At 41.4% G+C, this 72,089-nt stretch overlaps 1 protein-coding gene across 4 annotated transcripts; it reads left to right on the top strand.

Annotated features, from left to right (window-relative positions):
* The first annotated feature begins 14,025 nt into the window (after positions 1–14,025).
* NR1D2 (nuclear receptor subfamily 1 group D member 2) lies at positions 14,026–54,011 on the top strand. 4 transcript variants are annotated; one of them, XM_087945322.1, is made up of 8 exons: positions 14,026–14,093; positions 22,154–22,414; positions 24,168–24,256; positions 24,605–24,749; positions 40,809–41,443; positions 43,790–43,975; positions 46,556–46,766; positions 51,106–54,011. In XM_087945322.1, exons 3-8 carry the CDS (start codon positions 24,179–24,181, stop codon positions 51,300–51,302), a joined length of 1,452 nt encoding a protein of 483 aa, XP_087801448.1. In that variant the 5' UTR covers positions 14,026–14,093; positions 22,154–22,414; positions 24,168–24,178; the 3' UTR covers positions 51,303–54,011. The 4 variants fall into 4 exon arrangements, with proteins under 4 accessions (XP_087801448.1, XP_026541490.1, XP_087801449.1 ...); XM_026685705.2 differs by lacking the exon at positions 14,026–14,093 and adding an exon at positions 14,185–14,619; XM_087945323.1 differs by lacking the exon at positions 14,026–14,093 and adding an exon at positions 14,344–14,473.
* The last annotated feature ends 18,078 nt before the right edge of the window (positions 54,012–72,089 follow it).

Here is a 72,089-nt window from a genome sequence, read left to right as displayed (position 1 = left end):
AGAATCCAGCGTCTGCTGGAGGACTGGGACTGGTGAGTCAAGGCTCTGGGAGTCTGGAAGAGTAGAGATGGGAAAGGGACAGAACAAGGGTCTGGGAGACCAGGAAGTAACCTGTCTGGGACAGGGAAGATTTGACAATGGCAGGAGACCTATTCCGGTAGATTCGCCCCTGGGACAACTACTCCAACAGTGGTTCTCCCCGAATCTGAAGGAATTCACCAAACGTCTTGAAAAGAAACACATGATTTATCTTTGTCGAGACCGATGGCCAAAATATCCTCTGATTGATCCTAAATTTCCGTATCACTGGAGTCCTGAGGGGGAAACCAGTACCTATTGGATGACCCAATTGCGAGACTATATTCTCCAACACAAAATGACCACCCAAATTGCATACATAGATGTATGGTTTCATGTGAAATTTGAAGGTCCCGTCCCTCCAATCGAGGGTCAATACATGTCTCAACAGAAGGGCAACAAAAGCGAGATGGATGATTGGCTTCAGGGTCCGCCGCCTTCAAACCCAAATTTGAACAATGCACCCGCCAATGTTCCTACGGCACTGCCGCCATTGCCGGTGGCACAACCCCCTCCTCAGCCGCCTCTGTATCAGCGACTGAGAAAAGAAGTGGAACAATTGAAGAGAGATGTTCAGAATTTTCCATTCAGAGACAAACCAGAAGTAGATGCCTTCCCCTTAAGGGAAGTGCCCAATGGGGTTAACGCCCAGGGTAACCCCGTCACGGTTTTTGTGGTTGCTCCCATAAAACCGACTGAATTGCAAGACCTGAAAAAGACTCTTCCAAAGCTGCATGAGAATGCTCATGAGGTGGCAGAGCAGTTGGAATTGTTTCTGGGGCCGAATGATTACACTTATCAGGAGTTGATGTACATCCCGGGGCATCTATTCACTCCTGAGGAGCGTAATCTCATTCGGACCTCGGCATGGAGAGCCTGGGACACCAGACACAATGGGCAACAAGGAGCGGTCCCTGGAGATCAAAAATTCCCAATAGCCGATCCCAATTGGGACCCAAACACCCAAGCGGGTCGAACGCGTATGAGAGAAATGAGGGCAATGATCATGGAGGCAATTAAATTGGCGGTTCCACAAGGGAAAAACCTAACAAAGGCCTTTGAGGTAACTCAAGGGAAAGACGAATCCCCTGGGGACTATTGCAATAGACTCCGGGAAAGCCTGGTTAAATACTCAGGCGTGGACCCGGCAGCAGCGGCATTTGAGGCCATGCTCAAGATGCAATTTGTGACTGGAGCTTGGCCGGATATCCAAAAGAAGATACAAAAGATGGATAACTGGGGGGCCGTGGGAATGGTTGATCTCCTGAAGGCAGCCCAACAAGTTTTTGTGAACAGAGACACCGTAAAAACCAGGCAGAAGTCACAAATGATGGTTGCAGCTGTACAGGCTGCAGCAAAGAATGAAGTAAAGAAGTGTGGGAATTTTGGGAAGGGTCCAATTGGAGAAAGAAGAGAGAATTTTGGGGGATACAATCAGGGAGGTTTTCGAGGTCGAGGAAGAGGCTTTAGAGGAAGAGGCATGGGAATGAGACAGCCCGGAATGGATAGGAGCTGCTTCAGGTGTGGGAAGGAAGGCCACTTTGCGCGTGAGTGTCCGACCAACCGGGAAGAGCAGAGTTATGCATTGTATGACGATTAGGGCTGTTCCAGCTCCTTTAAGAGGACCCGCGGGGAGCCATTGGTAAACATTTTAGTGGGTCCTGACCATCAGGAGCGGCTGTTCCTAATAGACACTGGCGCAAGCCGTACTTCTGTGTGCGACCCGGTAGAGGGCGCACATAGATCGAGAAAGTGATAAAAGTAGTTGGGGTGAGTGGAAAATCGCAGGATGTGAGTGTGTTCGAACAAATTAGACTGGAGATGAATGAGGTAGTGACTGAAGCTGAAGTGTTGTACATTCCTGATTCTGGAGTGAATTTGCTGGGGAGAGATTTGTTACCTGCGTTCGGTATCCAGTTGTGGGATACCAGGAAGGGAATAAGGATGTGGAAGATGACTGTGGAAGATGAGAGGGCAATTCCGGATGAGGTCTGGGCAGGAGGAGAGAAGGCAGGGCAAATGAACATTCAGCCGATTAAGATTCAAGTGCAGCCTGGGGTGACGAAGTTGTGGACGTCACAATATTCGATGAGTAGAAGGGGGAGAGAGGGGTTGAAGCCTGTGATCGATAGATTTTTTTGTTTTGTTTTTAGTAAAAGTTTTATTGATTTTAACAACAAACAAAAACACATAAAACATAAAATAAAAACATCATCATTCTTCATAAATTTACAGACAGTGTATCGGTTGGTTTACCACTCCTTTTTGTGCATCCATTTCATAGTCATCATGATAATTATGTTACATAATAACTCATATTATCAATCAACATTTATATATCCTAATATCATTATTAAACAATCATTTGACTATAATTTTACTAATTCATACTTAAGCGAGATAATTATAATTTAGTTAATTTATTTTATAACAGATCGTAAAATCATACCAAGTCTATCTTAATAAAATATTCTAAAAATGTTATCAAAACCAAAAAAAAATGTATATTCGTTATTTCCTAGATTTCTAAATATTCTATTATTATATTGTATTATCTAACCATTGATAAAAAAGATCCCAAACTTCATAAAATTGTTTATCTTCTTGTTCTCTAATTTCAAATGTCAATCTACTCATTTCAGCACATTCCAGTATTTTCTTAATAATTTCTTCCTCTAATGGTATTTTCTCACTCTTCCAATTTTTAGCAAATACAATCCTAGCCGCTGTTAATACATTTACAATCAAATATTTTAATTTTTTATTGTATGTATCAGGTAAGATTCCCAATAAAAAAATCTCTGGTTTCAAATCTATATGTTTCTTTGTCATTTTTTCCAACCATATGCAAATTCTAGTCCAGTATTTCCTGGTCTCCTCACAAGTCCACCACATATGGTAATATGAGCCAGGAATCTGATGACATTTCCAGCATTTTTCAGATTTGTTCTTGAACATTCTTGCAATTCTTGTTGGGGGAAAGTGCCACCTATAAAACATCTTATACAAATTTTCTTTATATGCTGTTGACATTGTCATTTTGTAATTTTGAGACCACAATTTTTGCCATTTCTCTAAATCAATCCCATATCCAAAATTCTTCCCCCAAGCAATCATTGTTTCTTTAACTTGTTCTTCCTCTAATTTAATTTCCAACAAATAATTATATAATTTTTTTGATCACTTTTTCATCAGTACCTGTCAAAATCCTATCTAAATCAGTCAATTTATCATAAAATCCTTCCATTTTAGAATCTTTAAGATACCTTGAATGTATTTGCGCATATGAAAACCAATTCATCTTTATACCTTGTTCTTCTAAATTTTGCATCGTTTTAAGTTCACCCTTTTCATCTAGTAATTCCCCATATCTAACTGTTTGTTCCTTCTTATAGGTTATAGGATAAGAAAAAGCTTCAATAGTTGATGACCAAACTGGGATTTTCAAATAACATTGTTTCTTAATTTTCTCCCAATTCAACCATAACGATTCCCGTATATAATGCCTTCTAAAGTAACCCTGTGATTTAGTTCCCTTATACCATAGAAAAGCATGCCAACCCAATAATAAATCATGTCCTTTTAATGCCAACAATCTAGTCTTTCTTAACGTTATCCATTCTTTAGCCCACATTAAGTTTGCAGCTTTATAATACAACTCCCAATTAGGAAGGCCAAATCCTCCTCTAATTCTAGCATCCTGTAAGAGTTTTAATTTTATTCTCGCTTTCTTACCTTGCCATATATACTTCAACACAATTTTATTTAATTCTTCAAAGTAATCCTTACCTAACCTAATTGGTATTGTTTGGAACAAATATAAAATTCTGGGTAAAATATTCATCTTAATTGTTGAAATTCTACCTATCAATGACAATTGTAGGTTTTCCCATTTTTCAGATCAGATGCTATCTGCTGTTTAAGTTTAATATAGTTATTCTCTTTCAGTGTAGTACATCTTGACGTCAAATATATCCCCAAATATTTAACTTTGTTCAGAACTTGAATTTTCAATAGGTCTGCCAGCTCTTCTCTTTGTCTTAATAACATGTTCTTTGTCAGAATCTTTGTTTTGTCTTTATTTATTTTCAAGCCAGCCATCTCACCATACATCTCTATCTTTCCAATAGTTTTAAAGCTGTCTCTAGAGGATCTTCCAAAATAAAGACCAAGTCGTCTGCAAAGGCTTGCAATTTAAATTCCTCCTTTTTAACTTTCATTCCTTTTATGTTTATATCCTCTCTAATATTTCTATTTAACACTTCCAAGGTCAATACAAATAACAAAGGAGATAATGGGCATCCTTGTCTTGTACCTTTTTAATATTAATAGAGTCTGTAAATTCTCCGTCTATCATTACTTTTGCCGTTTGCTTATAATATATGGCTTCTATTGCTTGGATAAATTTTCTAGCAAAGCCCATCTGTTCCAATAATAATAACATAAATCTCCAATTCACATTATCAAATGCCTTTTGGGCATCTAAGAATATCAAAGCCATTTGTTTTTCAGGGTGCGCCTCATAATATTCCAATGTGTCCAGGATTACCTTCATATTGTCTTTAATTTGTCTCTTTGGTAAAAATCCATTCTGATCAGGGTGAATAAAGTTGTTTAAGTATTTTTAAGCCTCTCTGCCAAGATTGAAGCAAAGATTTTATAGTCTGCATTCAATAAGGAAATAGGTCTATAGTTCTTAATTTGTAATGGGTCAACCCTTCTTTTGGGATAAGTGTAATATAAGCTTCTGACCATGTTTTAGGTATTTTCTTGTTTATCATAACTTCATTCATGACTTCTAACAGTGAAGTGCTCAACGATTCTTGTAATGTTTTATAAAATTCTGCCGGGAGACCATCTGGTCCTGGTGCTTTTCCATTGTTCTGTCTGTTGAGTGCTTCGGTTAATTCCATCATTGTTATAGCACTTTCTAACATTTCCCCAGTTTCATCAGGTATCTTAGGTAGGTTAGCATTTTGTAAATACTGTTTAATTTTTTCCTCATCAAGATCCTCCTGTTTATATAATTGTCCATAGAAGTCTCGAATGATTGCCTTTTTCTCTTTATTACCATAACAAATTTGACCTTGATCGTCTATTAACTATATTTTCCTTGATTCTTTCTCTTTTCTCAATTTATATGCTAACCATCTACCTGGCCTATTTGCATCTTCAAAATAGTTCTGTTTAGCACTTCTAATTTTTTGTGCCAGTTCTTCTTTCTCTACTTGATCCATTTTATGTTTGATTATATCCATTTTAAGTTTAATATCTTTTTTCTGTGGCGTTTTCTGTAATTCTTTTTCCAGTTTTTTATGGTCATCTTCTAGAGCTTTAATCATTTGCCTCTTCCTAATGTTCTTTTTCTTTGTATAGTCTATTATTAATCCTCTTGCATATGCCTTCATTGTATCCCAAACATTCTGTATTGAAGTATCTTCTTTTTTGTTTTCATTAAAGAAGAAGGCCAATTCTTTTTCCATCCATTGTGTAAAGTTTTTTCCTTTAAAATAGTATTATTTAATGTCCATCTAGATCTTCTTTTTGTCCTTTCCATTTAATTGTTATTGGATTGTGGTCTGCCCATGTACTTGTTTCAATATTTATTTCTTGAATATTGGATAATAATAGGCAAATTATATCAAATTTTAGCTTCTCTAATTTGTGAAAAGTTTTTCTTCTTTTGGTAGCTGAATTCAGTCCATTTATATTCATGGAAATCAGTTTTTTTTTTCCTCCATGGTTATGCTTTATATTTAGGTCTAACAGCTCTCGTGGATCTTACTTCACATTGTTCTTTGGTCTCCACTTGTCCACCTATTGCGCCTTCTTCTTTTCCCATTCCCATTTGGTCCTCTTCAAATTCAGTTAAAATGTTCTCTTTTTCTATCTCCGTTTCTCTTCTTTCGAAAAATTCCTTGTAGAATATTTCTGCTTTCTCAATTGAATCAATTCTGTGCCTCTGTTCTTGCCATGTAAACATTAATCCTTCTGGAATCAGCCATCTATAGTTCACCTCTTTTTTCAATAGCATTTTGGTCAAAAATCGATATTCTCTTCTAATCTCTCTCACTTTTCTAGGTACTTGTTTTAAGACCACAATCTCTTTGTCTTTGTATTTCAACACCTTCTCTCTTGCCACTTGTAATATTTGGGTTTTAATAGTTTTTTTGGTGAATCTGACATGAACCTCTCTTGGTAATTGGTTCCTCATCGCATATCTTGTGAAGACTCAATGTATCTCATCTACTCCATCCATCATCTTTTCCTCTGTTATTTCCAAGGCTCCAGCCAAGATTTCAATCATTACTTCAGCCAAATTTTGTCCTTTTTCTTCCTCAATATTTTGGAATCTAAGATAAAATTCTGACCTGTCCATCTCCCACTTCAACATCCCACTTTTTTCTTGTTCAACCGTTGTTAATCTGCTATCAATATTTCCAATTGTGTCATCTCTTTGCTTGTCTTTCTCTTCTATTTTTTGGATTCTCTCATCATGTTTCACCATCATTTGTTGAACACTTTCAAATTTTTCATCAATCTTCCCAATTCTTTGGCCAATACTCTCCATTCTTTGTTCAATACTCATTTTAAGTTCTTGTATTCCTTGCATAACCATCGTTAAATCCACTTGTGCTTTATCTTGCTTCACCATTATTGAAAGTCGTCCTCCAGATGATGGGGAGACAGGAGCAGAAGTTGAAATGCCCGAAGGTAAAATTTTCTTACTCATTCCGTAGCTCAGAGTCTTCCGGCTCTTTTAATCCAATTAATAAGGTAACCAATTGTAATCCAATTAGGAAAAGGGAAAGCACCAAAAAAAAAAAAAAAACCAGTAAAAAGTAAAAAGCCCAAAATTAAAAAAGAGAAATTCTTCAGGTTCTTCAAGACCTTAATCCAATTGTGAAATACTCAATTATAATTCAAAAGTAAAAATTAAAAATAAAGAGAAAAAAAGACAAAATAAAGCCCAACAATATTAAAAAATAATAAGCAAAGAAAAAGGAAAAAAAGGAGTTCTTCAGGTTCTTCCCACCTTAATCCAATTGAAAGACCTCAAAAAATGGAAAATAGCCATAAAAATGTCAAAAGTAGAGATAAAGAGGCAAATATCCCAATGAAAAAAATAAAAATGAAATACAAATATTCTGAGGCTTCCCCTTTAAAAAAAATAAAAATGAGGTAAAATAAAAAATAAGTATACCAATATTACAAAATACTGTGGGGTTGGAGGGGAGGGATAAAACAGTTAATAAAAAATAAAAAATAAAAAGCACACACTGCCTTTTATTTATCCAAGGCTCTTATTTGGCTTCTCCACAAATTTCAAAGCCAAGCTTCAAATATTCAATTGATAATAGAAGTCCCAAAGAGCACCTGTATAAACATCCTCCAGTGCTCTTCCCTCTATCTTATCGCTTCCAGTGGCCTTGAGAAGAATTTTTTTTCCCAGCTCTCAACTTCAAATAAAATATTTTCAAGCCTCTAGTTGGCAGTGTTGCAAAATTTCTTAAAACCACTCCCCCTTCTTTCCCCCTAAAAAAACCCTAAAAAGAAAGAAAAAGTATATATATATATTTATGTATATTTTTAAAAAGATACTAAAGGGGGCCTCTATTTTATAAAATATAAACAGTCAAAAAGGAGAAAAGAGAGCAAGTAAATATAAAAGAAAAAACCAGTCTGATTAACTAGATCGCAATAGAAGTTCAATGAAGAGGGAAAAAAAGTAAAAATAAAAAGCCAAGCCTCACTTTGACATTCTTAAAGAAAAAATCGCCGCTAAGTCAAATTTTTGTCAAGAATTTTACAGATTTCTTCTCATTTTAGGGTGTCCTTAAGTCCCAAGTAAAAAAAAAAGATCCTCACCAGCCGATACACTTCTCTTTCTATCTCATCCTTCCGGAGCTGTCCCAACTTCAGCAGCTTAATGGCTGCCTCTCCCGCCGATGGTAAAAGGGCTTCTTCTGGATCAACCAGGGACTTGCAATGTCCCTGGGATCTACAGAACGCGCCCCTTACTGTCACCATCTCTACGGGACGGTTTAGGTCCGTTGGGACCGACCAGGGGCGAAGATATCAGCTGCGATCTCGGAGCCCCGAGATTGCAGCTGTATCGCAGCGACGAAGTTCCGCCTTCTCCCGTGATCGATAGATTGTTGAAACAGGGCATGTTGGAGCCTACTATGTCACCCTTCAATTCCCCAATATTGGCGGTATTGAAGAAGGATGGGAAGTATAGATTAGTTCACGATTTGAGGGGGATAAACGAGATAGTGGTTCCCAGATTTCCTGTTGTGCCTGATCCGTACACCATTTTAGGGAGAATCCCTCCCAAAGTTAAGTGGTTTACGGTGGTGGATCTGAAGGATGCTTTTTGGGCTTGTCCACTTGAGGAAAGGAGCAGAAATCTGTTTGCTTTTGAGTGGGCTGATCCAGAGACTGGAAGGAAACAGCAGTTGAGGTGGACAGTGTTGCTGCAGGGCTACACTGAAAGCCCATTATTGTTTGGACAGGCTCTGGAGGAGAAATTAGTGTCGTTTGAGAGGCCAGGGAATGTGACATTGATTCAGTATGTGGATGATTTGTTGCTGACTGGGGAAAAAGAGAAAGAGGTCAGAGCGGCATCTGTGACTTTGCTAAATTGGCTGAAAGAGCAAGGATTGACAGTTTCAAGGGAAAAGATCCAGTTTGTGGAAAGGAAGGTGAAATATTTGGGGCATTATATTCAGCAGGGGGTGAGGTCCTTGGATCCTGAGAGGGTGAAAGGGATCATGAGCCTGGCCCCTCCCAGAAATAAGACAGAAGTCAAGAAAGCTTTAGGGCTGCTGGGATATTGTAGGATCTGGGTAGACCAGTACACGGTTCTGGCTCAGTTCCTGCATAAGAAGTTGGTGGGGAAAGGAGAGAGCATTGAATGGGAAGAAGGGGACAACCAAAGATGGGAAAGCCTGAAGGAGAGTCTGTCCACTGCTCCAGTGTTGACACTGCCTAACTTGAAGATACCGTTTCATCTATGTCTCGGTGGCTCTGGGGACAGTAGTTGGGGTGTTGGCTCAGAAAAGGGGCGGATGCTTCCAACCTGTTGCTTTCTTGAGTAGAACATTGGAACCTGTAGTGAGAGGATGGCCGGTATGTGTGCAGGCTGTCACTGCAGCAGCTGTGCTAGTGGTGGAAAGCAAAAGGTTGACTTTCGGGGGAGCCTTAGTGGTACATTCTCTTCACCAGGTCACCTCTGTGCTGAGTCAGTTGGCAACAACCTGGATGACGGAAGGGCAAATTCTCAAATACGAAACCATTCTGAGAACAAGTCCTGATGTGGTGATAGGGACTGACAGGAACCTGAATCCAGCCGAATTTTTAGAAGGGAGAAGGCAGGAGTGGGAAGCTGAGGACCATGATTGTTTGCTGCAAGTAGATTTGATGACAAAGGTGAGGGAGGATCTGGAAGAGACTCCTTTGAAAGATGGGGAAAGGTGGTTTGTGGATGGATCGAGCAGGGTTGAGGAAGGAAAAAGGAAGTCAGGATTTGCAGTCGTGACAGGAGAAGGGGAGGTCATAGAAAAGGGCTCCCTTCCTTCTTCATGGTCTGCACAAAAGTGTGAGTTGTTTGCTCTGAAGAGGGCCTTGGAGTTGGCTGAAGGGATTGATGTGACAATCTGGACTGATTCCAAATATGCTTTGGGGTGTGGTCCACACCTTTGGTAAAATCTGGCAGGAGAGGGGTTTTATCAAGGCTGATGGGAAACAAGTTGAACAATTACAGCTTGTGGAACAGGCCTTGGAAGCCCTGCAACTGCCAAATCAAGTGGCAATAGTGCATGTGAATGCTCATCAGAAAGGGAACACCCCAGAGGTAGTTGGGAACAGGTGGGCAGACAAATGGGCGAAGGAAGCTGCAGGGGAGGTGGAGCTGGTAATGGCATCAATTCCCCTGCTAGAAATGGAAGAGGATGAGGATTGGAAACCGGAGGGAAAAGAGAAGGATGATTTGGAAAAAGAAGGGTGTACACTGACGGAGAATGGGTGGAGAACCTCAGAGGGGGTGAGAGTGGTTCCTGTGAATGTAATGAGAGGAATTCTGGAGAAGGTACACGAGGGAGGACATTGGGGAACAGAGGCACTGGTGACAGCTGTGAAGCCACATTTTTGGAGTCCTAAAATGTGGACACTAGCCCAGAGCATCTGCTGGAAATGCTTGATATGTTTGAAAGTAAACAAGAAAGCAGCAAGAAAGAAAGAAATGGGAGGGCGACCCCTAGTGAGCTGGCCTTTCCAGAGAGCACAGATTGATTTCACCGAATTACCAGAGAAGGGGGGTTGGAAATACCTACTTGTGATTAAAGATCAATTGACTGGATGGGTAGAAGCTTACCCTACTAGAAGGGCCACCACCCCCACAGTAACAGTAAAAATCATCCCCCGTTATGGGATGATGGAAGCAATTGATTCAGACAGAGGGACACACTTCACTCAGAAAGTTTTGCAATCAGTGATGGGAGCTGTTGGGGTGAAGTGGGATTTGCATACCCCATGGCACCCCGAATCCAGTGGGAAAGTGGAACGTATGAATGGGGAATTGAAGAAACACCTGACAAAGCTCCAATTGGAGAATGGGTTGCCATGGACAAAGAACTTACCTTTAGCATTGCTCAGAATTAGAACTTGCCCAAGGAAGGACACTTGGGTCTCTCCATTTGAGATGCTAATGGGGCGACCCTATTTGGCAAAGATAGGGAATCCAATTCCTGAATTTCTGAATAGGGAATCTATTTCTGAGAAAATATTTGCAGGCACTGTCCAGGTCTCTGTTTTCTCTCCATAAACAGGGACTGTTGGTGCAACGACCACCTCTCACTGGGAGCCAACATCCTTTTGAGACTAGAGACTGGATTCTGATAAAAACTTGGAAAAGTGAGAAGTTGCAACCTAGCTGGGAAGGCCCGTACCAGGTCCTGCTGACAACTGAATCTGCAGTTCGCACTCGGGAAGGAGGCTAGACGCATTACAGCAGAGCCAAAAGGGCACCAGAACCTGAAAGACCTTGGAGGGCAGTTCCAGTGGACGGTCAGCCGCTGAAGCTCACTTTGAAAAGATGAAGAAGCCTGAACCCTGGACTAAGTTAATTGTCTTTATTCTAGGACTAGGACTGGAGACTTCCTGGAGAAGCGAGAATTCACATCAACCCCAGAATGTTACCTAGATTGTACTTGATTCCCATTCAGACATAGTCAATTGGACTAGCGGAAAGAGGCCTCCCAATACTTGGTTTCCAGAACTGCAATTTGACCTGGGAAGGGTCCTCTTGTCCACCGATGGTGACGAGTTCATAAAGAAACACCACTTTTATGTCTGCCCTGGGCATAAAACTGAAAGAAGTCACAAAAAGGCTTGTGGAGGGGCCGATCAGTTTTATTGTGCAGCCTGGAGTTGTGTATCTACGGGACACATCTGGTGGGACCCTCCGTTCAAGGGTGATCTGATTCAGGTGACTAGAGTAACTCAGAGCCTCCCATGCAAAAAGGAGAGAAAGGATACTGGGATTGAGGGAGGGTGTAATCCAGTAAGAGTCATTTTTACTGAAGTTGGGAAAAAATATGATAGATGGAGACAAGGGGTTACCTGGGGAGTGCGACTATATGATAAAGTAAGACTAGGGTATCAGGATGTAGGAAATTTATTCACCATAAAAATGATACAATCGACCTTGGGAACTCCTGCAGCAATAGGACCAAATCCTGTGTTAAAGGAAAACTCTCCCGAAGAGATAGAGGGAACGACATGACCCATTGATAGAACCTCAGCCATCCCAGAGGAACCCAGAAGATTCACAAACCCACTCTGGGCTTTAATGAACGCCAGTTTTGGAATGATAAATGCTTCCAGTCCTGATTTGACTAACTCCTCCTGGTTTTGCTATAACGTACAGCCCCTTTATTATGAAGGAGTGGGGATGATAGCGGAATACAATATCTCAGAGTCAGATCAGGATTGTAGGTGGAAGAAAGGTAGTCAAACACTCCAATCCATAACGGGCCAAGGTGTGTGTATAGGAAGAGTCCCCAAGAAGTATCAACAATACTGTAATAGTACTAACTCGACCATCCAGGAAAAACAATACTATATTCCTCCGATGGGGGGATGGTGGGCATGCAACACAGGACTCACTGCCTGTGCATATGGAGAAATAATAAATCAAGCGGGGTTTTGTATTTTGGTCCAAATATTACCCAGAATTTACCTTCATTCGGAGAGTGAGATGTATCAACTGTATGAACAAGGGGGACGTTTAAGAGTTAAGAAGGAACCAATCTCCACTCTTACCATAGCTTTGCTGGTTGGGTTGGGAGCAACAGGGGCTGGGACTGGAATAGCCTCTATAACAACTCAATACAGCCAATATAACTATTTAAGACAGGCTATCGATGAAGACTTAGAACGAATAGAAACATCCATCTCACATTTACAAAAATCCCTAACCTCTTTATCGGAAGTAGTCCTACAAAACAGAAGGGGTCTGGATTTATTATTCCTTCAAGAAGGAGGGTTATGTGTGGCGTTAAGAGAAGAATGTTGTTTTTATGCAGATCATTCAGGGATAGTACAGGACTCCATGAAAAAACTAAGGGAAGGACTTAACCAAAGAAAGAGAGAAAGGGAAGACCATCAAGGGTGGTTTGAATCCCTCTTCAATACATCCCCCTGGATGACCACCCTAATCTCCACTTTAATAGGACCTTTAATTTTGTTATTATTAATCCTCACCCTTGGTCCATGTATCTTGAACAAATTAATTTTATGAAAGATCGAATTGACACGGTACAAATGATGGTGTTAAGACAACAATATGACCCATTGGGGCACCTGAAGGAACCTCCCAAAGAACAACTATGGGAAACAGCAGACTTGTTATTAACTGAGTTTGGGTGGAGGGTGGAGCAAGAAAAGGGGGGATTATTGTGAGAAGTGTTAGATTAAAGTATCCATTTTTGTGACTCAAATCTCATGTTGAAAGGAATGCCTTTAGGGTAGGGAGGTACCAGGTACCGATTGAATTGTTGAAGTATCATGCACTTCGTGCATGATATGTTGATGTATGCCCTCGTGTTGGGGAAGTGCTTGCTGCGTGCTATGCACCATATAAGGTAATGAATTGAATCTGCAGTAACCTGTGTTCTGAAAGGTAACCTGTGTTCTGAAAGGTAGATTGTAAATCAAGCCATTTGCATAATGGGGTGGTAGTTTAGGGTATAAGAATAGAGCGAATGCTATGCTCTGGGTTCCTCCCAACTGCCAAGGGTGGAACCCACCTCTGCAGATGTGTAACCAATAAAGCTGTTTTCCTTGAATCAACTTCGAATATTCGGTGGTCTTTTGAACCCCCCCTCACACTATTTACTCATGGGTGAAAACTTTATGAGAAAGATAATTGTGGTCAGATAAAGTAGTTAAGGATAGAAAGCTCTTCCCCAAACCAGTTGATAATTACCATAAGACTAGACCCAAAGGTGCTTTTCCAAAAGGCAACTGGACTTTATTGGTTTCTTTCAGTTTTGAAGAAAAGAACTGAAGAAGCTTCTTGAACAAGAAACGAAAGGTTTTCAAGATGAAAAAAAACCCCAAGAAAGTCCAGTTGCCTTTTGGAAAAGCACCTTTGGGACAACCACCACCTGGGTGACTGAGAATCTCTATAGATATTTGCCATAATGCTACAGTACAGTTAGTCTCAAGAGGCTGAAAGCACTGAAATTTCCTTTCTGACCCAGGAAAGAAGTCAAAACTTCAAGGAAATGTCTATGTCGGGGCGGTTGGAAGGGGGAAAGAAACCGGCAAGACTGCTTCTCTATTCTTTTGGTGCAGTTCAAGATCCACAGATCCGCCTCATCACGCGGGGCTACACGTGAGAACAGCTTGTTCTTTCTAACTTCCCTCTCCCCTCGGTCTCCCGAGAAAGAAGGAACTGTGTCACTAGGTGAAATACGCCCAAGGGACAACGCAGAGCGAATGAGGCGCAGGTAGGGGACGGAAAGGAAGGATGGCAGTGCAGCCACGTGGGTCAGCGCCGTCCTCCCGCTGACTCTTCTTGCCCTGTTGTCAGGGGGAGGAGGAAACAGCCGCAGCAGCCCTGACAAGGAGCAAAATCAGCAAGAAACTTCCTCAGGAAGGCTCGGCGGCGGCTTCTGCGCCCCTCTTTCATCTCCTCCCGCCTAACAACGCACGAGGCAGTTCCACGCATAGGGCAGGCTGGTGCACCTCCCATGAGCACAGCTGCCGCAGTGGTTCCTTTTGCATCCGCACGCAGGCGGGAGGCAGAGGAAAGGGACCCAGAAAGAGGCGCCCTCCTGCACCGTGCGACCCGGCAGCCCTTCGAAGCTGTCACCAGAGACACACCGGGGTGGGCTTCTTAAGTCGGTAGGTCAGGAGGCTCTTCCTCAAGGGCCAGCCGCAGTCCGTTCTGCTTCCTTTTCCTTTGAAAAAATCACAGCCCTCGGCAGCAAGTTCTTGGTAGAGAAGAAAAGGCAGGCATGGAGTTGAGTGTCGGTAAGTGGATTCTTAATTGGGATAGAACTCCGCAACCATAAGTGCCCAGAAAAGTGGGGGGGCATAGCGCTTGGCCAAGGGGATAATTAGAGCAAGAAAGTTTGGACAGATGGAGTTTTATACTTTAAGGCAGCAGCTGCTTTTACTAAGGATGGTAGTTTCGGCCACTGTTTTGATCCTAAATGATTCGAAAGTCGCCTTATTAGTTTATTCTCGCGTTTCTGTTCCAAAAGCAAAGGGACACAGAGTAAGACCTGTGGCTTCTACACCTCTGGAGCGGAGATGGCTGAATGAGATTTGAAAGCGGCTGGTGTTTGTGCTGACTGAAAGGGAAGACTCCGGCTTTGGAATGAGAGGTTACAAACTAGTGGAGTTGGGAAAGAAGGAGTGGGAGAAAAAACGGCTATCAGTCCATTCATTTACAAAAAAACGCGCTATGGGAAAGGGGGCTGGCGAGAAAAAAAAACCTTTCTTAGAGCTTGATCCGAATCCAACTCTTTCCTTGGGATCGCAAGGCTATGATACTTTAAAGAGATCAATCTGGCCATTTGGTTTTGCAGACAGGTTTGGGCTTGCCGCCGGTCTCTCTTTCCCACAGTTGCTGCCACTATTTCCTATCGGTTGTTTCCTTTGCACCGTCTCACATGGACTGGCCGGCTGAGCCATGTGCGCCCTTTTGTTTACGTTCGGTGCCAGGCGCGCCCTCATTGGCTCTGGTTTGCTGAGATGCCCAGATTGCATAATTGCGCTGGGCGGTCTTGGTGGGAGACCGTGTGGATTGACACGTGTAAGCAGCTGGAGGCCGTTGTTTTGGTGACCTACATCTAGGCGCGGCAAGCAAGGGACACGTGGAGGCAGAGGCAGCGAACAGGATTCATTCAGACACGCCCGTTGTCTCTTCTCACTACGCCGCAAAGTGATGATTTGTACTTGGTGAATAGAAGGAGTCGCCCTGCAGACAAAGGATCCGAAGGCGGCCGTTTCCGCTTGAAATTGGGAGGGATCGTGCCTGGAACCGCGGAATGCTTGACCGGACATCCTCAATTGCTGGGCAAAGTTTGACCACTCGGTCTCGAAGTGATGGAGGATTAAGTAGCTTTAGCTTGGTTAACCGCACATTCCCTAAGTAGATTTCATCGGGCGCTTGATCATCTAGTAAAACATTTCCAGGGATATGGTTGGAGGTAAATACATGATCAGCACTGATGATGTTACCAAGTGTGGTAAAGAAAGATCTGTCAGCAAACAACCAAGGTCAGGGAGCACCAAGGAGTCCAGTGGTGTATTTTGAAATTATTTTCTGTTTTCTTTCTTCTAAATGAGCCTGTGGTATCCTATATACTTGTTTATATGTAGAATTTGACAATATATTAATTAGATAGGTTTGTGGCCACATTGGTCTACAACTCCTGTAATCTGTAGACAACAGTGACAGAAGTTTAAAAAGAGGTTTAAAGACCGCCTGAACCTGTAACTTCTTGATTGTATATTGAATTGCTACAACTTTACATACAGTGGTGTATAAAGCTGTAGCAATTCTATGTATAACCAAAAAGTTACAGAATAGCAAAATTGGAAGGGACCTTGGAGATCTTCTTGTCCAATCCCCTACTTAAGCAAGTGACCATATACCATTCCAGATAAATGACTGAGCAGTCTCTTAAAAACTTTCAGTGTTAGAGCATTCACAACTTCTGGAGGCAAGCTGTTCCACTGATTAATTGTTCTGAACTGTCAGGAAATTTCTCCTTATTTCTAGGTTGCTTCTCTCTTTGTTGATCTTCCATTCCTTGTCTTGTTCTTAGGTCATTTGGAGAATAGATTGACGACTCCCTCTTCTCAGTGAGCGACCCTCATATGTAAAAGATTGTTATGTTAAGTTCAGTGGCCTGTTTTCAGAGAAAAAAATGTAGATAAATACTACTAAATATCTTCCTGCTTCTTAAAAATAAGGTGGGAGATGAAGTGAACTGTTTTATTTGAAAAACAAGAAGAGTTATCAGAAATTTAAAGGAGAAGGTAACATATGGGAAGCTTGATGTTACTGTCACTAGCTATATGATGTTGCTGTATTTTCCTGAAAAACTAATGCAGTTATTTCCCAGCTTGCTTTCCTTCCTTCCTTCCTTCCTTCCTTCCTTCCTTCCTTCCTTCCTTCCTTCCTTCACTCATTCACTAACTTACAGGACTTATATGGGCCTCCTGTCTTATAATGACTCCAGAAAGCTCACAACTATCTATGAGACATGATTGAAAACAAAAGTACCCAATCCCCCGAGATGCCAGACCAAACATCTTCCCAGCTCAACCCCCTACCTTAGTCTAATCCTTGGGGGAAGAACCAGGTCCTCATAGCCCTTCAGAAGGCCAAAAGGAAGCAATAAGTCATTGAGTTTACTCTTACTATAGATCTGTTTGAGCAGACATGTACAGTTACTTTTTATTGAAATGCAGTTGATACTAAAAATACTGTCTTGAAATTTACTTGGATGGTATTCATGGTTTCTATTCACATTTATTCTCATGTAAATGTGTTCACCATTTTTGTATATAACCATCCACTCTAGTATGAGATTTATGTGAAAGCATTTTCAGTAGTTTTGGAATATCATAATTTTGCTTATATATCCTGCTCGGAAGGAAAGCATTTTCCAGTTATTTGTAGTTTTTTTCCTATGTGTGTATGCCCATGTGATAGGAATCCAATAATCACTGAAATCTCACTCTCACATGGACTATGAACTGTGGCATTTGTAATTTAACAGGTCGGAGGAAGGCTGCGGAACAATTTTCTCTTATGACTGAGCTTACGCAATAGATGAAGTCAGGTGGTATAACATGTATAGACTCCAGAGGGTTGCATAACTGAATTGGGCAGTTTACCTAAGACTGTGAGAATTTGAATGATTGATTGATTGATTGATTGATTGATTGATTTATGAAAGACTGAATAGTGGAAGGAGTGGTTCTCTCTCTCCCAATTCAGTAACTGTAGAAAGTATTGGTGTATAGTGGTTGTGTGTAATTGCTCCAAATGCCCCAAGTGCCTATCGCGTAAGTTGACAAAATTGCAAACATAATGGAATTTTAACAGAAAAAATTATATAACAGGATGTACATCTTGGAGAAATAAAATACTTTTGAACTGAAAGATGATATTTTGATGTTTGAAAAAAGGTTCATTAAAAAATAAAAAGATAAATAGAATGGCAATAACAATTGCTTTCTTTACGGTCTGTTTAATATGTAGTGACAAAAATGTAATAGAAAGGTATCAGAAAAGTAACAAAAAAATTGCTGGATCAGATGGATTCTGTTTGCTTCTCGTAAGGTAAATTTTGGTTAGGAAGGAATGTAGTGCTAAGAAGCTTACTCTCATTCTGGTAGTTTTAAAAAGAATTGCATCATATGGAGGAATGCAAAGACTCAGTGGTTAAAAAATACTGAGCTTGTCAGCTGGAAAGCTGACAACCTGGGTTCTAGAGTAGAGCTGTGCAATGGCATGAGCTCTTGTTACGTGCTCCATTCCTTTCCATCTAGCAGTTCAAAATTATGCAAACGCAAGTAGATAAATAGGTACCATTTCAGTGGGAAGATACCAGGTTTCCGTGTACTATGAACACATAGAAATGTCTTCAAACAATGCTAGTTCCCTTGGCTAAGAAACAGAGAGGATCACCTCGCCCTAAAATAAGACATTACTTCATCTTTATTGTTTACTTTATGGAAATACAAAATATATGTGTGCATTTATTTTTATGTACCATCCATATAAAATAATACTTTACAATAGAGAAGAATAGCAGAGCCCAAGGTGGGTTATGCTGGCCATTTTATTTGTGTTTCTTCTTTCATAATATTTTCTAAAGTGAAATTTGTCATGTTGCTACAAACTGAACTATGAAACCATTATCATCAAACTGAAGAATTTGTAAATACATAAACAATCTTGGATTTTTTTCTCTCCGTTCTATTCCATAGGTGAATAAGCAAGGTTATTTCTCAGTTGCCATTTTTTCTCACTATTCTAATTAATTTGACGTCTGCATTATTGTTTATGAGTATCAAATAGCAGTTCTTTCACTGTTGATGCACATTTATTATGAAAATGTTTTCTACTTTTCTCAATGCTCCTTTTTATTTATGTATTAAGTAAAAATTGCTGTGCCTCTTCGGGAGTTTTTAAATTATTTGTATGTTTTATCAATGATTTTCTGTGAAGAGATGGCTTATAGCCATCAGTAGGTTCTAAATCATAATTATATTCCTCTGTATTCTTCTAATCCAATTCTTTAAAGGTATTGTAGTATTTACATATGATTAATTATGCTGTGACATGATTTTTACATGTCCAAAGTTGGCATATTATTGAAAATCTGAAATATGATTAGACTAGATTGAGAATAGTGTCAGTTAAATATTAGAACTGAAATGGCAATACACTTCACTCAAAATTTAAAGTCGACTTTTTCTAAAAAGATCTGATAAATTTGTTTTATCATTTTATATGAAAAATTGTTCACATAGAAAATACATGTTCCACATAAGCTACTAGATTGGTAGGAAATTCTGGAAATCTGTAATGATAGATGCAACTGTACTTTACATAGAATATTAAGTGAAAACAGCATAAAGAAGCATGTTGGTATCAGAATTCTGTTTCAGGTCAAATTAAACACTTGTTTTTGTAAAATAGAGTGCACATTTATTATTTGACAGAGTATCCTTGATTTTTTTTCTTTTTCAATGGACTGGAAATAATATTCCACTTTAAAAAATGTTGTTGTTTGGCACAAAACACTAGTAATAGATGCAGCACCAATGTGCCCTATTACCATTGCCTGGTTTTGTAATTCCATTCTCAAAACCTGTTATTCAGATGTAATTTTTATTGTATTTATCTGATTCTCTTGCATTTACTGCAAATAATGGAATTATGTATGAAATCACACACCTGGGTAAGCACACATTAGAACTTCTGCAGATTTAGAAATCATTCTTTATTAATAACATTAATAAATGTTATTATTTGAAATGATTCTTCCTCTATCTTTTGTGAAAGGTACTTGAAATATTCAGAGTTTCAGTGGGAAACTTACTGAGGCTTATTCATGGTTCTCTCTTACTAAGCCTTTCCAAGGGATTTTTTTATTTTTTTTTAACTTTTATACATAAATAACTGTGTAAGACTAAAAATGGAAAAACATTTATAGTGTCACTTATATGTAATTCTTGATTCTTACTTCTAGTTAAACTATATTTAATGTTTTGTGGGAGAGATTTTTGGATTCTTATTGTTTTAAGATGGCACTACCTGACACATTGCATTATCCCATTATACAGTTCCATTTCTCTATTTTATTTGTAATGCAATAAAATTAGCCCATTTTATATACATGGTATTTTTTTTCCTTCCTAATGCTTCATATTAATGCCATTGTTTGGTGCTATTAAAGTCTGAGCTCAGTAATTTCATAAAGAGTATAAAAACATCATAGATCACCAGAGACATCAAGTCAAGTTAACCTGTTACATGGAAACTCAATTAGACCCAATCTGCACAATAAGTTACAGTTTAATGATAATCACTATGTGATGATTGTAGCATTATGGGTGCTTTAAAAAAAACTATCCACAATTTTGTCTAAGACATGCTTAAATGCATGTCTTCCTTATCTCCTATTTTATGCTGACTACTAGAAAGCACACAAATCATATCATTGAAAGTTATTTAATATTGGGTCACATTTAAGAGAGAATACTAATCTGTATTTTTCCTTCAAAATACTATTAATGTAAGTTCTTAGATTGCACTTTCCCACTTCTTCTCATTGTGGGCTGTGATAACTGTTTCAATCAGAATTAGACCCACATCCAGGGGATTCTAAAAGTAATTATCCTATAGTTTTTGTATGCCACACTAAATCCTTTTTTTAAAAAAATAGGGAACTAGTAATATCATATACCAATCATGTATAGATGCACTTAATGCTAAGGATAGGCTTCAAAAATATCAGCCCAGTTCTCTGCCTAGTTGGTGGACAGGCATGGCCATGGTGGGCGTGGCCTAGTTGGCTCCCTGCACCACAGCAGGGGGGGATTTTCCTCTAGACTTTCCTCTAGACTTTCCTCTAGCCTTTGGGGGGTGAAAAACGGCCTTTCCCAGGGTCCACAGGCCCTCCGGAGGTCGGAAATAGGCCCGTTTCTGGCCTTCCGGAACTTCCTGGTGGCCCATTTTTTGCCCTTCCCAGGCTCCAGAGGCTTTCCTCAAGCCTCTGGCAGGGCATAAACAACCTCCTCTGGACTCTGGAGGCCCTCTGGAGGCTGGAAACAGACTCATTTCTTGCCTTCCAGAGGCCGTTTTTCACCCTCCCTGAGCCTCCACGTGGGCCCTGAACTTACCTCGCACCCAAACGGGCCATGTGGGGACTCCCGGCAGGGTAGATGGGGCCAGCCAGATGGGGCTAGCTAAGGGTTTGCCCAAAGCAGGAAGAACCAGGAGCAGCCCACCCCTGCTTAATGCCCATGTTAATTAAGTTGCATTGATGACTTACATTTCATTTTTTTTCTTGAACATAACAGCATTTGTTTCAATACCACACTTAGACATGTCACTGTCTTTTCCATATAAATATCTAAAATATTCCTTTTAGCATTCCTTAATTCAATTTTATCTCACATCATTTTAATCATTTTTGTTTTTAATTTCGTTCACTCTGCTGGAAGATCCTTGTTTTGCCTTTTTCCCCTCCTTCCAAAGTAATTTTTATTTTTACCAAGATCATGTGCAATATTTGGACTGTTGTAAATTTGTATCACTCAGCATATATAAAAAGTTTTAATATATTCTAAGAGTTACCCTTCCGGAGGTCCTTTAGTCATTGTATGACTTGAAAATCTTGCAAACTGATTCTCCAAGCTCTAGACTTCTTCTTCTTCTTCTTCTTTTTCTTCAGCGTTTGTCTCGCGCTCTGGTGAGGTCCGCTAATGTCCTTGAGTATTGCTTCCACGCCCCTCTGTCTGCCACGTATGTCGGGTCTGCCTTCGCGATCTCTAGGTCGGCCTTGATCGTGTCCATCCAGCGTTGCTTAGGTCTACCACGCGGTCTCGCTCCTCCGACAGTCACCTTCATCGCTCCAAGCTCTAGACTATTTTTTTTAATGTTCATTGCTGCTGAAAGCTATACTGTTATTTTATAAATTTATAAAGTTTATTGACTTTGTGTCTTATGTCTTGCCATACCTGCTGTCTAATAGATGTGAAAATCAAATTGCCCTATTTTGGATTCACCACTGACTATTTTCTTGTATCTTCAAAAACAAAAGCAAAGTTTTTCATTTGTTTTTCTCTAAGCACATTCTCTTGGTTAGGGCGATGTAATTAAATTTGAACCTTAAACTTCAGATGATGAAGTAAATGCTGTTTCCTAAAAATCAAAAGGCATATTGTTGAATAATGTTATAAGAATAGGAGAGGAGAAGGGGAAACTGACCTCTGACTACAGATAATGGTTTACTCTTATGTTCTTTTCCAGGAAGTGTAATTGCTTATATCAGCTCTTCAAGCTCTGCATCTAGCCCTGCTTCCTGTCACAGTGAAGGCTCAGACAACAGTTTTCAGTCCTCTTCTTCCCCTGTACCACCATCACCAAACAGTTCCTTCTCTGACCGGAACTACAGTAACAAGAGTAAAGAGCACTCTGATGGAAGTCCAAACATTGACCAGTTTGAGAATCACACTAAGACAAATCAATTGAGTGGTGCCTCAGCAGCAAAAAGTCATAAAGGGTTTGCAAGTAAGTGCTATTAGTCTTTTACAAAACACTCATTTCTGACATCATGTTTCTCAGCGCCTTTCATTTTTCTATTACTTTCATATTTTCTTTTTTAATTCCTATGGTTAGCTGTTCTGATTAAAGTGGTACTCACTTGTTGGATAATTGAAACTGTACAAATGCTATCTAGATCCTTGCTTCCAGGTGCTCTCTGGACGAACCCTTGTTAGAAATACCCATTGACCCATATAACATTGTAATAGTAAATGAGAGACTAACAAGAGGAGGAACTTGCGACATCTGAATTGATCCTTAGATTATACACTTTAGGTACAAGATACATTTATCTCAAGCTTGGCAGCAGTGGGCTGTAGTATTAAATCTTCATCACTTAATCTCTGACTTCCATTCTTCTAGTTAAACTGGAGTTCTGATGCTCAAACTGCCATATTCTTGTGGAATACTGGTATATTCCTGTTTCATGGTCAAATTGGGGCCAACAGACTATGTTGCCTTGTAATCCACAATTAAATTTGAAAAAAAAATGAGAAATTGAGAAATGTTTACCAAGAAACCCGTCTGGAAATCTCCCTATTTCAAATGCATAAGGCACAGCATTTTAGAATTGAGATTTTGAAATCCTCCAGCTTTGATACTGAAAGAATATACAAGTTCAAATTGTGAAAAGGGGCATTTTCATTTCTGAATTAAAGTAAATTAAATACGTTTATCCATGTAACATGATCATGCATACTTTGAAGATAATTTAGAAGCGATTGTGATGTCATATAAGCACAAAAGGTTATACAGGTTTACATTGCCATAAAAAGCATTTATTATGGTTAATGTTACCTTTAAAACCAATAGCATTGTACAGAAGCTTGAAAAAAAAAGGAACTGATTTAAAACATAGCAGAAACCACTGCACTTGCACAAAATCCAAAGCATTTCTTCTGAATCATTTACTGAGTGTGCATAAAATATGAGACTATTTTAGAGTAAAGTTTTGAAAATACATTTTAAAATAACTCAAAGTTCTACGATCACAATGGGGTGGGTATTTTTGCTGGTGTGACTTAACAAGTTAGGAACAAAGAAATATGTTTTCTAACAGACCTGATTATATTTTTTTAAATATCTTATTTGCTTGTCTGCAGTTTTTTAAACTTTGGTAACTGGTAACTCATACACTTAATTTCTGTACTTCTTAATTCAGAGACACCAGCCTTTGAATCTGAAACTTCTTAAGATTGCAGCACATTCGTTCTGAAATTGCACATTTGCTTCCACCCTAATAAAACTATTATTAGTCAGTTGTTTCTCACTTACTGATTTCCTTGTATGGTGATCATTTGAAATTAAGAGCTGTAAAAAAGCTTTGCAACAAATCCTCAAATTTATGCCATCATATCTGTCTGTGGTCACATGATCACCATTCATACACTTTTCATCTGCCACACATTTATGCCCATTGTATTTCTTGCAGTCATGTGATTGCCATTTGCAAGCTTCACAATCAGTTTCCAATTAGCAGAATTAATGGAGAATTTTCTAGAGTGACACATCAAATTTAAAAACTATACTGCTTAATCTTTTGCTGACTCCTTTACTAAAACATTTTTAACATTCTTTGAGACATGTATGACAATGATCTGAGAAGGCAAGTATACAGAATTATATTCCTTTACATTACATTACATTACATAACAAAGCAAATCTACCCGTGCTTTATTTCTCATGTTAATACTGAGCTTTCATACTGTTGCATTTTTAGAATTTAATGGCATGATCTTGCTGTGTAAAGTCTGTGGAGATGTTGCTTCGGGATTTCACTATGGGGTCCATGCCTGTGAAGGCTGCAAGGTAATTTTTCTAATATAAATGGCTTAAGGTAGCAGTGAATAGATATAAATTTAGAAATGAGTATAATTGTTGCTGACTCTCTGAAATATACTGTTACGTTTTATTTGCCAAATTTAAAATATTTTCATTTTGTACTAAAGTACCATCAGCAAAACTGATGGCAACATTCTTTAAAGTTTAAGAAGAATACTTTGCATGTGTTTTATTCCATCATTTTTAATCACAACAAAATTTAACAAGTCTTATTTTCAAGATTAAACATGCAAGATTTTATTTGTATGATTTAATTGGAAACTTGTTCACACACAAAAAAACACTAACCCCTAAAACTGTTGCTTATTTTTTCAGGGTTTCTTTAGAAGAAGCATTCAGCAAAATATCCAATATAAGAAGTGCCTGAAGAATAACAACTGCTCTATAATGAGAATGAATAGAAACAGGTGTCAGGAATGCCGATTCAAAAAATGCTTGTCTGTAGGAATGTCAAGAGATGGTATGTTTCTATATTGAGCAGGGACCATCAGAAGGTGAATTGTTGTACGTTTTGTGTTTAATTCAAATGGAAGGTTTATAAAAATGGTGATAAAGTAGAGATTAACATTGTGCTCTGCTTCCAATCAGAGTCCATAAAGTCATAATTATGTAACCATAAAGTCATAACTATGGAAATGATACTAGAACATGAAATATGTTCCTACAAGAGCTTGTAATCCCTGTGAGAATTTATGAATGCAGATAGTCCTGTACTTGTAACTTTCAACAACACTAAAAAAGTGACTTACAACCATTTTTCACACTTTTGACCATTGTAATGTCCATATGGTCATATGATCAAAATTCAGATGCTTGGCAACTGATTCAGATTTACGATGGTTACAGCATCCCAGGATCATATGATCACTTTTTGTGAACTTCTGACAAGCAAAATCAATGGGGAAACCAGATTCACTACAACCATGTGACTTAACTGCTATGATTCACTTAGCAACTGTGGAAAGAAAGATAGTAAAATGAGGCAAAAACTCAATTAACTGTCTTGCTTAGTAACAGCTTCTATTCATGATATAAGCTGTATCCACGATGGAGGGATTAAGCGGCAAGTCCCTGCACAAAGTGCTCTAAACCATGATTGTAAGGGGGATGTTTATATCTCCAACCATACAAGGATGGACTGTCAGGAACCTTTGTATGTTTATATGTTAGATATGTAGCCATCCACTTGTATGATTTTAATTTGTCCAACTCATAAATCTCAGCTTTTTTATATATGCTTTAATGTGGTGTGGTGTATAATAAAGCCACTTCCAATGCTATGTAAAAAGGCTAAGAAATTTCAATATGATACATTAATTAGAGAAAAAAGCAAATAAAAGTTACTAATATTTACAGTTTTTATTTAGTTGATTTATCAGAAAACATATAAGGGATCTTAATCATTGAGGAAAAATATAGGAGATTCTTTTATACTTATCACAGGGTCGTGACTTTATTATTTATCAATCACTGGAAACAATGCAAATTTCCAAACAGGGTTTTCTAAGAGGATAATTTTCAAGGAAGAACATTCAAACTGACTGGTACTTTGGCTAACTTTATTAGATGTTATTCCTGAAACATATATACTTCCAATGTAGGCTGAGCCATAAGAAAATTAGGCAGGGATCCCATAAATTAGTTTAGCTATGCTAGATCTGTCTTTTTTTTAAGAGCACTGCTGCTCAAATATGATTACTTTAAGATATGTGAACTTCAACTCCCAGAATTCGCTAGCTACCAATTTGAGGACTTAAAGGCTATACATCATAAAGTTGCCAAGTTTGCGGAGTACTGATTTAGAGCAGTGGTTCCCAATTTTTTTCAGTCCACCGCCCCCTTGGTGCTACAAACTCATCCTCAGTGCCCCCCACCCAGGGGTGGGATTTAAATTTCTGTGGGCATGGCCTAATTTGAGGGTCTGGCTTGCTGGTCATGTGACTAGGTAGGTGTGGCTTGCTGGTCATGTGACTGGGTAGGCGTGCTTGCTGGCTAGGCATGGCTTGCTTGTCACATGACCGGGTAGGTGTGGTTTTCTGGTCATGTGACTGGGTGGGCATGGCCAGGTGACTGGCAAACAAGTGGTCCTCACTTAATGGTCGGTTGTTCTAATTTATGACTGGCCTCCTCAGAGATACTTGACCTGTTTTTGGAGTTTTGACAGCCATGCACACACATACACACACACTCCCTTATAACTTTTATAACCCTTCTAACCCTCCTGGAGCAGGTCATTGGACTAGAATTGGCAAAACATCTCTGATTAGACTCTAGTAGTGAATAAAATCTAATCAGAGATGCTTTGCCAATTCTTGTTGATTTGTTTTATTTGTATCTCTTTATTTTATGTTTCTGAATTGCATTGACATGTGTGTCCCTTCTTGTGCACAACCCAAAAGCTTTTGTGATTCTTTGCAGCAAAAATTACTGACCTCTGGCTTTGCTCTACTTTTCAAACATGCCACTGCTGTGTTCTGGGTGTCAGCCCTGCAGGTCCACCCCATTGAGCCCACTGCACTGGAGGGACCTGCCCAAGCAAGTCAAGTCAATGGGGTGAGCCTGAGAGAGGGAAAGAGAGAGAGAGAAAGAGAGAAGGAAGAAAAGAAAGAGAAAAGGGAAAGAAAGAAAAAGGGACAAAGAAAGAGGGAGAATGGAAGGAAGGGACAGAAAGAAAAAGAAATAAAGAAGGAGGGAGAGAGGAAGGGAGGAGAAAGATAATGAGATATCTATTCTAGTCCAATTACCTGCTCCAACAGGGTTAGAAGGGGGTGTGTCTGTTCTCCTTGTAATGTACCAGTACATTTTGGTTTTGCCTTCTTCAGAATTGGCACTGTAATACATTGGGGAAAAGTAATTTTTAGGGTGGAGATCTGGTCCAATGGATCCTGTTTAAAACCTCAACAAAATGTGAGAGTTTCCTGATAGTCTTGACGATGTTTCGTCCACAATATCTTTAATAGAAGCCAAAGATGTTTCGATGGGCTGGCAAAGATGTTTCAATGTGGAAAAGGGCCTCAGTCTAAACTAGGCCTCATTTCAATCTGATACATCAGGTCTCTCTCTTTCTCTCCCCCTCCCTCCCTCCCTCCCTTCTTCCCTCCCAGGCTTTGCTCTACTTTCTTGATGTGCCTGCAGGGCTGGCGCTTCAAACATGGATGGATGGATGGATGGATGGAGGGAGGGAGGGAGGGAGGGAGGGAGGGAGAGAGAGAGAGGCAGGCAGGCAGGCAGGCAGGCAGGCAGGCAGACCTTTGGATGAATGTATGGATAGGTAGGTAGGTAGATAGATTGATAGATAAGTAGGTAGGTAGATGGATAGATAGATCTATATTGGTAGGTAGGTAGGTAGACAGAAAGACAGGCAGGCAGGAAGACAGACAGACCTTTTAGAATGGATGGATAGACAGACAGACAGACAGACAGACAGAGTGCGACAGTGGCGGCACTTTGGGAAAGTAGAATAAAGCCAGAGTGGGAATTGAAGTCCACACAAGTTGCCAAGGTTGAGAAACACGGGCTGAACATATCAACCCAGCCATTCTGGTTAGAGTTTAGCATGCTATTTGATTCTGGCTTAGTCAATAAACCATGGCTAAGATCTTCCTGCTCCTTAATGCAGCTGCCCCTCTGCCCCTTCTCCAGCCCACTGCCCCAGTTCTTTCTTTGGCATCCAATTTTGCAATGCTCCGCCCGGGAGGAGGAGGGCGTGCGGAAACAGCCCAGACCGGTGGAAGTGGAGGGAACGATCACTTGGAAAGCAAACAAGCAAGCAAGCACAGGACTCAGTCGGAAGAACCAGGCTGCAGAGGGAGGCTAGGTTCTAGGTCTAGGTCAGCCACGTAGAGCTGAACCAAACTGAGCCACGTGCCTTGGAGAGCTGCAGCTGCATCCACCCACATCTTGAGCATAAGCCCGGCTGGCTGGAGAGGCAGAGGCCAGGCAGGTGCTGCACGCTCCCTTGTTCTCTGGGGAAGGGGGCCCTAACGCCGGACCACCCACCCCTTCCACTGCACGCCTTGGGAGGGTTTTGCTTTCGGGCCTTCTGGCATGCCTCCGCTGCTTCCACCTGAGAGGGCAGCCTGCAAGCTAAGGCGCCCCCTTTCCGCCACCTCCCACCTCTCTCTCCCCCCAGGCTTGGCAAGGCTCGCCATGCACGGGTTCTGCATTCGAGGTGCCGGCTACGGAGCGATGAAACAGTCAATGGGCTGTGTGGCCGGCAGTCAATGACCCTGTGGGGTCGGTGCCTCGAACGCCCCCCTGCTGCCTCTTAGCACCCCCCTGAGGCATCCCCCCCCAGGGGGCAGTACTGCCCACTTTGGGAACCACTGATTTAGAGGAATGATCTAGTAAATTGGAAGTTTCATACCATGATTAATTAATCATGGCCTGATAACTTGATTAATTTAATTTGCAAAGAACATACCACTTTAAACAAGCCACAAATATGTTGTGCATGACCAGAAAATTAAGGAAGTAAAAAAATAAATAAAGGTCAAGTGTATTTTCAATCTTATAGTTGGTCTGATGATGCTTCTAATTTGTCTGCCCATGTCTGCCTTTTTTGGATATCATCATTGCAGACAAACTGGTTTTCATTTTTCTCAAGCCAAAGTATCTCCAGTACAACCAGTCTGTCACTTTTGGATACATTTTGGTTATTCTTAGAATTTTAGTTAATATAACCACAATACTTTCCAAATTGTGGGTTGTCCTAGTTACTAAGTTTTCGCTATTTTCATTCCAAGTTGTGTATTCCAAGTTGTGTGTCTCCGCTCTTTTTTCCTTGGTCATAAAAATAATGCTTGCATTCCTGCCTGCATTGTTGAGAAGAAAAATTGTGTATTATATAAGTTATTTGAATGCTTTTTTTTAAATAACACAGCTTTCTGGACAATTCTAAGCTATATTAAGAAAAGGAAATAACATGACAATAAAGTACAAAAAAATAATATAGGAAAAGGAAAGAGACAATACTTATAAAAGTCAGCATCCTTTCCAATAGCCTTTTCTGTCTAGAAGCAGCATACATGTGCAACTTGCTTTTTGAGGGAAAAAGAACTTTAAAAACTTACCCCATTCTCTTCATTACAATTGAAAACACTGCTTGGACTGTGTATGAATTCTATTCCATGTGGTATCTCACATTTGAGAAAAATGTATCTTTAGAATTTCAGGTCCCAGAACCAGTAGGGTAGTCTTTTGGTCCTTGTTCACAATTTTACTGTCAAATAGATTCTGTGTTTAATCAATGGTGTGTTCTCCCTCGAGCCGCTCGGAGCATCCAGAGAGTGGGAGGTGCTTCAGAGTCCTCTCTCACAGGCTGAGCTTCAATTGAGGAATGCTCCGCCCCCTCACGTGACTCCGTGCAGCGTTCCCCAGTTTTTGCTCAGCCTCAGAGAGACAAGCTGTATGCAGAAAAGGCTCCTTGGCTGACTCAGGCATTTCTTAATATTTCTTGATATTTCTTCCTGCTTCTGTCTACTACAAGGAATACAGGTTTGACCTTAGCCTTCTAGCCCCTGCGCAAAGGGTATAGACCTTAGGGGGAGTTTTCCCTTGCCCCTAGGGGCTCAGAGTGGGCGGGATCACAGCGCTTCGCGCAAAACCCCCCCCCACTTTCAGTTTCGTTTGTTTTCTCTGCCTTCCAGCCGCCTCAGTGGCTTGTTAATCTCGCGCTCAAACGCGCTGCTGGTTTTCCCCCCACCCGAAACGCCGATCGTTGGGAAGGGCTTTTTCCCTCCTGCAAAGCCTCCAGGCACGCTGAGCTAGCCGGAGGAGCCCTCCCTTCCATCCCAAGAGGCCCTAATGAAATAAAAAAACATAGCTCAGCTCACGGCTGCCATTTTGGGTGCTGCATCGTGGTCGGGCACCATTTTCTTTTACTGAAAAACGCTGCGGCAATCTAGCTCCCACCGGACCCCTTGGGGCACGAGCTCAATTCTTAGTGCTGTTACGACTGAATTGGTTAAGCACGTTGTTGGCCTCCTGCAGCCTCACTTGGGGTGAAGCTCAGCAGTCTCCCCCCCCTCCAGTTGTTGTCTGGAGGCCTACTGCTAGAGGCCTCCCTGATACAGGCCTCAGGCGTTTATTTGGCAAATTCAGACGTTTACACCAGTTTTCATGTTTTTTCCTCGTTGGTACAGTTATACAGTTCAATTTATTTAACATTGTTATTGTTAAAAATAAATTTAAAAAAAAAAGAAGAAGAAAAGAAAAAAAATTTAATAATCAAAACATAGGTAATATCAGATAAAGAATTTTTTATATCAAAAAAAAGGAAAAAAGGAGGAAATCTAATACCTTGTGTGTGTGTGTGTGTGTGTGTGTGTGTGTGTGTGTGTGTGTGTGTGTGTGTGTGTATATATATATATATATATATATATATATATATATATATATATATATATATATATATATATATATATATATATATATACATACATACATACATACATACATACATACATACATACATACATACATACACACACCTTATTGCCTTTTCTTGGTACCATAGTATATACTAAATTCCAAAAGGGGGTGCGGGCCAGCTCAAAGATCACCCGGCCTTGGTCGTAGGCCGAACTCTAGGCGAGCCAACTGCCTCTAGTAACCCATATACATTTCTCATTTATTAAAATGGCAGATGACAATTCCTCTAAACACCCTTCTCTGAAGGCTAAATCGAAGTCCTACCATTTGCGCAGGCAGGCTAAGGAACCTTCCAAGGCCTCCCAGCGGGACGCCCTAAGACGCCACAGGGCGTTGGAAAAGGAGTTCGATAGGCGTTCCAGGGAGTCACATCCGGTGCCTCCAGCCCTTCCTCCTTCCACCCCTTCTACCTCTACTCAACCCCCCCCTCCTCTAGACCTCTCTTCCCGATCCAGGCGCAGCTCACCTCAGGGTCATCAGGCCCCAGGACCAACGACCAGACGGACACCTGAAGCCACCTTTACGCCTACAGCCGCTGGTCTGCGCCAGGAGGAACCCTCTACCATTGAGGTTCCAGCTCACATCAAAGCATGGATGGAACAGGCTATCTGCCAGGGTATTGCAGAGGGTCTGCAACACATGTCCAGGCCCGGCTTCTCCCCAAGGGCTCCCGAACACGAGTCTCTGTCCATCAGATCCCTTCCAAGATCGGATCCTCCTATCGGTCAGGTACTCTTACAGAGGGATGGCCCCCTTCCGGAAAGGGAACAGGAGGAGGAGGAAGCGGGCTTCGGTTATTTCAGGGAAGAGGAACAGGAATCACAGATGGGATCTTCCCATTACAGTGAGCCCCAGTTAGAGGCGGAACCGATGGGGGGGAGATGTCGGAGGATGAGGGGCTTACCCCCGACCAACCCGCATTCGTGGGGCTGTTCAAGCCACACATGTTCAAATCCCTTCTGTTTAAGGTCAAAAACATTTCTGGCCTACTTTCCCAGTCTCCCTCTGCCCCCCCTCCTCAGCGGAAGGCCCAGAGGACTCCATATTTAAGCAGCCCGTGGTGGAGGCCGAAGTCATCCCGGCCCCACCCATTTTTTCAGAGCTGGTGGCGAAGCAGCTGGCTTCTGCAGGGCCCCCCCCCTGCACCTTCCAGCCAGGACAAAAAAATTTTCAACCTCGACCCAGACTTTTCTAGCCTCCTAGACATCCCCAAGGTTGATGAGCCCATTGTGGGCCTAGCGTCCTCCTCTACCCCTAGTGAGGCCTTGGAGGCACTGAAACCCGAGGACAAACGGGCGGAACTGGCCTTACGCCGGGCCCACCAATCCGATGCTTGGGCCATTAGATCGGCCATGGCCGCCTCCTTCTTAACCAGGTCCTCAAGCCGGTGGCTGCGTCAGTTGAAGCAGCACGTCCCCTCCTCCAATGTACATGCACATCAGGATATAGCCAAGTTGGTGGCGGCAGCAGAATTTTCAGCCGACGCCACCTACCAATCAGTGAAGTTTTCCTCTAGGGCCATAACTTCACACGTCACCGCCCGCCGCCTGCTCTGGCTCAAACACTGGCAGGCGGACGTTAAAAATAAAGTTAAACTGGCCACCGCTCCCATTAAGGGAGACAAATTATTCGGCCCAGCTCTGGAACCCCTGCTAGTCGAGGGCCGCAGCAAGAAAAAATATCTCCCCTCCCTCTTTCAGAGGTCAGAGCCAAGAGGTCCTCAGCCCTTTTGGAGAGGTTCCCCTCGTCCCTTTTATCAGCCCCCCTTCCCGCCCAGATACCCGAGACCCCCTTCTTTCCGAGCCCAACAGGATCGGACTGACACAGGCAATAGAAGCAGAAGGGGCAGCAACTATAAGAGACCTTTCAGGGGATCAGGGGGAAGCCCCTTCCGTCGTCCCAGATAGAATACGATCCTCCCTCCCCATTGGCGGCCACCTCAGACACTTCGCCATCCAATGGGATGCATCTACCTCCGATGCTTGGGTTAGAGACACCATCAGGTTCGGTCTCGCCCTTGAGTTTCGGTCTGCCCCCTCTGACTTCTTCATGACATCCCCCCTCTCAAGGGACCCCGCCAAACGTGAATTGATGGATGCCGCCATCCAACATCTCCTTGACATTCAGGCCATTCAACCCGTTCCCCTGGCCCAACGGGGGCGGGGATTTTACTCCCACCTCTTCGTGGTCCCCAAGCATTCTGGGGGATGGAGAGCAATTTTAGATTTAAAATGACTTAATCGTCATTTAGTCCAGCGCAAGTTTAAGATGCACACCTTGCAATCTATCCTCCTGGGTACCATGCAGGGTGACTGGCTATCCTCTATTGACCTTTCCGAAGCATACCTACACATCCCAATCCCACCCTCCCACCACAAATTCCTTCACTTTCAATATGTGGCCCTCCCCTTTGGTCTGGCATCGGCCCCAAGGACATTCACTAAGGTCCTCGCAGCTCTAGCGGCTCACCTCAGGAGCCTTCCCGTATGCCTACACTGCTATCTGGATGATATCCTCATCCTCTCTCCGTCCAAGCGCCAGGCAGAGAGGGACACCAGGGCTACTCTCTCCGCCCTCCAAGCCCACGGGTTCCTTATCAACTGGCAAAAGAGCCAACTGACTCCATCCACCCGAATTACTCATCTGGGGGCTGTAATCGATTCGGTCTCAGAAAGGGTCTTCCTCTCCTCAGAGAGGTTCCTTAGTATGCAAAAACTGGTCATACAAATTAGACGGTCAAGGAAGGTATCTTTACTTGGCCTCTCCAAATTACTAGGTAAAATGGTCTCATGCATTTCCATTGTTCCCTGGGCCCGTTTACACAGCAGATCCCTGCAGTGGTTCCTGCTCCCTTTTCAAAGATCCGGAAGAAGCAATTCGAAATCCAAGGTCAAGGTGCCGCCACAGGTCCTCACGTCCCTCCTCTGGTGGACCAACCTGTGGTGGTCTCTCATGAAAAGAAGACACAACGCAAGGTTGTCTCGGGATGAGAGCCCAGAGCGAACTCCGAAACCCTCTTTTATTAGAAGCAATCTTTGTTAACGTAGCAATTTTTGTTAGCGTCCTATCACAAACGCATTACATCACACAACATGCACTGATCATTCGCATAAGCATATAAGGCTGCAAAGTTTAAGTTTGCTACAGTCCTGGTTAGAAATGGCAACAATTTGTCCTTGCTCCTTGCTTCGTGTTCCAGCCAACCACCAGAAGGCTCCGTTGTCCTAGCATGTACACAAAGAACAAAGAATCATAGTTCCCACATCTCCCCTGTTTTTGTTTTTTCATGCCGACGTAGTCCTCGGTAGGTTTTTGCAGACAATAGGAACTGATCCCTTGAGGGCTTTGTCATGTCTCTACATGTTGTTAGCAGTCCAGGGAGACATAGAATACAGCAACAAAGGAAAATGAAACATACAGCAACAATTATAATGCCTATAATCATAGATCGAAGCCAAGCAGAGTTAGGAAGCCAGGACCAAAAGAATGACCAAAAATCAGAAGGAACCCCATTATTCAGCAAAGGATTCTCTCTAATGGATTCCTCCATGTGTTGTATAGTGGCCGTGATGTTAGGGGATGAATCAGTAATATACATGCAGCAGTGTGCATGTATCACAGCACAAACCCCTCCTTGTGCACAACAGCCACAAATCCTGACCGATGATATTTACAGTCTTGTTGTCCTGGGAGAAAATAAGCTGAGCAAGTCCCGAAATCATGTTGCAAAGAAACGGGTTGCCTCCCGTGGTTACACTTGTTGGACAGTCATTCTGTATCCGAGGGCAATTCCCAGTGACTAGCGCAACACAGTCATATCCAGTAAAGTTGTGTGCAAATACATTAAGAGTGTTATTTAAAAATGTGTTATTGCGCGTTGTATTCTGTATTGTCAATGTGTAATTACAATGGGGATAACGACCAAGATCTGTTAAATTTCCATGGCTGATGTTATGAGTCCAACATACCCCAGCAGTTTCTTGTATACGGCTGCCCAATGGAATCATGGTCATGTTCTCATCCGCAGCTTGTAACACCTGATAACTAGAAAAATCAATGTTCTTCCATTGCGACTCGTTCAAAGGAACAGCTACCAATGGCAATCCTGCGGTTTTATGTGTAGGCATATGCATACATATCCAGCAATCAGTTCTGTTCTCCAATTGAGCAATTCGAGACACATCCTTAACATAAGAGTTTTTTCCCCACATCCCATGGTTCTTCCCTTTACACCTCTGGCTTGTGATAAGGGCAGACATGACGACCAGGAACCCAAACGACTTCATTCTTGTCTTCAACTGCTGCATAGCCACGACCCCACGTTATCAAGGAAGCTGGCCCCCTCCAAGTGGGGTCAGGTAGTTTTCTGTATAACACCAGTGGCCTCACGCCTCCTGCAGAAGGGAAAGAAGAAAAATGCCTGCTGGCCGCCGTAGTGACTGGTGTACCAGTCAAGTTGAGAAAATTTAAAGTATATAATGCAATATTTAAGGTATTTTGTAACCCTGGCAATCCGTGCCCCATGTCCCCTATTTTTGTTTTTTGATTGTGCGCGCTTGAGAGACTGATTAGCGCGCTCCACAATAGCTTGACCTGTGGAATTATAAGGAATGCCAAATTTATGCACTATGTTCCAGGTGGAACAAAAGGTGGCAAAAGCCGAACTAGTGTATGCAGACCCATTATCAGTCTTCAGCTCCTGAGGGGAGCCCAAAATAGTAAAGGTACGCAAACAATGATTAATAACATGCTTTGTGGCTTCGCCCCTTTGAGGGGTAGCCATTATGAAACCTGAATAAGTGTCAATATAAGTGTAAATATTTCCAGGGGGAAAACCCAGGATACTGGGTGACATCCATTTGCCACAACTGGCAGCATTGCGTCCCTCTAGGGTTAACACCCTGAGGGAGAGCAGTTGCTTGTAAGCTGCACGTAGGACATTGTTGTATAATAGCTGCAGCCTCCTCCGCAGGAAGGCAAAACTGTTTGATAAGGGCCTTTTTATTCTGATGAAAGTAACTATGACTTTCCCATGGGGTTAAGGTTGCCATGGTTAAGCTTTTGACCTGTGCTTGACACAGGAGTGCTTTAGACTCCAGTAATACAAACAATGTAACTGAAAATGCAACTGGTTTGGGAGTTTAGAAGGAATAGAAATGTTTAAAAGAAAGCATCTGAACAATAGTTCAGCAACAACTGAAGAAATATCAGCTGACATAAATGTGGTATTTATATTAGGAGACATTGTCAAAACAGTGAAAACCAAATAAATCCAACAGTTACAATCACTGATGGTGGAGAATGCGGGCAATTTCTCAGTGGTTAAAGGCCATTGGTCCACCCACACAGGAACCTCGGACAATAAAGTTAATTTTAGCATCTCAATCCTGCAAAGTTATGGTAGCTCCAAATTGAGAAAGCAAATCACGGCCCCATAAATTGACATGCAAAGGCATTACCAGTGGCTGAATTACAGCCTGAATTGCCCCTGGCCTCCTGTATTCATGGGTAACCACAAGCCATTTAACACTACTTTTAGCAAATTGCATACCTCCTACCCCCCTTACAGCCGGAGAATCTTCCGTAGGCCATTCTTTGGGCCATTCTTCTTGCCGAATTACTGAAACATCTGCTCCGGAATCTACAACACCGGAAAACAATTTCCCTTCTATAAGAAAATTCAACTTGGGCTGAGATGGCTTAATGTTTTTTACTAAAGCCAATAGCTCTGAACAACATTCTGTAGAGCCAAAAACCCCTATCCGAGGCTTCCCTACCAACGGATTAATTGGAGTATAGGGTAACACTATCAATTGTGCAATGGAGTCTCCAGCTGCAAGATTAGCAGGTACATCTGAATAAAATTGAATTTTTATAATATCTGTATAATCCTGATCAATAACCCCTGGAATCACAAAAAACCCTTTCTTAGAAGCTGAGGAATGAGGCAAGACCAACTCTTCCAAAAAAGAGCAGCACCTCCCCCTGGGGCCTGGCATTGGGCTTTGAAATGCCCAGGCTTCCCACAGTTGAAGCAATTCCCAGTAGGTTTAAGACTACAAAGCTACAGCCAAGGTCTCCATGTTATAAAATTGCGAACTTACTACAGCACAAGCTTTAATCAAATGTGCAAAGGTTGCCTCCCTCCGCGCAACCAAAGGCTGCAAAACCTGCTTACAATCTGTATTTGCATTTTCCACTGCCAATTTCATCAAAAGTTCTTTTGCAGCTTCAGGATTAGAAATTTGCTGCAGAATGGCATTTTGGAGCTTCTCAATGAAATCTGCATATGGCTCTGTAGCTGCTTGTTTGATTTGTGAAAAAGATTTAGTAGGCACTCCTGCCTCCTCCGCTCGCCTCAGCGCTCCCATAACAGCAGTCATAACAACCGGGAAGCAGTGATCAGGCAAATTTGTTGCCTGCTGCTCCACAGTTGCAAACTGCCCTGCCCCATAGATTTGATCAGGTATATACAAACCCCCTGAATTATTTCCTCTGTTAATTGCTTCTCTTTGATATTCTGCATCAAATACCACGTATTATGTCCCGTTCAGAATCATTCTCATTAAGTCTTTCCAATCTTGTGGAATCATCTTTTGCCCCAGACTGTGAAGCAAACCCTGGACATATGGACTTTGTATGCCAAACTCCTTCACAGATTTCTTTACTTCCCGTTAAAGAGATAAAGGCAGTGGATTCCAGACAGCCTGTAAATTTCCTGCATTATCAACTTGTCTCTGAAAGGGAAACAATTGCATGGAGTCAATCTCCTCCCCCTCCAGCTGTCCTGCTTGAAAAGCTGTTTGCATAGCTGCTTGAACTCTCCCAGCATGGGGTGTATTTATTTTAGGATTTTCCACCTTGACATCTCCTGATGGATTTTTAGGAGCTGTCGGGGGAGATACCACATCTTCCAATCTCGAGACAGGTGGATACAAAACTACCTTATTTTGATACGGAGGTGGATCCAATAATGGTTTCAATAACAGCTGTTGCTGGGCTTTTAAAGCAGTAATAACCATCTTACAATAAGTTAAAACTTCTGAATCAGCCCGAGGCTCATCGTGGAGAACATTGCCAATCTGTCTCCACGTTTCCAATTTTAAGGAACCTCGTTCAGGGTACCATGGACATTGTATCCATACAGTATGCATTAACAATTTAACATTGGATCGTGACAAACAGATTTTTTCCCTACCAGAAGAACTAAAGATAAAGAAATTGGTTCTGACTAACTTCAACAACTCTGTAATATGCTTCTCCTGATGTTGTGACAGTTTTCCTCCCATACTTACGAAGATAATCGTCACCTGCGACAGTTATCGATTATGGTGCACAGCTTTGCCTCTTCCAGGTGATAAGTACAGAAGAGCAGAACACGTATCTGCCTGCAGCAGATCACGTCGGGGTCACCAGTTGTGGTGGTCTCTCATGAAAAGAAGACACAACGCAAGGTTGTCTCGGGATGAGAGCCCAGAGCGAACTCCGAAACCCTCTTTTATTAGAAGCAATCTTTGTTAACGTAGCAATTTTTGATAGCGTCCTATCACAAACGCATTACATCACACAACATGCACTGATCATTCGCATAAGCATATAAGGCTGCAAAGTTTAAGTTTGCTACAGTCCTGGTTAGAAATGGCAACAATTTGTCCTTGCTCCTTGCTTCGTGTTCCAGCCAACCACCAGAAGGCTCCGTTGTCCTAGCACGTACACAAAGAACAAAGAATCATAGTTCCCACACCAACCCCGCCATCAACAAGGGCCATCTCTTCAAGGAGCCCCAGAGGCTTTCCCTCACCACAGACGCCAGCCTATCCGGATGGGGCGCCCACGTCAATTCACTCACGGCACAGGGCAAATGGTCCAGGATAGAACAAAGATGCAGCATCAACTGGCTGGAGCTTCACGCCGTCCACCTGGCCCTGCGCTGCTTCCTCCCTCAGGTCCGCGGATGTCACATCCTTATTCTCACGGACAACGTCACGGCCAAAGCTCACATCAACAGGCAAGGGGGAACCCAGTCTATTCAGTTGATGAGGGAGGCCGAACGTCTTTGCCGTTGGGCAGAGTCCAATCTCCTCTCGCTAAAAGCAGAGCACATCTCCGGAGTCTCCAACATCCAGGCAGATTGGCTGAGCAGGGCCACGGTGGACCAGTCAGAATGGCGTCTCCACCCATCCCTGTTCAAGGAGGCGTCCAGCATCTTCGGTCTACCGGTGGTGGACCTTTTTGCATCCCCGACCAACGCACAACAAGGTTCTTCTCCAGATAACCTTCCCACGGGTCGGAGAGCCACAACGCACTACGCTGCCCCTGGCCCCTAGGGCTCCTGTATGCCTTCCCCCACTAGCCCTAGTTCCCAGAGTGATACAGAAACTCATCCACAAGAAGGCGGATCTGCTTCTGGTGGCCCCGTACTGGCCCAGGCGCCCGTGGTTCGCGGACCTCCGCAACCTATCCATAGCGCCCCCCTTGGAGAATCCCTCCGGACAGGATTTCCTTCTCTCAGGGGCCCCTTCTACATCCGGAACCTCAATGGCTCCAGTTAGCCATCTGGAGGTTGAATGGATCCGCTTGAGAAGAAGCCAAGTGATTGACACTATTCTGGCTGCCAGGCGGCCCTCAACTACTCGGATATACGATGCCACTTGGAACAGCTTCTGCAAGTGGTGTCGTGAGTCCCGAGTTGACCCCCTCTCCCCCTCTGTCGCTCAGGTCCTGGAATTCCTCCAGGAAGGCCTCCGCAAGGGGCTTTCCCCAAATACCCTGAGACAACAAGTCGCAGCCCTGTCCACCGTTGTCTCTTGCGCCAACTTTGGTTCCCTCTCCCACCACCCTCGGGTTAGAGCCTTCCTCAGAGGCGCCACCAACTTGTGCCCCCCGACCGTTCACAGGTATCCTACCTGGGACCTCAATAAGGTTCTCGTTTTGCTCACAAGGCACCCGTTTGAACCCCTAAGGGAGGCCTCCCTTCAATTTTTAACATTTAAGGTAGTTTTTCTGGTGGCCATTACATCAGCACGGCGAGTTTCGGAAATAGCGGCCTTATCGGTCAGAAAGGACCTCTGCGTGTTCCACGCCGACTGGGTGGTCCTTCGTCCCGACCCCACCTTCCTGCCCAAGGTCAACTCAGCCTTCCACAGGTCGCAGGATTTGGTCCTTCCAAACTTTTGCCCCAGACCCTCGAGGGACAGGGAGATTCTTTGGCACACCCTAGATGTGAGACGGGCCTTGCGCATCTACATTAAGCGCACACAGCCCCTGAGAAAGTCGGAATCTCTTTTCCTTTCCTTTCAGCCCAGGTCATTGGGGCTCAAAGTATCCCCCTCAACTATCAGTCTCTGGATTAGGGCGACTATCTCCAGATGCTACCTATCACAATCCCTGCCCGCACCCAGTGGAATAACTGCTCATTCCACTAGGAGCGCAGTGACTTCGGCAGCCTGGGCCACACAAGCTCCAATCGCTGACATATGCCGGGCAGCCACCTGGGCTTCCCCGTCTCCCTTCATCAGGCATTACAAAATAGACGTATATGCCTCAGCAGAGGCCTCGTTTGGCAGACGAGTCCTACAGAGGGTCATCAGTGACCCGGAGGGGCTCCTGGCCCAGACGGAGTCCCTCCCGTAGGACTGCCAAGCTTTGGTATGTCCCACTCTCTGGATGCTCCGAGCGGCTCGAGGGAGAATGGGCGTTGGTTCTTACCTGATATGCCCTTTCTCGGCGAGCCACAAGGAGCATCCAGCCCCACCCTAATTTCTCCGTCTGGTGGGGAGTCTTGTTTCAGCCAAGGATCCACTAGTTGGTTAGGATAAGTACATAGCCTTTTCCTTCTCGTCCTCGCAAAAACTGGGGAACGCTGCACGGAGTCACGTGAGGGGGCGGAGCATTCCTCAATTGAAGCTCAGCCTGTGAGAGAGGACTCTGAAGCACCTCCCACTCTCTGGATGCTCCTCGCGGCTCGCCGAGAAAGGGCGTATCGGGTAAGAACCAACGCCCAATTTCTTAAGAAAAAAATGAAATTGCATTCTTATTAACATTTGATATAATGTAAAACTAAAGACTTTCTCTGTCTTCCTTATAGCTGTTCGATTTGGCCGAATTCCTAAACGAGAGAAGCAGAGGATGATAATTGAAATGCAAAGTGTCATGAAAACTATGATGAATACGCAGTTCAGTGATCACTTGGCCAGTGAAGCATTAAAAGATAGCCAGGAAGCATTGCTCTTAGTGCCTCAGGAACAGCTGAACTCCAAACTAAAGCAAGAAGAAACTGCCAAAAAGCCCACTTCTCCTTCTCCTCTTCCTCCTCCATTATGTCCTGCTCTTTCTCTGCCCTCTGACATTGCCAAAGAAGAAGTGATTGGCATGGTGACCAGTGCCCACAAAGATACATTTATGTACAATCAGGAACAACCAGAAGATCGTACCACTTCAAATGGGGAGAAAAATCTTAAATACTTGGAGCAATACAATTCTTGTGGTGAAGCCGATGATGGTAGCATAAGCAATGTCCTTCAAAATGGGAATATTAAACATTTCAATGGACAGTTTAAAGGGCAAAACAATATGCGCTATCCAAGTGGGTATAATCTTTGCTTCCATTCTATGAACTTCACCAATGGCTTTACCACAAAAGGGTATAATAAAATGCTCGAAAATGGCTTTTCTTCCATTGAATCTCTGAATTCCTGCAGCACTGAAGACAGAATGCATCTGGTATTACAACTATTAAATACTTCAGTTGTCATAAGCTTAAATTAGTCATATAGTCCTGGGAACAATAATGCAGTAGAGTATACAGGTAATCTTATAGATACGACCAGTCACTTAGCAACTCTTTGAAGTTACATCATCTCCCATAATAATTTGCTTTTAAGACCAACCACAGGGACACTGCAGTGTCCACTCTTCCCATCAGGCCTTGTGCCTACTTCCCACCCCACATCTGCCATTGATTGTTCAACTCCACTCCACTTGGTGTCCTTAAACTAAACCTTACTTGGCTTCACAATAGAAACAGGTACCATTTTACAAGCAGCTGTAATGAAACAGTCCCCTAATCACCTCTGCAAGTGGCTTCCCTTCCACTGGTGTCTTTCCCTACTGTGGCAGCAGTTGCCATAGACTTTGCCTTTCTTCCCAAAATGCCTGCACCACTCAGGGTCCAGATCCTAATTATCTACAGTATACAGGAACTTCACCTCACTATCCAAGGGGCTACCAGTTCAAAAGAAAGATAACAATCTGCCAAGAGACTATACACACACACACACCTCAAATACTACTTTCAATCCCCAAAGGAAGACACATGTCTCTCTGTGTGTGCGTGTCCACTCACCCCCTCGAAGAAGTTTTGGTCATCTTCCATTGTTTAAAGAAGGGGACAAGAGTTTGGAAGTATTCTTCCAAAGAAAGGAAAAGAAAGCTCTAAACGCCTGGGAGGCTCTAAGGATGTGAAGCAGCCACTTTCTTCACAAAGTCCTGAACAACTGGAAAATTTCAGCCTAGCACTCTTGACTTGCTTTGCCTTGCCCCATGTCAACCAACCTTTGCCATTTCCTTTTCCCCACAAGGTTATCCAGACTAGCCCTTTAAGAAGGGGAAGACAGAGAAAATAGCTAAAATCAGGTGTCAGCTCTAGCATCTTAAAATGCCTTTTTCCCATGCTCTTGGACAGGATTGAGGCATTGCTGCTGGCTTCAGAGAGGATAAAAGAACTGCACTCACTTTTCTAAAATTCTTCTCTAAACCTATATTTATAAGATATTTCAGCTTGACTTTCATGGGATAAAACCATCAAGCACAATTCACAATTCTTGGAGGACATTGGCTTCAATGGAAGAAGCCATTTCTATTGAAAAGGAAGCAACCATGCCAAGAGAAGTTTTGCAGAAAAGAAAAGAAAAAGTGAAACTTTTGTTTTTTTGAATCGGGACTTGGGGAGACTATTCTTTTTGCAGAACCTTAAAAAGGGAAGGCAGCTCTTTTTTCTCTCTCCCTCTATGAAGCCAACTCCAGTGGTTATTATGTGAACCCCATAATTGTTAAGCAAATCCACTTCAGCCAATCCATTTTTTGCTGGAAACTGGAAGTAAACACCCATTTCTGGCAAAAAAAAAAAAAGTGACTGTGGGATGATGCAAATATCCATAAGTGCAGGCTAGATGTCCAAAACATAATCATGCAAATGGAGGGGGACATGTCATTGGAATGTCACTCCGTTTTCTGGATTCCTTGTAAATCCAAACAGTTGCTAAGTGATCAGTTATAGTTTGAGGATTCCCTGTAGTTGGAATATTAACACAGTTGAAGAAAATTTCCACCTGTGAAGTTACTGAACAAATTCCTTCCCTTGTATGTGTTTTTTTAAAACAAATACTTGTATGAATTCAATTGGAAGGGGGGATAAGTATTAACTAGTAACTAATTATAGTGTGACTTTCTGTATAAATGTGTGACAGTTAAACCAATTGAATAATGACCACTCCTATAACATTTTTATTTGAAGCTGAAAGTACATTCTCTGTGATTCTTTCACACTGTTTATGCTATATTTTTCAAATGGCATAGCAATTAAGAGAAGAAATGTGCATGTAAGCAATTCAAACATTTTAAGCCTTAGCAGTTTTTAAAGCCTTAAAGTGAAGTAAAAAAAAAATTAAAATTACAGTAAAGTACTTACAATCAAGGTCATATAATTTTTTCTGGATAGTCAGTCAGCCTACCAATTGCACTAGATGGAAATAAAATTATCACAGCTATTCCAAAATTATAATGCAAAGATGCTCTGCGAATGTAAGTTTGCAAGTATAAAATATTGTGGAAAATGGACTTTAAAGTCCATACTCAGGTTTCTTTTCTGAGAAAGGTTTTATTATGTTGTTGACAAGAGGAAACTCTTAATTTTAATTAGATTCTAACATTTTTGGAACATTCTAGCATTTTTAATTATGAATGTTTTAATTATGAATAATTATGTTATATTTGAAGATATTGCCGGTTTTTGAAAAGAAGAAAGTGTTCCGAGTAGCATTTTGATTCCATGTGTATGTAAATATCCAGGTTTGCCCAATGAACAAGACTCCTTTTGTGGATCCAAATAAGTCTGGTCAGGAAGTCTGGGAAGAATTTTCCATGAGCTTTACCCCTGCAGTAAAGGAAGTGGTGGAATTTGCCAAGCGTGTTCCAGGTTTCCGAGATCTTTCCCAACATGACCAAGTAAACCTTCTGAAGGCTGGAACCTTTGAGGTGAATATTTCTTTTTTATTTCTTCTTATTTCTATCAATTAAAATTGATAAAATGAGTGCAGTTATTTTGGTACATTTGGCATGTATCTGCTATAGCTGTTGGGGAAACGTGGTAAAAATTGCCCCTTTATGTAATTATAGATTGTATAGTTTACTTGGAAATTTCATCCTGTCTTGTCACTCATTTTGAAAAGTAGGACCCTCAGTTTTGCACTCACCTTTTTTGCTATATCCAAATTGGTATCTCAGTGTGGCATCTGCCAAGTCAGTTTCCCTTGTATCTATTGCCATTCTGGCTCAGGAATTCTGGAAGTTGTGGTCCACAAGTCATGAAGGGGAATAGTTCCCCACCTCTGGCCTAAAAGGACCCCATATCTTTGTGCACAATTGAAATCCTGACTATATTCAGTCTTGCCTTTCAGAAAGAGCCACAGTGAACATGAGAAAACTTATATTTAAGAAATGCCAATTATTCTCTTGTCTTGCCTCATCTTTCCTTCTCTGAGGGAAGGTATTACTTTTGAGCTCTGTTGCTTAAAAAAGTTTTAAATATTGGTGCTAAGTTCTCCATCTCCTTCAAGGCTGGATGCTGTGGAGGTCAGTCTGCTTACATCAATGTTTTTGACTGCTCCCTGCGGAATACCTCTCACTTCAACAATAATAAAATACATTTTAGAAGATATTGCATTTTTATTTAAAACCATTTTATATCCTCAGTTTAAGAATCACTTTTTGTGAGATGGATAGCCATATAAGTTTAATTAATAAATAAATAAATTACCGTATTTGCCGGCGTATAAGACGACTGGGCGTATAAGACGACCCCCCAACATTTCCACTCAAAATATAGAGTTTGTTATATACTCGCCGTATAAGACTAACCCCTCTTCCACACACCTTCCACTTTTGCACTTTTTTTTTTTTTTGACGCACTTTTCTGCTTTGGACAATTTTGAAATGAGCTAATCCAATTTTGAACCAAGAATATGCAAATAGCTATGGAGTTTAGAAATGAGTTTTAAAAATATTTTTCATTGCTTACCATTAAGCGTAAAATATGTTGTAAATAAAATGAGAACACAGGAAACATTCTCTTCTCAATACAGCTGATCTCTCTCTCTCTCTCTCTCTCTCTCTCTCACACACACACACACACCAAAAACCCGGACACTGAAAAGGCTGCCAAGGAACAGTATATTCCATGCCTTCTCTTTAATCAAGAAACAAGGAATTCCTTAGAATCTTTTTTTTCCCCCAAGTGGCCCTCTTTAAAAAAAAATATGGAGGTAACACTTTCATTCAAAAAGTCTTCCAGTATCTGGAGTCGCTCAGACATATTGAAGTGAGGCAGGAGAGTAAGTGAAATTTGAAATGATCCAGCTACCGTTTTCTTCCCCTCCCGCCCGAAGGCCATTATCTCCACGTCAAAACGAACGAGGGAGGCAAAGAAGCCAAACACGCTAAAAGGATCTCTTTATTTTTCCTACACAAGGTCACACCTACTTTTCCGCATTCAAAGGACAACCTCTCCTCACCACCACCACACACACACACACACCCCAATACCCGCAAACAATGTTCTGGGCATTAATCACCATTGCTACATTAACCTGGTAAATTTATACCCTGCCTCCCCAGTGTTGCTTTGACGGCAGGATTTCACACAGCGGGTGCTCGCTCGCTCTCTTCTCTGCTCTCCCACCGTTCGCACATGTTGGAAGCACCGTAAAATCTGATAACCCACCCGGGGCTCCCCATCCTTAACCTACAGCCGCCCGCATGCAAAACCTGTGTGCAAAAGAAAAAAGAAAAGAAAAGTACGCCGCACGTGAGGATCTTCGAATCCTCTCCTCCCCACCGCTAAGGAAGGAAGAGGGGGAAAGGTTGCGCAGCGCGTGGCAGTGACACCCGCCACACACACACACACACCCGCTCCCCCAGCCTCCTCCCGGCTGCAACTCAAGCTCGAAGTGGGAGTCGGAGTCCTCCCGGCGTATAAGACGCCCCCCACTTGGAGGCATGTTTTTCAGGGCAAAAAAGTCGTCTTATACGCCGGCAAATACGGTACCAACAAAATATCAAAGCCAAGTGAGGATGTTTCCTTAACTCCAAACTCTAAATATTTTTTTACATATAACCTGGCCTGTTTCTAAATTATATAAATAGTTGCTGAGATTTTTTTTTAAAGCTGGGATTAATCATACCTTTAGTAAACTGTTAGAAAGCTTTTTTAAACAAACAAATTATATAGGATAGTAATCATTTTGTGTGTGGACTATTTTAGAATTAAATATTCAGGATATATCTCACTTATGTCATTGCTTTTAGGCTCAAACAGAGAACACATTTTTAAGCAGGATAATAGTTGGATGGAAGACATTGAAAGTCTGGGAAATAAAATCCCATAAGGCAGTAGATTTGATCACTTCCCTTTAATTTCAAGACTAGTCACCAAGAATTGACCTTGGCTCAGAGAAGACTTTTATCTTCAATTTTATGAGCTCTCAAAGTTTAAAGATTCTATATGAACTGAATATAGATTTACATCGAGCTTTTCTCCCTAAATTTTCTTTTGACCAGGTACTAATGGTACGGTTTGCATCTCTATTTGATGCAAAAGATCGTACTGTCACTTTTCTTAGTGGAAAGAAGTACAGTTTGGATGATCTACGTACCATGGGAGCTGGTGATCTGCTGAACTCCATGTTTGAGTTTAGTGAGAAGCTAAATGCACTCAACCTTAGTGATGAAGAAATGAGTTTGTTTACAGCGGTGGTCCTTGTATCTGCTGGTAAGAAACCAAAATAAACCTTTATATATAGCAAAAACTAAAATATCCTTTATCTTTTCAGAATATATAAAATCTGGTTTGGAGGTTGGTCTCCCATTCTCCCTCTCCTCTAGGTTTCTTCATATTATTTAACAAATAAGAATATATTTTAAATTTATCTTACAGTATTTTATCTCTTCTGAAAGTGCTTCACTAATGGTTCTGTTTCTCTTCCTTTTATATGGTTGGTTTGCATAAAAAGGGATAAGAGTCTGATTCTTTTTTCAGGAGTAACCACATTTGGGACTGTTTTGGAACTTCGCCAAAGGCACCCATACTGCCATTTTTTCAGTAGTGATGCAATGTTTCCTTACTTTATTAAGAATTATTGTTATTTTTTAGATATTTTTGCATAAATAAGATTTGGGGAGGATTATTTGCAGTTCACTTTTATTTCAATATTCTTTCTCTTGTGAGAAAGAGAAATTTGTGTCAGAAATTGTGTAGGGTCTCCTGCTTAGGGAGGGGGGGTTTGGACTAGATGACCTATAAGGTCTTTTCCAACTCTGTTAATCTGTTATCTGTTAACTTCTAGAGACAATACACTATTGAATTTTAAAATAAAATATATCCATAAATCCTCTGGGAGTGGGGAGATTACAATGTTGCATGTTCTGATCCATATTGGAATAGAAATATTGCAATAGGAAATGTAATTTTGAATTGTCATGCAGCCTGATCTGTGATAATTTTAGTTGCTGAAGTAAACAAGTAAAATGAATAATGTCGTTGGGAGGGGCAAAAAAGTATTTTCTCTCTCCACTTACTAGGAATTATGCAAACTTTATCATGCAAACTAACAGAATTTTTCATTGTGAATTAAATCATTAGATAATATAGGAGGGGAGGAGACAGCCAAACATATGCTCTCTTACTCTTCTGGGTGGCAGGGGAAAGTATTCTGAAGTCACACTCACTCAAATAAACACTCTAGAAAATCCTAATTCGTTAAGATGTTCATCTTACATTCCTGATTATGTTAGGATCCTTGCCTCGTACCCCAAACATTCATGTTAGCTGTACACTTTAGACACCCAAAAACGTTCTTTTCCACAATACAATGTTTTAATATTGTGTACTTGTTACTCTGCTCAAAAAGAGAAGTAAAGATTCCTCTATATATCCAAGCTATTAGATCACTATGCAGAATGTATTTGCCTACCTCAGTCAGGATGCGCCTCCATCCTACATTATAAATTAAGGATAGCTTGTCAAATTGATACTTAACATGAGCATGTTAATTTATATTGGCCTTGATCTGTAGTGGTTATGACTTACCTAGTTTGAATATCATTTACTCAGGGGTGGGACCTCCCACGGCCAGCTCCAGGGCTCCCCAGGCCTTGCCCAGCCTACCTACCTACACCCCCCCATCCCTGGGCTCGTCTGGCTGGCTTCCCCACTGGTGCGGCCCCCATTCCACCAGCGGCGCTGGCTGGGACCTACCTACCTGCCCCCCCCATCCTCGGGCTCAGCTGGCTGGCTAAGCCACCATGCAGCGCTCTCCCAGCTCTCCCTACCACATGGCAGCTGCGGCACAGCGAACTGCGGGGCCTTGAGCAGCCCCCCCCCAGTCCTTTCAAAGTACCTCCACATGCAGAGGCAGTGGACCTGGCTGCCTCCCATAAGCAAGGCCATTGCCACAGTGCCTCCACCGCCTCTGCCCACTTCTTCTAGAGGCAAAACAAAAGGAAGTGGGCAGAGGTGCTGCAGTGATGGTGCTGCTTACGGGAGGCAGCCAGGGCCCCCATCGCTGCTGCACATGGAGGTACTTTGGCTTAGGAAGCAAGCAAGCATGGGGAAGGGCTCTGGTGCCACGATCTCCCGCTCACTTCCCTCACAGGCCAGGGTGGCTTGGAAAGCAAGTGGGAAATCTTGGCATCGACCAGAGCCCTTCCCCCTGCTTGCTTGCCTCCCTCGCAGGCCAGGGCAGCTTACAGAGACAGCCAGAGCGAGGTCCGCCGCCTCCGCCATCTGTGGAGGTGTTTTGGGAGGGCTGCAGCCTGGGGGGATGCTCAAGGCCCCGCTGCTGCTGCCACCATCACACACAGAGGTGCTTTGCCTTTGGGAGGACCGGGGCAGGGGGGTGCTCAAGGCCCCGCTGCCACCGTCGCAATCACTGCTGCACGCGGAGGTGCTTTGCCTAAGGGAGGATTGCACCTGCATGCCACCACCACCCTTTCTTCCCTTTCCCTCCACCTACTGCTGACTGGAGCTCGCCAGATCATTCAGTTTGTCCCAGACCAGGTGTGTGTGTGTGCGTGTGTGTGTGAGAGAGAGAGAGAGAAAGAGAAAGAGAAAGAGAGAAGAAAAGAAAAGAAAGAGGAAGGGAAAAAAAAGAGAGAAAAACAGGAAGGGAAAGGAAAGAAGGAAAGAAAGAAAGAAAGAAAGAAAGAAAGAAAGAAAGAAAGAAAGAAAGAAAGAAAGAAAGAAAGAAAAGGAAGAAAGATGATGGGAGAGAAAGAAAGAGAGAGAGAAAGAAACAGCAAGAAAGACAGAGGAAGGGAGAGAGAAAGAAGGAGGGATAGAAAGAAAGAAAGAAAGAAAGAAAGAGGAAGGGAGAGAAAGAAAGAGAAAGAAAGAAAGGAGAAAGAGAAAGAGAAAGAAAGAAAGAGGAAGGGAGAAAGAAAGAGCAAGCAAGGCAGAGAAAGAAAGAACAAGAAAGAGAAAGAAAGAAAGGGAGTGAGAGAAAGAATGAAAAAAATAGGAAAGAAAGAAAGAAAAGAAGAAGGAAGGGGGGAGAGAAAACTTAGTGCTGTTGTTTTTAATTGTTCCATTATTTATCATATATTAATATTTTATACTGTCCCTACACCTAGAGTAATTTTACTGCCTTTTGCCCAGGTATTTTTCAGGATTTACAATACATGCATTCAATGTCTATAGTCCAGAGCATAAATACAGGTGTGTTTAACAGAGTTGAAAGTGACTTTGGAAGTCTTCCAGTCCAACCTCCTTCTCAGGCAGGAAAACTGAGGATGCCAGACTCTGAGTAGAGGTCCTGGAAAAGGTGTCAGAATAACAGAATAACACTTAGAAGGGACCTTGAGGGGAACCCTATACTATTTCAGAGAAATGGCTGTCCAGTCTTTTCTTGAAAACCTACAGTGTTAGAGCACCCAGAACTTCTGGTGGCAGGCAGTTCCATTGGCTAATTGTTCTCACTGTCAGGAAGTTTCTCCTTAGTCTTAGTTTGCTTCTCTCTTTGTTTAATTTCCATCCATTGCTTCTTGTTTGCCTTTTGGTGCTTTGGAAAATGCATTGCCCTCCCTCTTTCTGGCAGCCCCTTAAAAGCCTGTTGCCTATCATACTTTTGAGCAAAGCATGTGAGCCATCTCCCCCTTTCAGTAGTCCATGAAAGTACCTCTATACAGGGGTGGGATTCAATTTTTTTAACAACCAGTTCTGTGGGTGTGGCTTCGGTGGTGGGTGTGGCTTGGTGGTCATGTGGCTGGCTGGGTGTGGCCAACTCAATATCACTAACATCGAGGCACGCATGTCCTCGCCTGGCCTCTCATGACTGTGGGGATGCTGCAACAGTCGTAAGTGTGAAAAATGGTCATGTCACTTTTTTCAGTGCCATTGTAACTCTGAACGATCACTCCACACAAGCAAAGTACCAGCAAAGGAGGGGAAAAAATACTCCAGAGAAGTTCCTGAGACAGGAAGTCTAGTCCTGCCAAGAATATAATAAGGGTTAACGGAGAGGCAGTTTCTGTAAGCAACATCAGAATGTTTCCTTTCTTCCTTCCTTACAGGATTAGGCCAGTAATTTCTTCTAACAACCAGTTCTCTGAACTGCTTAGAATGTTAACAACCGGTTCTAGAGAATAGGTGCAAACTGGTAGAATCCCACCCCTTCCTCTATAGTACGTAGATAATAAAGTCAAAAAAGGGTGAACAACATTTTTATAGAACTATAGATAAGTTGAGGCTGGATGTGACAAGGAATGGCTGGGAGGGAAGGGGCCAGGCAAGGCACCCCTTGACATGAGTGACATTGAGTTGGTCACGCCCACAGTCACATGACCACCAAGCCACACCCAGCCAGTCATGTGATCAAGCCACACCCAGCCAGGAAGCCACGCCCAGCCAGTCACATGACCACCAAGCCACCCCCCCACAAATTAAGCCATACCCACAGAACCGGTTGTTAAGAAATTTGAATCCCACCCCTATATTTACTAACTTAAATGCTTTGATGAATATCTGGGTACTTTGCAGAACTTTATATACTGTGTTTAACAATATAAGTTGCAAACTATAACTGTCTCCCTCCCATTGTTTTTCTTTCATTTAGAACGATCAGGAATAGAGAATGTCAATTCTGTGGAAGCACTGCAAGAAACATTGATCCGTGCACTCAGGACTTTGATCACAAAAAATCATCCAAATGAAGCCTCTAAATTTACAAAACTACTTTTGAAACTGCCTGACCTGCGTTCCTTAAATAACATGCACTCTGAAGAACTTCTAGCCTTTAAAGTTCACCCATAGGCTTTTATCTCCTGCATATATACTTGATCTATCTAAAATTAATTGTTTTTATTTTGTGCTAAAAAAAAATGTTTATATTTGTACATGCTTCTGTGAAGGATTTGTATAATAGTGAAATGATGCAGTAAATGCATCAGGTTGACCCTTATTTCACCATTCACAAAATGGCTGCAGATTTCTTTTTGATTTTCCAAAACAGTCCCACTTGCGCAAAAGCTGAAGAAATTACACTAAATATTATAGATGCTGACTTCTTTGTCTTTACAGAAAGGATCATTTAATTATCCTAAAGAAGAATACCCAGCAGCTACAAATGGAAAGCTGTACTTCGAATAAATGAAACAAGACTATTGGTCCATCTCATCCTTAAGTAGATACCTTGCTATATAAAGAATTTTTTCAAAAAAAATTGTTTCTGATTACACTATGAATGAAGTTTATGAAAGAATCAGTTTATATTAATTTGTTCACTTTAGTATAAAATTGCATATTCATCTCTGTACATGTTTATGTGTGTAAATGCACATACATACACACATATAATGTGAACAGAGATGGGTGTATTATTACTTTATAAACTTCATATATGTACATAATTATATAAGTATGTAAATATAAATAAACTTCACAATATTTTCAGCTGTGAACAAGTTAAAGGAGGATTATCCATATGAATGCATTTGATTCGGTACAGTTGAAGTAAAAATTTAGTTTAGAGACTCCCAAATTAGTATGTTGATATGCTGAATTTGTTAATTTTGGTCACTTAAAACAATATAAGTGAAGAGATAAATAGGTCAAATTTAAACATTATTGAGAATGTGGGGCTTTTTCCTAAAAAAAATGTCTTTAATATTATATGTACCTAAAGTAGTAGGCATTTAAAATTAGTGCTCAGCCTTGCGAGTTTTCCTGTAAAGTTTCCATGGAGAATCATGAAAAGTGTCAAGAAAACTATGTTACGCCTTCGTTCCATATTGGGTGTTCTGTGAATCATTTATGCTGCATACATATGCAAATTGAATGCTACATAAATCAGTCTTGTAACATGAGTGGGACTTTTAAAATCAGTTTTGTTATACCTCCAAAGGTTTTTCAAAACTGATCTAGGTTGTCTGATACCTGTGAAGTTCTGTTAATTTCATGACTTTTTAAATGCCAGTGACAAATTCCTAAGCAAGGACTTGCTGTATTTTCTATCGCGTTTTTCAAATTAATGTATTAATTGCTTCATGCTGTTCTTAGTGTGAAAATATTTTAGTTGGATCAAAGTAAGACTATGTCAGTATCAAACCTTTGAGATTTTCCAAAATATGACTTTTGAAAATACATTGATATTTCATGAAGTTATTTAGTACTTAACTCCTCTCAAACTTTCCATAACTTTATGTGAAAAATTACAATATCATAGTTGATACATAATTTTTAGGCCAATGCATCACTACATGTAAAAAATATTTGTTTGCAATCTTATTATATAGCATTATTATTTGATTTAAATTAATTTCTGTGACCTTTCTAGACATCAAACCCCTATTTTGTTTATTTCAAGCAACTATTGGGATGTGTTTTTACCATAATTTGTTCACATTAAAAAAATGCTCAACTGCAAGTTACAGTTTTTTGGGGGGATAATTATTTTTAAAAATAGTTACCAAATATCAAAAATCCAAAGATAAGTTAGTCATTTCCCATCAATTTTTTTTAAAAAATGGAGGCGATTACTTGATTCTAGATTTCTCACGTGTTTTTGTCTGGAAGGAAAATGTTGCTTGAACTTTATAAACAATTGCTTATGTTTCAAAGAATCAATACACCAAATACATACACTGAATGTATGTTAGAAAAATACCCTATAAAATAAACTTGCATAATTTCAACTTAAGCTTGATCTTATTCACTGAAGGAAAAAAAATATTCCGTTTCTTTAGAAACGAGATGTAGATTTGAAATCACCTTCTGTCTGAAATCTGGAACCTTGAGCACATACTTACATTATGCCCTCACTCTTTCTTTGTCTTGACAGAATAATGGAAACAAGTGTCTGGAGGTTCTCAATCATCCAGGTCATGTCCCAAAGATGTTTTGCCAAAAGGCAACTGGATTTTCTTGCTTCCCCCCCACTCCCCGAAAACATTTTACTTCTCATCCAAGAAGCTAAAGAATTGAAGAAGCTTCTTGGATGAGAAGTGAAACATTTTCAAGGAAATAACAAAAAAAAGTCACTGCATAGCTGTTCCCATAAAAGCCACTGTATAGCTGTTCCCATTGTCCCAAAGGTGCTTTCCTAAAAGGCAACTGGTCTTTTGGAAAAGCACCTTTGGGACAATGGGAACAGCTATGCAGTGGCTTTTATCAATAGTCATACAATAATGAAAACGAACATGGTGATAATAAACCATTGCATAATTGCCCCTGACTTTTGCCAAATACTATGTGCAGATGGAGGAACAGTCCTTATGTCACAGTCAAATGTGACCTAAGATTTTTAAGTTTCTGAATTTTAACTAAAGAAGCTGTGTGACGTGAACTCTGCTTTACTGTGGTCATGGGTTATGTGCTATTTAAAATACTGAGAAATATGTCAAAACTTTTGAATACTGTTGATGGGCATTGCAGAGGGAATATAAAAATGTACTGTATGAAATGATTTTTTTATGGCTTTACTTGTTCAAAAAAATTAAATATGGGCATTATGATGGCAAAGCAGTTTTCTTATGATTGTGTGTCCTCATTTTCACAATTAAAACTGAAACCTGAAGAAGGGAGATCCCATCTCTTGTGAGGTTTTTTTAGAATATTTATTTATTTAATATACATCTACAACATAGTGTTTCCCATACAGTTCCTTCCTAAAGCATTTTACCTTAAAGCAATATTAAATATTAATTAAAGGAGAGACAATAAAAACATAACACTCAAATAGGAAAGGCCTGAGCCAACAGTACTTCAACAGGTTTCATTCTCTAATTGTTAATATCCCATCTCAAATCTGACTGAATCTGGGCAGACAACATATAAAACATTTTAAATGTAAAAAAGGAAGCATGCAGTAAAAGCACACAAATGAGGCATTTAAGAACAACTAAGTGCTAGCATGTCCAAACAGAAACAGTTTTTAACTACTTTGGCAATTTATAAACAGTTTGGGCTATTTGTACTGCAGGGGGGAAAGTATTCTGAAAAGTGGAAGCACAACTCAGGTTTAATATTTCAATATATGTCAGATTGCTAGAAAAAGCATTCTAAAGTACAGTATAGAAATCACTAGAATAAAGGTTCATCAAGTACATGAAAGTTAGTTGCTGCGTGTGCAGATTTCCAAAGCACAGTGGAGCATCTTGTGGGGGAGAGGGGAGAATGCTGGCATGTTCCATACCCAATGCTTCCAGTTAAATATTTGAGTCAAGCATAATGCCTCAAGTACTTCATTGCAGGTTTTGCAGGTTTATACCATTGGTTTGTGGTGGGTTCTACTGTAATACAGCCTGTGCTGGTGTGATTTTCCAAAATTCCTGATAATAAGAGGTTTTGCAAACGCTTATGCAGAACTGTCTACTCCAGTGGTGCCTAACCTTTTTGGCATTGAATGCCGGCCAGACCAGCTGGCCGGCACACACATGCGCTCTGGGGAGCTGCTTTTCCAGTTTCCAGCGCTCTTGCATGCCAAAGACCAGCTGGCTGGTGTGCATGCATGCACTAGAATCCAGAAGACCAACGGGCGATGGCTGGCACCAGAGGGATGGCTCTGCATGCCACTTCTGGCACACGTGGCATAGGTTCGCCATCACGTGTCTACTCATTCTTATTGAATAAGGAAAATTAGGGTTACTGCCTAGCATGCCCTGGAGGCCTTATTATTATTAGAAATAATTGATTTAAAACTTCTCAGACAATGCTTCGAGTCAGTCAGATTTCTTGGCAAGTTTTTTCAGAAATGGTTTATCATTGCCAAATTCCTAGGACTGAGAGAAAACAACTGACCCAAGATCACCCAGCTAGTTTTGTGAACAAGGTGAGACTAGAACTCTTGGTTTCTAGCTGATGCGTTAACCACTGCACCAAATTAGCTCTTTAAAACATTTAGTTCCATTCAATAATGCAATAATACATTGTAAAGTAAAACTAAAAAACTTGAGTCTAAAGTGGCAATAATATATAATAATATATAATCGGTTACAGCAGGGGTCCCCAACCACCGGACCCCGGACCGGTACCGGTCCGTGGAACATTTTCTACCGGGCCGCCGGTTTGCTGGGCGCCGCCATCTTGTTTTGGTGAGAAAGTGCTTCCGGGTGAGCTTTTCCGGTTGGAAACTAAAACGTCTGGTTTGGGTCCTGAAGGAATCCTCGCGCCTTAGTTTCATCGAAGGGGGGGGCGGCTTCGAACAAAACTAAGGCGCGAGGATTCCTTCAGGACCCAAGGCAAGGCGAGCCGAGCGACCATCCCGAAGCCTTCCTGAAGCCCATCGACAAAGGTACAAAGGAGGAGTTGAAGGTGGCGGGGAGAAGCGGGAGACGGCTCGCTGGCCGGTCGCTCGGCTCGCCTTGTACATGCGTGCTAATGCCGGTACCGGGCCGCGGACCATTTTGTGATGCCGGTACCAGGCCGTGGCACAAAAAAGGTTGGGGGCCACTGGGTTACAGTATACATTCATGTTTTTTAAAGACATGATTTTATTAAAGATTACAATATAACAGTAAAAACTAATGCAAACAACAGGAAAAAAGAAAATATACATGCAGAAAAAAATAGAAATAGGAAAAATATTGTTAAAGAAAAATATATAAAAGAATGACTTATCTTTTCATCACAACAGTATTAACAATTTTAGTAACATCAACTTTCCTTAAAGTACTCAAAACTCTTCAAAACTTCAACAAGCCTCTTTTGTAAATCCAACATAGGAAAATTACCCAGGTATCTTGGTTTGCTATTTGTATTTGTATATCCATTTTAATAATTAAGACATCAGTCAGTTTCTTTTACATGTCCAGTGTAATATTTTTCTCTATATCATTCTTATCAACTGTCATTTTTAAATCCAACTTCAAATCTTTGTTGATCTTGTCAGGAAAAATTTGTTCCTCTTGCATAATATATTTTAAGCACAGTCTATCTATAGAGACAAACACTCTTAAAATTAACTTTTTGGTGCACTGTTAAAAAAATATCCAGTATATACAATATTATAATATTTCACTTTATTAATAAGTAAATTTAAGTGTTTTTCTCTTTTAACTATAACTTTGTTCCTTTTAGTTCCCTCTAGAGTACAATCTTCAAAGTCCCATTTTATCTTTTTTTTAAAAAAATAATTTAAAACAAAAGCATTTTCCCATTTTATGATTAATTCAAAAATCTTATTTCAAATGTATGCAAATCAGTAGTTCTTTTGTAACTTTCTAAATTTTAATCAGCTTTTTTTTTATTCCAAACCCCCACCCCCAGCCATTTACCTTACATTTAAAAATTATTTCACTGACTGAAAAACACCCAGTGTTGTAAAACCTGTTGATCCAAAGTTTTCTAAGAACTGAAAGTAATTAACAAGCAATTTCTGAAAGTTATTAGTAAGGGAAATAGTGTTGTTTCAAAGATGCTGACAACAGTTGTTAGCTATTTCCTTGTCTTCCAGAGCTTAAAATCTGCTGGAGACCACTTTCTTGAAATCTCATACAAAACAGCTCTCTGGAGTATTTTGGAATAATCCCAAATTCTTTCCTTATCCAGAGAGGAATTACTAAGATATTTGGCGGCTTTTTATTCTGCTTTGGTCATCAGCGCCATAAACCCCTGGAAGTCATAAACATATAACTTTTGAATGGAAAATTTAATTACCGGTATAAATTTATAATATATAATTTATAAATTGGACTTTTTGCTATCTAGTTATTTCAAGTTTAGCCACCATTTTCAAAGGTATGCAATTCCCTTTCTTCATTGGTGTCCTGCTGAGATATGAAAGTCTTGAATGAAAAAGGTCTGATTTCCAACCTATTATTAGATATACATACTCTTTAATTGGATATTCTTACATTTGTGTCTGAGTTTTTTTTCTATGTGTCTATTTTACTTCTCTCATTTTGAGTGCCTAGTCTAGTGTATAAATGCAAGAAGAAGAAAAAGGAAGAAGGGAGAGGAACAGGAGGAGGAGGAAGAAAGGAATGAGAAGGGGACGGAGGAAGAGGAGGAGGAGGAGGGAGGAGGAGGAGGAAGGATAAGGTAGGGAAGGAGGGAGAGGGAAAGAAGGAAGGAGGAAGAAAGAAGAAAGAAAGAGAAAGAAAAAGAAAGGAAAGAAAAAGGAAAAAGAAAATAAAAGGAAGGAAGGATAAATTTGTATGCCACCTAAGAATTATATTAACCTCAAGATGACCTCTAGGATTGTATCACATCAGGCTGTGGGAGGGAGTAGGCCTCAGAAAAGGTAAGATGGTAGTCATAGCAGGATGGCTGAAGTCCCTACTCCTTTTATACATACATTGATGCCATAGGCATATACTATAATAAACTATATGATGCCCAATATATATATATATATATATATATATATATATTCTGAGGTTCTCGCGGGGTATTTGTATGTGGATCTTTGGTTATTCGGGTTTTCTCCCGCGTAAGATTGGAAGTTTCTAGGCAACGTTTCAATGAAGTCTCATTCATCATCTTCAGGCTTCTGTCTTCAGCTCTGTGCTTCTCAGAGTGATGTGAGCTTGCAGCTGCTTCTTCCTTTTAACTGCTAGTGGGGGGTGTGACTTGATTGGTTGGGGGCTTGGCTGTGTTCTGATTGGGTGGGGGTGTGTTCTCATTGGTTGGGGTTTGGCTGTGTTCTGATTGGTTGGGGGTTGGCCATGTTCTGATTGGCTGGAGGTGTGTTCTGTTCAGGTGGGGGCTTGGTTGTGCTCAGGTTCTTCCCTGGTCCAACACCTCAAAGCCACAGGACATGAGATTGACTTTAAAAATACCAGAACTATCTCCAAAACCGAACACTTCAACAACAGAATAATCAGAGAAGCCATAGAGATAGAAAACGCCACACAGCATGAATAAAAGAGATGACACCTCCCGCTTACCAGCCATTTGGAAACCCGCCCTCATGAACAGACGAGTACCTAACATGATGAATGACACCAGACCCACACCCACGAGGGCCACACAAGATGCCACCACCACACTTCCACGTAAAAAGCAGACTCACACCCACACAGAAGATGAGACACGACCACAGACCAGAAGCCGCACTGCAGCTGCATCACTACCCACTTCAACCCCCTGAGCCATACATGAAGCGAACTGATCCCCACCATGAAGATGCAGCACGACCACGAACTCGAAGCCAAACAGCAAGATCACAGCTCACCAGCTCAAATCCCCCAGTAACTAAGACCAACCTGAGCACAACCAAGCCCCCACCTGAACAGAACACACCTCCAGCCAATCAGAACATGGCCAACCCCCCAACCAATCAGAACACAGCCAAACCCCCAACCAATGAGAACACACCCCACCCAATCAGAACACAGCCAAGCCCCCAACCAATCAAGTCACACCCCCACTAGCAGTTAAAAGGAAGAAGCAGCTGCAAGCTCACATCACTCTGAGAAGCACAGAGCTGAAGACAGAAGCCTGAAGATGATGAATGAGACTTCATCGAAACGCGTTGCCTAGAAACTTCCAATCTTACGCGGAGAAAACCGAATAATCAAAGATATATATATATATATATATATATATATATATATATATATATATATATATATATATATATATATATATATATATATATATATATATATATATATATATATATATACACACACACACACACACACTCTTTATTAACTATTAAGAACAGAGCAAAAATCCTGGGCAGCAGCAGCTCTTTTATAGAGCTGGCTGCTGACCCATTAACCAATGATTTGTGTTCAAACGTTTAAATTGTACCCAATGAGAGATGTTCAGCTAATAGCCAATCAGGCTGCTCCGTGAAGAACCAATCCCAGCTCGCTATCCATGGGCCAATCAAAGGTGCAGGATTACGAGCCTGCTTTCTCGTAAGGTTGACAAGTTTTTATTAAATAGTTTTTATTAGTTCATAACACCCCTCCCCTAGGTTCCGTTTGAGGGTGCGGTAACATACTGCGTAGATATGCAAGTCGTTTTACCTGCCTGTTTGATTTTCGCTGCTCCACCGGTTTTTGTCTGCAGTCCGATTCCGGTGGAGCGCTTTCAAAGGTTTTCTGGCACGGCTAGTTCCGTTTCTGTGCGGGAGGACTCAGCGGCTATCGTTGTTATCCTAGTCTCCTAGGCTTACTTCCGGGTCCCGTGGGCTTGCCTCCTCGTGCTATTTCCCGCGGTGATGCCACCCTGCTTCCTGCTTCTTCTTCAGATTGCATGCGTTTCTTTGGTTGGGTTGCTGGGTCCCCTTGATTACGCCATCATCTATTTCATTTTCGGCCTCCTCGATATCCCCTCCCCCTCAGTTTGCTAATTAGGGGAGTCGCTGGAGGTGGGTGGCAATCTGGATCGAAGCTGATCTATATGGCGTTTCCATGCTCTCCCGTCATTAGTCTGTAGGTGGTAGGATCTGGGCCGGTGGGTTGGGTAATGGGTTGCCTGAAAAGTTTTTAGCAAACACCAAGTCGCCTATCTTGAATTCGCGGCACTTCCCGCTAGATCCGAAAGGTTTTTCTGGTGAATAAGAAGGATGTAGACGGTCGAGGTGGGAGCAAGTCTCCGCCCCATTAGTAGTTCGGCAGGCATCTTATTCGTGATGCTATGTGGGGTGATGTGTTGAAGCAGGAGTATTCGGTTGAGCTTGTCTTCATGTCCCCATAGTCCATTTTATGTAGGGTTTTTTTGACGAATTGTACCATTCGCTCCACCCTTCCGTTGGCCGCAGGGTGCGCTGGCGAGGTTAGCATATGGCGGATGCCCTGGTCCGCTAGATACTGTTCAAATGCCAGGGCAGTGAACTGGGGCCCGTTATCAGAAACTAAAACGTCTGGTAACCCATGCGTTGCGAATAATTGATTCAGTTTGTTAATGACTGACTCCGTTGTGGTTGTCTTCATCTTCTGGATTTCTAGCCAGTTTGAATAGGCGTCGACTGTTAATAAAAAACGTGTGTCCTTTGGTGGGTCCCGCAAAATCAACGTGGATGCGGGACCACGGACCCCGAGGGGTTTCCCACCAGTTGGCGTCGCTTTAGGGTGGGCGTTGCTAACATCTTGGCACTTCCAACACATGGTTACCCAGGCTGCGATCTGCTTATCGATGCCCGGCCACCACGCATAGCTTCGTGCGAGCGCCTTCATGCGCACAATGCCCGGATGTCCATCATGCAATACTTTTAGACAGTCTGTTGTAGCCTCTCTGGGACGACGACTCTATCCCCCAGAGAACGCAGCCTTTCTGGGAGAAAAGTTCTGTCTGCCAATTCTTGAATGGCGCGAAATCGTCGTGGAGTTGGTCGGCGGGCCATCCTCGTTCGACCCAGCTGAGAACTCGGGTGCCAGGACAGGATCCCGTTTTGTCTCGATGGCGATGTCTCTCGCTGTTAGTGGCGGCGAGTGCAGTGTTTTGATTTGGAGTGTCGTGAGGGTTGGAGCTGGGTCGTTGACGGTTTCCGGAAGTGGGGAACGGCTTAAAGGCCAGCGTGGGGAATGGCTTTCCCCGGGCGATGTTGCAACAGATAATTTTAGGCAGCTAGGAACTCAGACCAACGAGTCATTCTTGGTGATAATATAGAGGGGGTTGGCTTGTCTCCTGCTATAATACCAAGCAATGGTTTGTGATCCGTGATTATCGTAAATGCTCGTCCATACACGTATTCGTGAAAGCACTTCACAGCAGATACAACAGCAAGGGCCTCTTTATCGAGTTGGCTATAGTTCCTTTCAGCCCTTGATAATGTTCGTGAGAAAAACGCAATAGGTGCTTCATTTCCGTTTGGTAGTACATGGCTTAAGATTGCTCCCACTCCAAACGGTGAAGCATCGCATGTAATAGTTAAGGGTAAAGTCTCGTTGTACTGCATCAATACAGCGTCAGAGGTTAGTAAGTCTTTCACTTGTTGGAAGGCGCATTCCTCTTGATGTCCCCAGACCCAGGTTGCTCTTTTATCGAGAAGTCTGTGTAGGGGCTCAGCTACGGTCGCCTTCTGGGGCAAGAAGATGTTGTAAAAGTTAATGAGCCCCAGGAAGGCTTGGAGGTCTATTCTATTTTTAGGTGTTGGGGCGTTTTTAATTGCTTTTAGCTTGTTATCAGTGGGATGGATTCCTTGACTATCGAGAAGGTATCCAAGGAACTCCACCCTCTCAGTACACAGTTGACATTTATTTTTTTTAACCTTTAGGCCGGCGTCTTTAAATTTCTGTAGAACCATTCTGAGACGCTTTTCTAAGATATCTCTATTAGGGGCGGCGATTAAAACATCATCAAAATATGGCACGACCCCTTTTATGCCTTGTAAAAGTCTCTCCATCAAACTTTGAAAAATTCCCGGAGCTACGCTCACTCCGAAGTGGAGTCTATTGCACTTAAAAGCGCCTCTATGCGTAACGCGATAGTTTGTGCTTCCGCAGTTTCTGCATCTAAGGGCAACTGTTGGTACGCTTGTGCTAAATCCAATTTAGCGAATATCTTCCCACCACCCAGGGAGTGGAGAAGGTGTTGAACCACCGGCACCGGGTAAGCACTCTGCTGAAGTGCGTGGTTCAAGGTGGCCCGATAATCCCCACAAATTCTTAACGATCCATCTGGTTTAATGGGTGTTACAATTGGGGTTTCCCAACGGCGTGGTCGGTTGATTCTAAAACACCCTGGGCTATTAATTTATTGAGCTGCTCATCAATCTTTGGTTTTAGTGCAAAAGGCACCCAACGAGGCTTAAGGCAGATGGGAGCTACTTCAGGATTAAGGTTAAACGATATTGGGGTCCCCTTGTACTTGCCTAGCTCTTCTGAAAAAACGTCCTGGAATTCTTGGATGAGAGACTCCTCCCAGTCGTTGCTCTTGGCTCGGTGGACGCCGGCTACCTCGATCCCGAGCGGGCGAACCATTGTAGGCCTATTGGCTGCTAGGCCTGTCACGGTTGACGACGGTCACCGTAGTGATGCGGTACGATTTTTGAAGGAGACTTGACTTGGCTGGAACCGGCGACCGGGATTCTGTTGCCCTGGTAATCCTTGAGTATGATCCTTTGGGGGCTGAGGTCCTGACGACGGATGGCCGGGATTAGTTGTTTGAGGGTCTTCCAGGAAACCATCGAGAGAGCGACCCGAGTCGACTTCCATCATGCAAGGTTGATTCTCGATGGCGACCCTCACTCGGATCTTTCTTGCATCTAAGGATGAAGCGTGGCCGATGGTAATGGTTTGGTGTGCCTCTTCTCGTCCTCGTTGAAGTGGCAGGTGCTTTATTTCTGTAGGAGTGGTTGTTCCATTGGTGGTTCTGGCGGTTTCGATTCGCAGGAGGATATCCTGTAGACTGGCTGCAGTTATTCTCCCTGTGCTTTGGGCTGGACCCTCGCTTGCTTCTACAGACCTTTGCGATGTGGCCTCTTTTTCCACAGGAACGGCAGAGCGCGTCGAGGAATTTGCAGTCGGATCGTGAGTGGTTTGCCCCACAACCCACGCATTGTCACGGGAATCGTTGGTTTTGTTGGTCTCGTTCGGACCAGAGTCGGTTGACCTCTTCCTCATCACTTTCTGATGGGGATTCCAGGTCCTCATGGTGCGCCGTTGTTGAGTGCCTCTCGGGGCGAGGCGAGGTATCATTCACGAGTTGACGGAGCGGTGCGTTGGTGCGGTGCATTCAAGCGGCCGACTTCCTGGTTGCTTCTGCTGCGGTAGCGTCTGCTATGGCATTGGCAAGATCGATGTCCCCTTTGGCCATGATCTTGCTCTGCACCATGTGGTCATCTAATCCCAGAACTATGCGGTCTCGCAAGGCTTTTTCGAGGTTTGAAAACCCACAGAGGCCACCCAAGTTCCGGAGGTCAGCGATGAAGTCTGCAAGACTTTCGCTTTCGTTGGTCCCTCTGGTAAAACTCGTGCCTACGGACAAGTGTTGGCACTGCGGGTGCATAGTGGACCCGTAGAAGGGCGCGAGGGTGTCCCAATCCATCGCTTTTCACCTCAGCCGGTTTTGCAAGTGATTTCGCCATCTTAAATACGGCAGGCCTGCAATGGGTCAGGAATATTGCTCGCTTCTTGCCGGTCGTAGCGCCCTTTAAGTTATTGGTCTCCAGAAACATCTGGAACCGATCCATATACGAGTCCCAGTCTTCGCTTGCGGGTCAAATGGAGCGGGTGGTATAGCACCGCTGGCCATATTGCCGTTGTTGGTGCGCCTTCAGCCACGTGCTCTGTTTGGCGCTCAGTAGTGTTCAGTCAGCTCTGTTGTCTCCGCATCCCACCTTCGTCGCCAGTGTTAAGTTCTGAGCATGGGCGCAAGGAACGGAGACGAGGCAGAGAACTAGTGAACTTCAACTCTTTATTAATGATTAAGAACAGAGCAAAAACCCTGGGCAGCAGCAGCTCTTTTATAGAGCTGGCTGCTGACCCGTTAACCAATGATTTGCGTTCAAACATTTAAATTGTAACCCAATGAGAGATGTTCAGCTAATAGCCAATCAGGCTGCTCCGTAAGGGCCAATCCCAGCTCGCTATCCATGGGCCAATCAAAGGTGCAGGATTACGAGCCTGCTTTCTCGTAAGGTTGACAAGTTTTTATTAAATAGTTTTTATTAGTTCATAACACATAGTTTAAAAAATTTCCATAGCCATCTAATACAATTTTAATATTATTTAAAATTACTAATGAATTCCTATTCCATTGCCAGGCACATCACTTCTAATAATTCAATAATTACTAATTTAATAGTTAGCAATTTTACATTTTGGTAACTAGTCACAAAGGAAAATACATTTTGCATAGTTGTTCTTTATTTTATTTCTATCAAGATTATTAAAAATCATGTGCTGAATGTGGTGTCATCTTTTTCACTTTTAAAAAAATGATCAGTCTAGTTGCAATCATAAGTAGGCTTTTTAAATTTAATGACAATGTCAATGCACTCATATGCAGACATATCTTTTGATTCAGTCCTTATTACTTTGATTAAAAATGGATACTAAAAAGATGAACCATAAACACACACCAATGCTCCTATGGTTGTCCAAATAAGTTGTAAATCATTCAGAAGAGATTCTATTAATTGCTTTCTGCTCTCACAGCTCCTGGGAACAATCTGTGTTAATGGAAGACACAGGAATCAGCAGGAGGCCATTGAAATATAAATTCTCCATATACCACATTATCAGTGGCACAGTTGGTGAAGGTTTAAAAGACCATGGCAGTTGTTGCTTATGTCTGTTCTGAGCTTGAAATTGCAGAGAAGATAGAAATAGCAATAGCACTTAAACTTAAATATATCTTTGTAATGCTTTACAGCACTTTCTAAGTGGTTTACACAGTCAGCATATTACCCCCAACAATCTGGGTCCTCATTTTACTGACCTTGGAAGGATGGAAGGCTGAATCAAACTCAAGTCCATCAGGATTGAACTCCTGCTGTGGGCAGAGTTAGCCTGCAATGACTGCATTCTAACCACTGCACCACCATGGATCTATTCTGTAAATCAAGTATATATCCTATTACAGTCCAATTCCTTCTGTTATGATTACATGAATAGAAGATGTGAAGAAGAACTGGCCACAACTTCCAACCTGTTTTAGGTGAAACAAGTGGTACAACATCTTTGTGGAATGTCACCCCTTGCTGATTGATTGTGGTAGCAGTTAACAAAACTGTTAACAAAGAAAAGTGATTGCTTATATTTCATTTAAGATGGTTTACAAGAGGACTTCATAGAATCATATTGATTCTATAACCCCCCTCCCCTGAGTCCATTTTAAAAGAAACACAAGCAATCTTTTCTTTGTTAGCAGCTACTGCAATCAATCAGCAGGGGGTGATATAATGTAAAGAATATAATTGTCATAATTAATGCAGACTGTTCTGCTGCCCTGTGTGTTCTGTGGTATAGTTGGTGTAAAGATCTATTCCTGTGGCTCAGTACTCAAATGCAAGACATGTTCAATACTGTAGCAGTATGGAAGCTAGTGTCAACAAACTGATCTTTCCCAATGTCAAAAGCTCATCCTTGGATAAGAATGACTATGTCATACTAGAATTCAACATAATGCAAACACAGCAATAAAACACAATGATGCCAGAGTCTTAGATTTTTAAAACAGCTGATTATTAACAAACTCAGAGAGAACTTGAGAAAGATTCCTTGGATGAAAAACCTAAAGGGGAAAACAACTGAAGAAGCTTGGGGAACTCTGGAAAATATGATCATAAAAGTCCAGTCATTCACTCCAGCTCCTTCTTACCTAGCAGTTCAAAATGTGTAATCACAAGTAAATAGATGGTTACCACTTCAGTGGGCACATTATCAGGAACAGCCAGTATGTGTCAATAATATTGCTTGTTCCTTGGCTTTAAAAAAAAACCAGCTTGAATATCTGGCATCTCCCTTTCTATAAAGGACTCCTAAGCATTACTTGGTTAGCATGTGGAATTAAGGTTACTATAGGATTATTGGCATAAAAGTATACAAATTGTATTTTGTTAGCTCCGATATTAGATATTGATGGACTAACCTCTTCCAGTTATTGTGTTACTATTACTCTCAATTCCTGGATCCCTCCAAACTGCTAATGATCTAGCTTCATCTTGACTTGTTCTTTTGTACCTATTTTCATTTTTCATATCTTTGCAGATATCATTGAAACGGTCCTTATCTCTCCTAACAATTCTCTGTATTGTTTTGGTTATTTGAACTAGCGATGAAGAAATAATTGGATTGGGAGAAAGTATTAAATTGTTATCTTATTTAATTTCTACTCCTTAGTCAATATAGTTGTTTTCCTCTCTATTGTTTCTAACTTTGACTTCCCAGTCCCCAATCATAAGCAGCACATCTTGTTTGAATATTCTGTTGACTTGACCATAAATCAAACTTTCCGAATTCTTCTTCTGTAACAGTAGTTGGAGCTACTTGGATGGTCATTATATTAAAGGTCTGATAATAAAGTCTAATTACTAATGTTTGATCACTTAATTCATTGTACCCATGTACTGTCTGTTCCTTCTTTGCTTTGTATGTTCTTATTAATAAAGAATTTTATCTCTTGACAGTATCTAATTATAATTAATTTCAGGTCATTTTATACTTATGATGTTGATGCATTTCACATTTCACTGTGTTGAGCTGTTCCATGTTCATGCTTATATGTTCCATTTAATCAGTATAATTCTGTCTTTGCAACTTTGAATGTTCTTTTCCTACATCAAAACAATAGCAACTAGATGTCTCAAATATCTTAATCTACTAAACATCATTAATAGTCTAAAAGATTCTCAGCTTTTTCTCAATAGCGTATTAAGTACTATGAAAGCATCTTCTTCTGCAAACATCACATCCTGTTAGGGCAGGAGTATATCTAATATACTTCAGAGAAAAGTCCCTTAGTTCATAATTAAAGTCTATTATTACTATAAGTACTGCATGTTAGGCTGCTGAAATAAATTTTAACTCTGCTCCACGCAACTTGCCTATGTGTTCAATGGGGAACCTGGATAGTCAAATCCAGGATTTTCTTCCGAAACTTGTATTAATCCCCACCAATAATCCCCACCAATGAACCACAAGACTCCTGCACATGCCTTAAATGCTACAAAAATCTAAAGGATAATGAAAACTCCATCAAATGTTCTCTGTGTAACAAATACGCTCATCATGACTGCTTGGGATTAACCAAGCAATTTATTCAATACCTGGAATCATCCAATGAGTTTTCATATCTCTGCAAATCATGCAAACCCAAACTGGATCTGTTGGAAAGAGTTGATACCATTGAAAACCATTGAAACATCCCTTAACACCATAGTAGCATCCTGGACGCCGTAAAAGAAAGAATATCCAACCTTGAAAAAAAGACACAACGAAAAACCTGAACATCCAATAGCTACAAACCACATCTCTACCCAACAACCACAACCCAATCCAAAACCCAATCCACAAAAAAACACAACCCAGACAAATATTGATATCCCAATCCTCATCAGAGAAGCTGTTGAGCGTGAACGGAAACGCCCAAACGCCATCTTATTTGATCTAGAGGACATCAATGACAATGATGACATCACAACTGTCCAAAACATCATCAGTGATTATCAAGCATCAACCATCTCCGCTGATGAAATACTTGACATTTCCCGCATTGGCCGAGAGCTCAAAAACAGAGACGGCTCTGTGGCCCCACGCTTGTGCAGAGTCATTTGCAAAAATGAATCAAGCAAACGTAAATTCATTTACACTATAAATTCACTCACCAAAACCAACACCAACCATAAGAACCTCCATTGTCGCCCTGACCTAACCATACAGCAACGTGCCCGCTCCCGTGTACTCCGGCTGAACTCAAAAAACGTCTAGACAATGGAGAGAAGGACCTGTACATTGACTACCATGCTGACTGTATCAAAAGTAAGCCACACAACCCGCAACTCAGCTTTAATCCTCAACCACAACCCTACCTCAACCGATCCACCATCACCCAAGACTAGGCATGCACGCCCCTAACTACCTCAATTCCAACTACTGCTGGCCTTAAATGCAAACTACTCAATGCAAGAAGCCTCGTGAATAAAATACCTGAATTTTTCCTCCTACTAAATATGGCTAAATTCGACATTATATTTGTCTGTGAAACATGGCTCAATGCATCTCTCCCTGACTCCATTACCACAGTAAGAGACTATCATGTTTACCAATCAGATCGTGAAATTCGTAGAGGAGGTGGTGTTGCTATCTTCTATAAAAAGTCCTTACATCTAAAAAATATCCAAGTTACCCAGGAGCTTGCTCTTCCTGAGACCATCATCTGTGAACTATCCTTAAATATCACAATTCAATTCTTACTATGTTACAGAGCACCTGATTATGACATCGAACATGTAAACAAGCTAAATACATTACTAACATGGGCTGCATCCTGCCCATACCCTTTTATCTTTCTTGGTGATTTCAATCTACCTCATATTGACTGGACCCTAAATGATTGTACAACTGAAATCATACACACAACCTTCTACAATGCTATTACAAATCTGGGACTGGAACAACTACTAACCAACAACACTAGACTAAACAACTGCCTCGATCTCATCTTTCTGCAATAGTTTGAATTTAATTTACAGAATACAAACTAAAGAACCCTTTTCCAGCAGTGACCACAATATGATTGACTTTTGTCTCACTTACGCCCACACAAAAATCACCACAATGATGTAATCCCCAATTGTAACTTCAAAAAGGCAACTATGATCTTATAGACAACGATCTCTCATCCCTTGATTGGCAATCTCTATTCACTGGATGCAATACTGTTGAAGACCATTACAACATATTTTTACTTGAAGTCAAAAGAGTCATCAAACTATATGTACCAACAACAACTCCCAAAACAAAACAAAAAGCAGATTACCCATAACAATAAGGAAACTTCAATCCAAAAAGTGATCACTCTGGCGGAAAAACAAATCTGGTCACGTTGCCAATTTCAAAAGCCGATACAAAAATTTATGCCACCAGATAAAGACCGAATGCACCAATTATCACATTAAACAAGAGGAAAACCTTCTAAGCACCAATTCCACCCATGCTTTTACAATTTTGTAAACAACAAACTAAAAGACTCAAGGTCCATCCCACCCCTGATAGGACCTGATGGTAAAGACTGCAACGACGACACCATTAAAGCCAACATCTTTAACACATTCTTCGGCTCAGTATTTGTAAACAGCAATGGATCATGCCCAGTATTCCTAGCCGTACCACAGATAACAACAATGATCTAATACATATCGATTTTACAGAAGACAATGTTGAAAAAGCACTACGCAATCTAAAACCATCTCTATCTATTGGACCGGATGGAATATGTGCCTACTTCTTAAAAAAGCTATCCACTGCCATAGCCAAACCTCTAAGCATAATCTTTGAAAAATCTTTCAGGACCAGCTCCTTGCCTAACCTATGGTCACAAGCCACAGTCATCCCCATCTTCAAAATAGGAGACCCAAGCCTAGTTGAAAATTACAGACCAATCTCCTTATGCTGCGTCACCTGTAAAGTCATGGAATCAATTATTAACCAATCCATCATCCTCCACTTAGAGACAAACAACCTACTCTCCAATAAACAATTTGGTTTCAGAAAAAACTATCCTGTAATCTGCAACTCTTACACTGCAAAAACATATGGACGACAATAACTCGACCAGGGCAAAGCAATAGACGCAATCTACATAGACTTCTGTAAAGGCTTTGATTCAGTGGTACACGACAAACTACTCCTAAAAATAAAATCCTATGGTATCTCTGGACAACTGCATAACTGGATAGAAGCATTCTGGCAAACAGACAACAAATGGTCAAAATTGGGAGCGTCCTATCAAATTCTGTACCTGTCAATAGTGGTGTCCCCCAAGGCAGTGTTCTAGGACCAACTCTCTTCATACTCTACATAAATGACCTCTGTGATCATATTAAGAGCAATTGCGTTCATTTCGCTGATGATGTAAAGCTGTTCAATACCACAGACAATACTGCTACCCTACAAAAAGATCTTGACTATGTATCAGAATGGTCTAACAAATGGCAACTTCAAATCTCAACAAATAAATGCTCTGTCTTACATATTGGCAAAAAAATCAGAAAATAAAATACAGGCTGAATAGTCAAGATCTTGTTGATGACCCAAGCTCTGTAAAGGACCTTGGAATACTCACCTCTAATGATCTAAGTGCTAGAGCCCACTGCAACTACATAGCCAAAAAGGCATTAAGAGTTGTTAACCTAATCCTACGTAGCTTTTTCTCTGGTAATATCACACTACTAACCAAGCATACAAAACATTTGCTAGACCAATACTCGAATACAGTTCATCAGTCTGGAACCCACATTACATATCTGATATTAGCACAATTGAGAAAGTCCAGAAATATTTCACAAGAAGAGTTCTCCACTCCTCTACTCGTTGTAGAATACCTTATGCCACCAGACTTGAAATTCTAGAACTAGAAAACCTTGAATTACGCCTGCCTTCGGTCTGATTTAAGCATGGTATATAAAATCATACATTGCAATGTCCTACCTGTCAATGAATACTTCAGCTTCAACCATAACAACACAAGAGCACACAATAGATACAAACTCAAAGTTAACTGCACCAAACTTGATTGCAGGAAATACGACTTCAGCAATAGAGTGGTCAATGTCTGGAATACTCTACCTGACTCTGTAGTTTCTTCCCAAACCCCAAAAACTTTAACCTTAGACTGTCTACTATTGACCTCACCCCTTTCCTAAGAGGTCTGTAGGGGCGTGCATAAGCGCACCAACGTGCCTACCATCCCTGTCCTATTGTTTCTCTTATTCTTCTTTTATTTTTCTTATATGTATCCATTTCATGTATTCACAACTATGTATACACTTATACTTATTATCTTGTAAACAATTGGCAAATCAAATAAATAAAATAAAATAAATAAATAAAAATAAAATTAATCAGAAAAGTGGCCCATCCTAGACTGAGGCAATGTAATATTATTTAAAGGCAATGAACATGCTAGAACATACAGAAGTATTAGGCTCTGTAAGTAATGATCTTTTAGGAAAGAAGAAACTTAGCACAAAAATCCATTAAATCATATAATTTAATTTAATTTGATTGCCTGTGATTATTTATTTATTTATTAAAATTACATGCTGCCCATGTCACTTAGAAGCAACTCTGGGTGGCTTACAACTAATAAAAGCAAGGTAAAAATTTAAACAATAAATATTAACACTAAAATTGATTTAAAATTGATAAAGATAGGGAGGAGATGAGCAAGATATCTTACAACCATATCTGATTATCACTACCACCTGGATCAGGTGGGCCGTCAGAATTTTGCAAAGTACTTTTATCAGGTACTCTCCAAAGACATAATCTATATATTTTGTAAATAACTCTAAGAACAGTTTTGACATCTGATTAATTCCTTCTTCATTTGACAATTTTGAAATAGTGTACCTGAATGAAAAAGGGATTTGAACTGATGTCAAGCAAAGAAAAACTGTTAAATTAAATTTAAACAAAAACAAAATTGTCCAAATTATACCCTTCTCCCAATTGCTACTGTTAAATTCTTATTATAGTTCTTCACATAGTCAGATATTTGTTTAGACCATATCTGGCATTTTTGTGTACTTATTGAGTCCTTTCTAAGGAACTGGCAGAAGTTGTTCAATGGTGTAAAAGAATGCAAGCTGCTCTACGTAAAGTTTATTATTATTATTACTTTGGTGCCTGTAAGTACCAAAACTGGTGTCTCCTGGTGGCTGTGACTTCCTGGACTCTTGCATAACTGGACAAATCCTTGAAGTTTCCTACATGGTTTCCTTGTTTCTATCCTGATGGTATAACCCAGTGATGGTGAACCTTTTAGGCATTGAGTGCCCAAAGTGTGTGCATGCATACTGTTATGTATATGTAAATAACGTAGTTGGGTTGACAATATATAAACTACAAATATATATGTTTGTAGCTTTAAGGAAAAATACTGTAATGTATTATGCTGTGTTCTGATTGGTTAATTATGCTACAAGTTGCCATAAGAGGGAGCTATAGATCATGGTTTAATTCTCTTTCTCTTTTTCAC

This window comes from Notechis scutatus, chromosome Z, assembly GCF_049901735.1.
Source record: "Notechis scutatus isolate UNSWTSFEM ecotype Mainland chromosome Z, rNotScu1.2, whole genome shotgun sequence".
Lineage (NCBI taxonomy): Eukaryota > Metazoa > Chordata > Lepidosauria > Squamata > Elapidae > Notechis > Notechis scutatus.
Note: the sequence above shows the minus strand (reverse complement) of the source record. Positions and strands in the feature narration are given on the sequence as shown.

Excerpts from the sequence above, each read along its gene's own strand:
- NR1D2 (XM_026685705.2), top strand. Across the intron at positions 24,257-24,604 it reads ATGCCTGTGAAGGCTGCAAG|GGTTTCTTTAGAAGAAGCAT; the intron begins GTAATTTTTCTA and ends TTATTTTTTCAG. Across the intron at positions 43,976-46,555 it reads TGAAGGCTGGAACCTTTGAG|GTACTAATGGTACGGTTTGC; the intron begins GTGAATATTTCT and ends TCTTTTGACCAG.